The sequence below is a fragment of the Natrix helvetica genome, assembly GCF_964273705.1.
Source record: "Natrix helvetica genome assembly, chromosome: 2".
Lineage (NCBI taxonomy): Eukaryota > Metazoa > Chordata > Lepidosauria > Squamata > Natricidae > Natrix > Natrix helvetica.
Genome location: NC_138552.1, coordinates 240,706,623 through 240,778,711, shown reverse-complemented (window position 1 = coordinate 240,778,711; position 72,089 = coordinate 240,706,623). Strand labels below are relative to the sequence as shown.

The following is a 72,089-nucleotide window of genomic DNA, read 5'->3' as shown; positions in this document are numbered from 1 at the left end:
ATGTTCTCATTTGCAAATAAAAAGGTCAGCATATGCTCAAAACCTTACAAAATGAAAAAGAAATTGCACTGAAGATTGTTCTGCGCACGCACAGAAGCAAAAAGCAAGATACGGCAGCCCCCTAGGAGAACTGGCTCAGGGGTGTGGCAGGCCTGGGTCGCTGCCGGTTCTAGCAACTCAGGCCGCCAAGTTACTACCAGTTTGTCCGAACCAATCTGATCCGGTAGGAATCCACCTCTGGGCAAAACACAATGAAGCAGTTAGCTCAAACTCTGTGTGTGGGTCCAGTTGTTTCCAGCTGGCTTTCATGGCTAAAGTGGGACTAGAACTCATGGGCTTCTGGTTTTGAGCCTGGTTCCTTAACCACTAAACCAAATTGGCTCTACATAAAGGTTTCTGTAAGTATATGTAAAGTTAAGAGTTTCATTTAAGGAGAAAGTTATACTGTAACAATTTAAGAAAGATATATAGACAAAAGTAATATGTACGCAGGCATTTATATCTGGAAGATTATAATTTAAACTCCCCTAAATTATGACACGGTCAGTGCCCATTCCTGAAACCAAAGAAAAGTGATGCTGTATTCCATAGGCAGGAAGAGTCATATTGTATAAAATTCAGATTGTTAGAAATGAGGAACATTGCTTTTGTATGAAATCATGTGAGCTGGAAATTGTTGTCCAGAGCCTGCATGTGGAAGCAATTTTATTTGTTAAAAAAGAAAGGATAAAGATATGCCTCTGGATACACATTTATTTCACACGAGGGGTATAAAGATTTATCATGTGTGACTGGGCAGATGTTTTGCATTTTTAAATTAGAAGTGAATTGCCAGTCTCTCAAACAGAATTTGGCATTCTGTTTCATGTGAATCTACTCCAAGTTCATGCAAGATTTCATGAGAAAATGATATAGTCCTGTGAGACCTGAAGTGAGATATCAGTGCACTTGTGCAAGATCACTGAAATGTCAGTAATTTGGGGGTGTAGTCAGATTTTGGACATTCAGAAGTATTCTAAAACTTAAGAGCTGTGGTGGTGCTGTGGTTAAAATGCAGTACTGCAGGCTAATTCTGCTGACTACCAGCAGTTTGAGTTTCCCTTGCTTAAGGTTGACTCAGCCTTCCATACTTCCAAGGTCGGAAAAATGAGGACACAGATTGTTGGGGGCAATACACTGACTCTTTAAACTGTTTAGAGAGGGCTTTAAAGCACTGTGTAGCATTATATAAGTCTAAGGGCTATTGCTAGTGCTATTAATGTTTTATGTTTGCCAATGGCATTTTTAAAAGTGTCAGACAGCCTAGTGACCAAGGGTTACACATTTATGCCTTCAAATTTATCTCTTCCATCATGTTTCTGGCACAGGTATTTTCTTGGCCTTGCACAGAAGATATAATTGTTCTGGGTCCATGCACCTCTTTGAGATTTAGATGTTTAGACTCCGTGCAATGCTGTGGAGAATTCAGCATAGCCAGGGAACTTTTAAAATGATAGCCATCCTTTTGTTTTTCAGGACCCTGACATAAAGTGGCTAAGGACCCAACATAACCCTGACATAAAGTGGCTAAGGACCAATATAACCCTGATATAAAACAGCTAAGGAGTTGATGAATACAGTACTTCAAGCCTGCCACTGGGTAGTTCAAAGTGTATCCCCCATTAGAAATATGATTCATATTAATTTATCTTTTCCTGATTAACATATTTATGTTTTTCAGAATCTCTTCCAGAAATACTTAAGAATAAAAAGACAATAGATTTTTATGCTGGCTTTTTAAAATTTGGCAGCAGGATTTAACATTAAAGGTTAAATCTCCAGTCCCAATTTGACTGTGTTTTTCTTACCATGCCCATGTAGTCTGTAACAGATAAATAGAAATACACACACACATACACACACTTTTCCAGCTCTATTTTGATCATACAATTTGTTAGTTATTCGTGAGTTTAGAAGATAGATAACTGCTTTGGTCTGGAAGTAAACTTTGCTTCTGACAGATTTGAAGATCTGTGTGATAGGGACCAAGGTTTTAATCAATGAAATGTTTTCAAGCTCCAAATGTTTTGACTCAGAAATGGCCAATATTCTAAATGTGAACCAAAATGTTTCTCTGTTGTGGTTGGAACAAAAACTGACCTCAGAGCCATACTGACTATTCAAACTGACATCATTTTTTTTTCAATTTAGTCCAATCTCTATCATAGATATATTATGAAAAACAAATACTGGGAAAGCATATGCCACTTTGTATAAAAGTCATGATAATCTATAGTGGCCCAAAATCAGAAGTAGACTTCTTTTCAGACTAACAAAGTTTATTAAAAGAAACACGATTTTGTGCACTACAGTCACATGGGCCACCGGAAGCATTACATAACCATTTTTTTCTGTTGGGACTTATTAGGCACAGGTATTATTTAATGGTATTCAAACCTGTTGTGGCCCAGTAGGAGCCGTTGGAGCTGCCACCAGACTCCGACAGCGAAGGTCCCTATGAGTCGGCTCTGGAGGACCCTGAGCAGGATTCTGACTCTGAGCAGGGATCGGAGAGTCTGGTCGGCCACCAGGAGGCGCCTGAGGCATGGAGCAGCGGTGAGAGCCAAAGGAGGGGGGCTCCGGATGCCATGCCTTGGAGCAGTGGGGAGGAGTCACGGGACAGTGACTCAGACTTAAGCAGGGAGTTCTTAGATGCCCGTTATCGCCACGCCCACAGGCGCAAGGAGCAAGGGCGCAGTTACCGGCAGTAATTGCTCTCAGCTGCTGATAAGTAGACTCCCCTTCAGTCTATAAAAGGATTGATTGAGCATACGCCCTTTGCAGAAGTCAACAAAGGAACTATTCGGAAAGTTCTGTCTTGGAAGCTTAGCATGCTGGACAGCTGCTATCGTGTCTCTGTGCCGGAGGGTTCTGAGAGTCTTGTCGTGGTGGATTGCTGCCAAGGATCTGTCTGTCTGTCTGTGCAATAAATCCTGTTGAAGTAGTTTTGTTCCGGAGTGTGTTCTGTGTTGGCGAGGGAAGAAGGGGGGTCAGAACACAAACCCTTCTACTGGAAATCAAATGCATGGAGCTCTGCATTTTAGATGTCTATATACATACCTCCTATTAATTTTAGGAGGTATCCAGGCCCTAGAACTTATTTTCTAGCTAGAACTAACTTTATCAGATACACAGATAATTTAGTGGTGTGGGATTTAAACAGGGATGAGGTAGAGCAAGATGCAGACAACAAAGAGACAAGAGAATAAATATCTGATCAATTATCAATGTGTTTTAAAAAACCTTTGTATGTTGGGATCTTCTGAGATTGTCTGAAATTGTTTGGTATATATGAGTTCATATCTATGTTAAATTTGTGTACATTAATTCTTTTGCACAGTTTGGCCTATTTGTCCCATGTAGAATCCTGAAGGGCATTGCTGGGAGGCTACAGCATACTTGGAACTCTTGAAGGATAAGTAGGAGGTCAGTGCAATAAATACCCAAGATAAGTGAAAGTCCAAATATCTGACTATCTACAGTACACACAGAAAAGGAAGACTGGCTGTAATTTTGCTTACCCTCATCTCTTGTCTGCTTGTTGTGTGTCTAGATATGTGTTTTCCTAGAAGTTGCTTCATTGAGAAGAGAACAGCTGATTGCATGACACCCTGGATAAAAATTCCCCTGAGTTAAAATAAGTTGTTTTGTAGGGTTTTAGAAAACTATGCAGTCTAGTTTAGATATGACAGTTATTTGCTTGAGGATTTATTAAGGCGGTGTTTCTGTGGGCGGGTAGGCAAGGAAAAATAGGGATTAAAATATACTGTTTCCTGTATTTTAGACTTCAACTTAATTTTAGTATATTTATCCCTGTTGGGTAAATATAGCTTGAGCAAAATTCTTTGTGCTTATTATTATCATCAATGGCTATTTAGTTGCAGCTTGATATTAGTTGATTGACTAAGTTTCTCAGTGAAGTCCTTTCAGAAGGTCAGGGAACATTACAGTAATGTTGGAGGGTAGAATCAAAATTCAATTATTCTTTATTTCTTCTGGAAGATATAAATTGATTTGTCAAAATTTACTTCTGTGATATTGCAGTTCTCAAAGCCACGAAAAGCTACTTTGATGTAAAAAAAAATGTAGCTTTTCTGGCACACAGCACTGTACTCAAGCATATGCAAATAAATAAAGATACAATGTATTTATTTTTAAGACTTCTAAGGCAACCACCTCAAATAATGTGACTCTTAGCAATGTACAACATAAAAAAAAAACAATAAAATAAATAAAGAAACCCTCACCATATCAAAATGGTGACCAAGCACTGTACAAATGGACTCTTACTCCATTGGCCCCTTATGCTGGGAGAACAATCAGGTCTTAACAGCTTTTCTAAAGGCGAGCTAAGTTGAAGCCCTTAGATATCTGGGGGAGATCTACTGGAGAGGACTTATGATAGTAACTTAAGTCACATAACATACTGCTCTAAGATGAATTAGTTGATGTAATAAGTAATCAGCATCTTAAGGAACTCAGCCATTGTCTGGGAGGGAGGGAGTGGGAGAGAGAGTATTTTGTCAACATTCAGAGCACTTGAAAAGAAGAAATAAGTATACTTCAAAAGATGAAAGGATCAGTTCCAAAATAACATTTTACATGATAATATTCTTTTTTTAGTCTTAAATCCTAGATATTTTTATTCGTTTTATTCATCATTCGTCAATTTTATTCCCCCCCCCAATGCTAACCATTATCCATTAAGAAGACTAGAAATTATCTCTAAACAGTTTGCTACTATAGCATTTTGTTGGCAAAGGGTAAAGACATACCCCCAAAAAACTATTGGAGGGCCCACACTGCCCAACATCAAGGTAGCATCAGAAGTAGCATCTGCTAAGATAAGTCTCTGTCCCTCTCTGTGTGTCTCTCTGTCTCTCTGTCTCTGTCTCTCTCTGTCTCTCTCTCTCTCACACACATACACACATACACACCACATACAAGATTTTTCAAAGGCTCTCAAAAGCATATTTTTAATATTTGGAAGGTTCTGAAGTGAGGAAATGAGTCATGCACTGTTTCATTTCTTCTTAATAATTTCTGGGACATGAAAATATTCTGTTACCCAAAGCATTCAATGTCTCATTAGCTATTAGTAGTTGAGTTAGAACTGAAACAGCAAAGCAGAATTCCCAAACTCAGTTTACTACTATCATATCAGTACTACAATATAGTTATACATACATATAACATCACTATTCCATGAGCTGCACTAGCTGCCAGAGTAATTCCGGGTACAATTCAGCCTTTAAAGCCCTGCATGACTCAGGATTGGATTACCCGAAAGGCTCTCTTTTTTCAAGAGCTTCTACCTGTCCAATATGATCCAACAGATTGGGCAGGCTGCATATCCCATCAGCCAAAGAGTGGCAACTTGTGAGAACTAGAAGATGGGCTTTTTCTGCTGTAGCCCCTGCCTTATGGAATGTATTCCCCTTGGAGATTAGAATGGTCCCAACCCTGTTGACTTTTCACAAAACGTTTAAAAACCTGGCTATGTATCCAATTTATTTATTTATTTATTTATTTATTTATTTATTTATTTATTTATTTATTTATTTATTTATTTATTTATTTATTTATTTATTTATTTATTTATTTATTTATTTATTTATTTATTTATTTATTTATTTATTTATTTATTTATTTATTTATTTATTTATTATTTTACCGTGCTTCTAGACCGCCCCCTCTCCCGAAAGGGACTAGGGTCGGTGTACAGTCCATATAAAGAATATATCAAAATACAATAAATAGAAGAATTAAATATGTACAGTTAAATATGGAGGAGGTTAAAATAGAATTAAAAAGAACTGTACAGAGCCAGTATATATAAATATAGTTTTAAAACCCCTAGGACACACACAAATTAAATTAAAAACAATACCCCTAAAATAACCAGTTAATAGTACGTTTACCAGGAGGAACAGTTGTAATTAAGCCAGGCCTGCTAGTCGGAACAGGTGAGTCTTCAATTTTTGTCGGAAGGAGCGGAGGTCAGTGGTGGTTCTGATGTCGGGGGGGAGGTCATTCCAGAGGGTTGGGCCCATCACAGAGAAGGCCCTACTCCTTGGTGTCGCCCGTTGGCATTGCCTAGTGGACGGCACCAGGAGAAGCCCCTCCCTGTGTGAGCGAATTGGCCGCAGGGATGTATGTGGGAGGATGCGATCCCACAAGTAACTAGGTCCTGTGCCATGGAGCGCTTTAAAGCTGGTAATCAGGACCTTGAAACGCACCCGAAAAACCACAGGTAGCCAGTGCAGCTCGCGCAGGAGAGGTGTTACGTGGGAGTACCTAGTACTCCCCATCACAGCCCGCGCGGCTGCATTCTGAACTAACTGCAGTTTCTGGGCGCGTCCCAAAGGCATCCCCATGTAGAGAGCGTTGCAGTAGTCCAGGCGGGACGTCACCAGCGCATGAGTGACCGTGCGTAGGGCATCCCGGTCCAGTAGGGGGCGCAATTGGCGCACCAGGCGAACCTGGTGGAACGCCCCCCTTGCCACGGCTGCCACATGGTCATCCATTGACAGCCGGGCATCAAGGAGGACGCCCAAATTGCGCGCCCGTTCCACAGGGGGCAATTGTTCGCCCCCTATGGCCAGCGATGGAATCAGCTGGCTGAACCGAGGTGCCGGTAGCCACAGCCACTCAGTCTTGGAGGGGTTGAGTTTGAGTCTGTTGTCCCCCATCCAGACCCCGACGGCTTCCAAACACCGGGACATCACTTCGACAGCCTCGTTGGGGTGGTTTGGGGTTGAAATGTACAGCTGAGTATCATCAGCGTACAGGTGGTACTCAGCCCCAAAACCACGGATGATCTCACCCAGCGGCTTCACATATGTGTTGAACAGGAGAGGCGAGAGGACCGACCCCTGTGGCACCCCACAAGTGAGTGGCCTCAGGGTCGACCTCTGCCCCCCTGTCAACACACATTGCTTCCGGTCGGAGAGGTAGGAGCCGAACCACCGCAGAACGGTACCTCCGACTCCTATCCCCTCCAACCGGCGCAATAGGATACCATGGTCGATGGTATCAAAAGCCGCCGAGAGGTCTAATAGGACCAGGATAGAGGAACAGCCTCTATCTCTGGCCCTCCAGAGATCATCGACCAACGCGACCAAGGCTGTCTCCGTGCTGTGCCCGGGTCGGAAGCCGAACTGGCGTGAGTCTAGATAATCAGATTCGTCAAGGTGTCGTGGAAACTGCTGCGCCACCACATTCTCGACAACCTTCGCTAGAAAGGGAAGGTTGGAGACTGGACGATAATTAGCTAGCTCCGTTGGGTCGAGTGAAGGCCTCTTAAGTAAGGGCCTCACCACCGCCTCCTTCAAGGCAGTTGGTAAGGATCCCTCACCCAATGAGGCATTCACCAGGCCCAGAAGCCAGCCTCGGGTCACCTCCCAAGATGCCAGTACCAACCAGGAGGGACACGGGTCCATTAAACATGTGGTGGGTCGCAGCCATCCACGCAACCTCTCCAAATCCTCGGGGGCAACAGAATCAAACTCCTCCCAGGATGGTCTCACAAGACTCGCTGTTGGCGGCCCCGTCCGGTCCACTGAAGGGGGCCCATCCGCTCCGGATCTGAGCGACTTTGTCCTGCAGATATTCCCCAAACTCTTCTGCTCTGCCCTGCAAGGGTGCCCCCTGCATCCTCTGTGATAAGAGGGAGGGGGTCACCCTAAACAGGGCGGCAGGGCGGTTATCAGCGGACGCAATAAGAGCGGCACAATATCTACGTTTGGCCGCTCTCAATGCCACAAGGTAGGTCCGTAAATAGGCTCTTACCTGTGTTCGATCAGATTCGGAGCGTGAGGACCTCCACCTGCTCTCTAGACGTCTCCTATGGCGCTTCATCACCCTCAGCTCCTCGGTATACCAAGGAGCTCGGGTGGGTCGCCTGGGACTCGGAATGTGTGAAGAGTCCAGCTACTTGGCTTTACAATTAGTTGATTTATCATCAAGGCTGCTGTTGGTACTTATTTATTTTCTGTATGCTTTTATTGTTTTAATTTTTTTTAATTGTTTAAATTGTTCTATAATTTTAGAATGGTAAGCTGCCCAGAAACATTGGGTTGAATTGGCTGACTGAAATTGAAGAAATAAATATGAACAAAAACTTTTGCAATTTTATACTAGATGTAAATTCAAAGGAGAAGGGGGTGAGTTAAGAACTACCATATCATGTGCTCCATTTAGCTGGTGCAATAACAACTGATTTCATGACAATTGGTCTGTTCCATCATAAGCCGAGTGGTCTTTCCCAGCCTACTACTCTCCAAATGTGTAGGGAGGACTGTTGATCCCAGATGCAGGTGGGAAACCACTTGAAGAAGCTGTACTGGACCAATAGAGTGAACATCTCCTTAGCAAAAGCCACCAAGTTATGGTCAACTAATCACCCTTGTTGATAACTCTATCTTGGTGTTTTATATGCAACCGAATTAAACTTATATGAAAGCCTTGAAGAACTAGATATATAAATGGTTCAGAACATTGAATAGTCTCTTCACTGTTGTAACTTACATTTTACTAGGATTCTAGTAAACCCTTCCATAAGCACTATATAACTTTATATTATACAATACAATAGCAGAGTTGGAAGGGACCTTGGAGATCTTCTAGTTCAACCCCCTGCCTAGGCAGGAAACCCTATACCATTTCAGACAAATGGCTATCCAACATCTTCTTAAAGACTTCCAGTGTTGGGGCATTCACAACTTCTGGAGGCAAGCTGTTCCACTGATTATTTGTTCTAACTGTCAGGAAGTTTCTCCTCAGTTCTAAGTTGCTTCTCTCCTTGATTAGTTTCCACCCATTGCTTCTTGTTCTACCCTCAGGTGCCTTGGAGAATATTATCATATAACATGTCATATAAAATTAGAATGCAGACATATTTTGAAATATGCAACAGAACAATAAAGAGGGCATGTGGAAATGGATGTTAAATATCAGATCTGGAGCAACGAAGTACACATCATTGCTCAAGAAAATATTTTCATTTAATAAAGACTCATCTAGAATGTAAATTATTATTCCTCCCATCCATAAGACACCAACAGTAGTTCATATCAGTGGTGGGCAATCAAATGTGCACAAAAACCAGCTTCTACAAGAGTCTTTGGAACAGAGCCCTTACACAAGCCAGACAGTCTGTACTTCACAATGAAGCTGCCATCAGCATTTAGGTAGCTTGCTCTTTTGAGAAATTGCTCACTGATGCCAACAGCTCCTGACAAGATTCTTTAATTATCAACAATGAAAAGTAATAATCACAACAGCAGTGAAAAAAAAAACATCCCTGCCCCCATGATGGCTACCTTTCCATTAGCAGGCAATTGTTAGCATAAACAAAAGGTGATTGTTGATCATTTGACAAAGCAAATACCAAAGCAAGGTTAGGTAGGTTATGCAATGTATTTCTGAAGATAGCTGTATTTTGTTATCAACTCAGATGGCTGACATCGCACCTGTTGTTTCCAAAAAGCCGTAGAGGAAATCCTATAATATTCTCAGCTATTGTATTACAAACCTTGAGATATGTAAGACCTCCATAAAGCCCCAATGACAGATTGTTGAGTTAAAAATAGACTCAAAACCACATAACCTGGCTAACTTATAAGTTGCAAATGGAAGACATTTATGAAGTGCATGGCAGTGATTGGTGTGACTGATAGTGGATGCCTGGCTGACCTTGCTACGCAGCTGCAGCTTGCTTTCAAGGAGCCAGCGAGAAAAACAAACAAATTAGTAGGGATCTAAAATCAGAAATATTATTTTACTAAGCGTATGTCCTCATGGGTGCTCCTGAACTGATGCTTCAGTATCCAACGAAAGATACTGAGAAGAAACACTAAAGATAAATCTTTGCTTTGTTGACTAGGGATTATTACAGACATTTAGGTCAAATGAAGCCAGATCCCATGATCCCTAAATCTGTTGTGTAAGACAGTAGAAAACCATGACCTTGTGTTTTTGTTTTTGTTTTTGTTTGGAACATCATGCAAAATAAATTAATTCACCTGAAGAGTACATTCTGCCAAAGTTTTCTACGATTGTATAGAAAGTTCTAGCAATGATTAAAAATGGTTCCTAAAACGGCTTCCTCATACAGTATTGGTCACACTTTATATTCCCATGTTCCTTGTGGGACTTCTATAGTTCTTTGCAATTGTACTGAAGTTCTGGATCAACTGTGCTATAGCTAAATGTTGTGAGAACAGTTCTGCTGCATTCATTCCTGAGCGACACAGCACAGTTTCCTACCAAGAAGATTTCTTATCTTGTTCTTCCTTCTAGATCCTCTGCCAATCGCCGTTCTTGCTGAAGACAAAGTGGCATGGTTCATTGGGCTTCCATTAACAGCTGAAGGAACTATGTCATATTGTGAGTGTGGGGTGTAAAAGGGTCCCTATGTATAAGTCCTCTCAGATGCATTTTGTACCACATGGTCCTTTTCAATGAGCCTTTCTAGTAATGGAATGACGGAACATTATATTCTCACTGACTGCAGCAGAGATGTTGAAATAAGCTTAATTCTCACAAAATATTTATTGCTGCTTTTAATTGTCTCCTTGTCTTCCATCTACCCCCCAGCCCAGTGGTGGGTTCCTACCAGTTCAGACCACTTTGGCCAAACTGGTAGTGGTTTGGCGGCCTGAGTCACTGGAACCAGTAGCAACCCAGGCCTGCCACGGTCCTTAACCGGTTCTCCTAGTGGCACCTATGGCTTGTTTTTTGCTTCTATGCATGCACAGAACAATGTTTATTGTACCACGCATGCATGCACATCATGCATCAAGTGCACACGTGTGGTGCACCCACGAGGGAACCAGCAATAGTGATTGCCAGAACCCACCCCTGCCCCAGTCATTTCTTAAATCAACTTTAGAAACCCTAATTCCAAATGCAGTGGGTTGGTAATGGGGCCAGGCCAGGGTGACGCTTAACCTGGACTCAGGCCCCAGAAAACCAGATTAGTTTTTCCTCCGTTTCTTGCCTTTCCCATCCCTACAAAGAAAGAAAGCTATACTGGCTGGTTCCCATGTGGACTGGTCTACAGTGTCTTCCTTTTCTCTTTTAGGTTTATTCCCTCCTCTCTAGACTCTGTGTCTTTCTTTTGCTTTCCTGGATGTTTGCTCAGTGTCTGCTCTGGTAATCGGCCAAGCAGGAAATGCAGACCTTTCTTCACATAGTCACAGCTGGCAGAATACTTTTAAAGTATCCTGTTTTATTTTGCTCTGGATATTACTTTAATGTTATTGTTATCCTGTGCTTTTTTAAAACCAGTGGCTAGTTTTATTTGGTTGTACTACATGCTATTTTTGTCCTTGCTATTACGCCTGTATTTTATGTTTTTAATTCACTTGTACATTGCTGATAGAGCTTCAGTACTCTCAAAATAGAAATAAATGTTTACTTAATTAAAAAAACAAAACAAGCATTGTATGCCTAGGGCAGGCCTTGATCCAGTACTGAAATTAAGCTAAAAATGAAAGCCATCAAGTTTGTATGTATATCACTTCTCCACATTATTACGTACCTACCTTAATGTTCATAATTCTGAATCTTTTTTTGACCTTTACACTGGTTGCTGCCTTAGTTTGCTGCATATAGATACAAGGAGAAAATGAAAATAAATTACTTTATTAGGTTCATGTCTCCTTGGACGGCCTCTGCCCTTAAGCTTTGTAAATGGGGTTATTTTATTTATTTGTTTGTTTGTATCCTGTCTTTATTATTATTACAAATAATTCAAGGCAGCAAACATATCCAATGCATCTTCCTCCTCCTATTTTCCCCCACAACAACCCTGTGAGGTGAGTTGTGCTAAGAAAGAGTGGCTGGCCCATGGTCACCCAGTTGACTTTCACGGCAAAGGCAGGACTAGAACTTATGGTCTCCTGCTTGCTAGCCTAGTGTCTATGCCAGGGGTGTCCAAACTTGGGAACTTTAAGACTTGTGGACTTCAACCATGCTGGCTGGGGAATTCTGGGAGTTGAAGTCCACAAGTCTTAAAGTTCCCAAGTTTGGACACCCCTGGTCTAGGCTGAACCAAACTGATGCTAATAAAGGATAAATATAGGATGATAATTTTGCCAACTATTTTGTATATAATAGAAAAGATGTATTTTCATCCAGTGATATAAAACCCCACACAATTGGATTGTGAGAATTGTTGATACATTCTGGTGAGATGAGAAGTTAAATTGTTTAACTTCTGTTAAACATAATGTTTATGGCAGTGATTAAAAATAGGCTAGGAAAAATAACAGAGCATATGACATCATAATAGGGTTGTCTACTTCAAACAAAGCACAGCCACCACTTTGCTAAAAGTTATGATTTATTAGAGATGTATCCCAGGCTGTTTTAGCTGTACACAAGATTATAGGACTATATGTAAGTTTGTATATACTTTGTTCATAGTAATGAGGCAGAGAAAAAGGCTATTTTGCAGTGAAATGTGCAATAAAAATGAGTTTAAGTTCAAAACCAAAAGTGACTCCTTCATTTATCATCTTATTAATATTCCAGTGTAGATCAAACAAATAGTCATTCTACAGAAACCACCATATATTTGCAATCTATAAGAGCTATAATACCTATCTGAATCCAGGGAATCTTATAATAAGAGCAATCTGATCTTCCAAATCTCCCAGATCCCAACGATCATTCTCGGTCACAAAAACACCTTCTTCTGATTATGAGCCATGACCATACTTTATTATGTCACTTGCACCAGGTGCTATTGTCCAGTCTGCCTGTATAGCAACTGCTTTGTGTAAAATCTGTCTTCAATTTCTTAAAAGTTAATTTCTCAGTATGTAATTTTCAAGGTACTTTTCAATGTCTTTCAATTTCTGAATGTATCGGATTTTTACAAAGCAATATAGGGTGTTATCATTTTCCCTCATTGTATAACTCTCAGTTGTAGAATGAAAAGCATGACATGTATATAAACATCTCAACAACTTCTTCATGAAGAATGCAAGAGGCCACAACTCAGCCATATCATTTACTTTTTCTCCACAGCATACAACTATCCAAAGCTTGGTTTCTTTTCTCTCAAATTGAAGAATTGCAATAAAATGGCAATATTCAGCGTAGCAACTAGGATTCTGGCAGAAGTCTCCTTTTTTTTTACTTCAGCAGGTCAGTGGTGGTGCTGATAGCCTGTAGAAAAGCTTTGCTTGCATAACTGCTTTGTGTTGTGTGGTGTTTTGTGGTATTTCATGGAAAGCAGTTTTAAGTCTTGTGAGGAGGACACATCCCAACTATTTGCTTAAAGTCAGGCAGCCACACTTGATCTCTTTCTGATGAGCTGGGCCTTCTTTGCCTTAATCACAGAATGATGAACACAAGTATTTGGGCAATAATCCACTGCTTGTGGAAAGCTTGTAGCATATCAATGGCCCAATGGTGAGATTCAAATTTTTTTTTTACTACCGGTTGTGTGGGCATGGCTTGCTGGTCTGGCTTGGTGGGCATGGCAGGGGAAGGATACTGTAAAATCTCCATCCCCTCTCTACTCCAGGGGAAGGATACTGCCACATCTCCATTCTCTCCTCACTCCAGGGGAAGGTTACTGCAAAATCCCCATTTCCTCCCAATCACCTGGGACTCAGGAGGCAGAGAATAGATGGGGTGGGGCCAGTCAGAGGTGGTATTTATCGGTTCTCTGAATTACTCAAAATGTCCACTGACCAGTTCTCCAGAACTGGTCAGAACCTGCTGAATACCACCTCTGCTCCAGCCATGTAGCTGTTTAGCTGCCTTGCTTCACTGAGTCGTAAAGCATCCTACTTGATCATAAAGGCTCTTGATTTCAAGATGAAAAGCAGTTATCATATCAAGAACAAAATACAAAACCCTGAGCAGGTCACCTTATGCTAAGCATTATTTTGGCAGTTTCCCCTTCTTTTAGATAATAGGAAATTTGTCCATCCTTTCCACAGAACAATAGCAATAGTGGTTTACAGAGTCAGGATACTGCCACCAATAATCTGGGTCCGCATTTGACCCACCTCAGAAGGATGGAAAGCTGAGTCAACCTTGAGCCTGGTGGAATTTGAACTGCTAAATTGCAGGTAGCCAGCAGTCAGCAGAAGTAGCCTGCAGTACTGCACTCTAACCACTGCACCACCACGGCTCTTAGCCATGAAACTATGAATGATGAAAAAGGAGAGTCTGCTGGAGTTGGCTGACCAATAAATTTAAAATAATAATTAAAATAAATTATACTGCTTGGATCCGCAATATACTATGCCAATACATTATGACATCATAGATTCTTGGGAGGAACTTGATCTGTATGAAAGGGAATATCAGCTAAAGAACTGGCATCTATGACTTCACATTGTTGTGAAGAGAGAACAATAATAATAATACAAATGTTTGAACATTGCAAAATAATTTATCTATACTCAAATATCATTGATTAGCAGATCAAAGGAGATTAATTACCAGAAATAAAATATCCAGGGGTGCAGAACTGGAAGAGATTAGAAAAAGATGTGAAAATGTGAGAACTAAAAACAATAGTAGAATAGTAAAAAAAAAATGTAATAACAACAATTGAAAAAATAAAGAAGCTAATATGAACTATAGAAATGATAGAAGAAGTAATAACAACAACAGAACAAGTAAAGGCCAGCACTGAAACAGCCAATGAACAGATTTCCCCAACACAAAGATTTAAAAGAGAAAATTATGCAGAATTATCAGTAGAAAAACAAAGCATTGAAAGCAGTGCCCAAAAGACCTGGCACTTACTGTATAATGAAAAATGTAAACAGAAGGAGCTTGGGCGCCATTCTATTCTTAGGAGGAAAATGGAAGTGGGGAGAAAATACTGCAGGTGAAATGGTGTTGAAAGGGAGGAAATGCTTTCTGAGGCCATGATTTGAATTATCTGGGTACTGTGTTATTGGTAGGAGATCTCCCCAAGATGGGCAAAATATATATTTACCCAAAGCATGATAATCTTGATCAAGAGGGTTCAATGAATGATGAATGGAGAGGTAAAGATAAAGACCTATGCACTCTGCAAGGAAGAAGAGTGTTATTTTCACGAGGCCTATTAAAACAATTTTTAAAAAATCAAAACATTGTCTCATAGAGTTCATGGCCTTTATTTTTCGTATACTGGTTGCACATTGAAGAAAGGATCCTTACAATAATTTAACAATAGAGCCAATTTATACAAAAAGGTGATGCACGAGGAACTATGAGTTCAAGCTGAAGGCTGAGAGTATTTTGTCGGGATTGATAAACTTCAATGTGCCCAGAAGAAAACAGTCAGGAAGATATTAAAAAAATAGTCTGGTAATTACTTTATGAGGAAGGGATGGGTATGCATTGGTTTGGAGAAAATAAGATGGTAGACAGATATGATCATGGGTGGGTTGCTCCCAGTTCGGCCCGGTTCAGCTGAACCAGTAGTGGAATTCAGGCCTGGGTCGCAGAACCGGCAGTGACCCAGCCCGAACCGGTTCCCTCACCACTGCTGGGCTGCCCTCGTTTTGGTTTTTAGTGACTGCGCATACAGAGTTCACTGTAAATTGTTCTGCACATGCATGAAGATCAATTCACATTGAACAGCGTGCACACACACGTTTGCGCATGGGTTGCAAACCCATAGTAAAACCAGAAGCAACTCACCCCTATGATCATTGTTTTCAAGGCCCATCACGGAACAGACAGGGCAGAATTGTTCAAAGATGTTCTTCAAGACAGGACAAGAAAGAATTTAAATGAAAAGAAAGTAGATTTCAGTTGGAAATCTAATGGTAAAAGCTGTTAAAACAATAGAACAGTCTTAATCTTGTGAGATGGTGAACTCTCCTTAAATATTTCTATCTCCCCCCCACCCCCAAATAAAACAGGAAATATTGGGGGTAGAAAATTTTGCTCTTTCTTAAACTGCTGAAATTTGGGCTGTTAATTCAGTCTTCTATGCCTGATTGCTTTGGACTCTGAGGCTAAATAAACTAATCAACATCTTCCTGGTGTTCCTGGCATTCTGACTCTCTTTAAAAAACAGCAAATTTCAGATTCTATGCCTTATTCTATGTTCCAAACATCAGGTTCTTATTTTTTTATGGCCATCTCCAAATATGTGGAGTGTTAGCAGTAAGTGATTCTTTTCATAATTCAACTGTGCAGTCTATTATTTATTTATTCCCTAAAAAGGAAGGGTTCTTAAATATTTGATGTCGCCAGCTTCAGAATCTCTGCTGTCTCTAATCTGGCTGTCCTTGATTATTGCAAGCTCCATGGTGGGCTGTGAATTACAGTTCTCCCATTCTAACTACAAAATAGTTTATGGATCTATCCTGGCTAGAGTTCTCCATGGGAATCAATGCAATGTTTGAGATTAGTTTTCATTGGGGCCTGATTGTAAGATGAAGTTCTCAGGTTGAAACTTCGACATTCCCATTTTAAAAGCACATGAGAAAAATTGACGCAGACATTATTTGGTTTTTTAAACAAATGACAATATATAAGACAGGCTTCCTTTTTAATTCCAGATCAGGTCAAAAAGAATGTTAATTTCAACTGATTTCTGATTGTCATATGGGATATCCCACAGGACGGATCGCTTCTTTCAAATCTTCCCTTCATCCCCTGAAATTTATGTATTCAAGAATAAACAATATGGTATTTTATCATCCTAGCAGGCAAAAACAGTCTGTACTTTCACTGCTCCATAGGAGGACAGGCTATCCTGCTGAGGAGACAGTTAAAATAAAGGTGCTACCGAAACACTGAATGGACTGGAATGCATTTAGGTTGAGCTGACCTACATCTCAGTTGGAATCAGTAGCTTTTTCTGCTTTGATCACCCTTCTTTTAACTTCAAAGAAAGCAGCAATGTTGTCAAAAAAAACCAGATTAGAGGCAAGATTTTGGATATGATTGTCATAAAATCTTTAGCATATACATTATACATCCAGGGCATTTGGGGGATATATACAGTTAGTGCTTGAAACTGTAGGCCACCCTATGTTTGGTTCCTAACTTTTCCAGTTAGAGCAACTCTCCTAACCTATTCCCCTCCAGGACAGAATTTGAATCATCCCATGTTGACTGGGAATTAGGAGAGTTATAATCAGTGGTGAGTTTCAATTTTTTTTACTACTGGTTCTGTGGGTGTGGCTTGGTGGGTACGGCAGGGAAAGGATACTGCAAAATCTCCATTCCCACCCCACTTTGGGGCCAGCCAGAGGTGGCATTTGCCGGTTCTCCAAACTACTCAAAATTTCCGCTACCGATTCTCCAGACCCTGTCAGAACCTGTGGGATTTCACTCCTGGTTATAATCCATTGTATGTGGATAGCATCAGGTTGGAAGAGGATAGGCAAAGGTTGAGGTAGCTGGAGTGAGCACCAGACTCAGGAAAAGGACAGACTCTTTACTCGGAATTCTTGGAAAGACATCAGTATGTTTTTGTTACCTTCTATGAACTTGATTTGGAAAAAAAAAACACTACAGGGTAAATTAGAGCCAATGGTCTATTTAAAAGCAGAACATTTTTTAAACCAATAAGCATGAAGTTTAAAAAGTGGACTTGCTGAACATGAAATCTGATTATATATTTTAAAATTTGATGTTTCCGTTTATTGGATTACCTCCAGTATTGTCCACAAAACAAGAAAGTTAATAGCCGAAGTTAAAAGAAAAAGGTGGGATGGAATTATTTTCACCCCATTCTGTTCCCTGCTGCAACATTACAGTAGTCTGCAAGACCAGAAGTACTCTTTGATGGAAAGTGATTTTAAGCACGTGGGGAGAAAATCACCTGCCATTCCCTTGTTGTGATAGATAGCATCTAGTAGAGAGACACTCTGACCCTAATAATTAATGAGAACAAGATTTCAAACTAAGAAAATGCTTGCAATTTTAGAAAAGCGAATAAAAGCAGAAGTGAAGTTAGAGTGAAGAGAAAATGAAACAGTAAATAATACATAGCTATAGCCAAACTTTCCTAAGCCATAGCGCAGGTTATTTGGGTATGATTTAGTGTAATATGCAAATCCAATCATCCAAAAGGGAGCAGGAATATCTGTAAGGGATCAAAATAGTCAAGATGGTGGGCCTGGCTGTGCAATGGAAACCTTCCACCCACCCCCCTTTATTTACATGCATCACATATAAATGCATGTTTTAAAAAGGGTCAGGACTTCAGTCTTGCAGAGGTGACTGCTACCTTTTTTCTGCTCCCCTACTCCTGCAGATGCCCCTAGCAGGGAGTCACTCTTAGCCTTGGATGGGTATGTCAGGAGCTACATTCAAAAAACATAATATGAAAATTCTGTATTTTATATTCATGTATTTTATATTTCAAATGCAGAGGTAATAACTCAATATGTTGAATCAGTTTACCTCCCATGTAGGACAACTCACTGCAGCCAACTTACATGGGCAAGTTGCCATGGCCAACTCAACAGGAGACAACTCCCCACAAGACAATTCACTTTAGGACAACTCGCCATGGGACAAGAATTACACTAATATTTTAAAAAAATGCTGGAATAGAAACACTAAAGAAAGGATGCTAAAAGAGGGACAAAATGAAATGTGAATAACAAAAATTAAAATATTTTTTAAAAAATATTTTAAATAATGAAATTGAATTGTTGAATTGTCCCACAGCAAGTTCTCTCACAGTGAGTTGACCATGGCAAATTGGCTGTGGCAATTTGGCTATGGTGAGCCGGCTGTGGCATGTTGGTCATGGGGAGATGTCCCATTCTGCCATGTCTTTAGTATTTTGCTTTTCTAATTGGGTGGTGACTTTTGTGAGAGCCTCACTAGGGATTTAGTGATGTCTTAGGGCATTCCCAGCTGTGTGCCATGAGTGAACACAGCCTCTGATTCTTGTTCTGCATTTCACTTAACCCTGAACTGCATAAAGTGAATAGTTTCCCATTAGGTAACATTATCCTAGTACCTGTAGCAATATAGTTTGGAAAAAATTAACACAAATACAATGCTATTATGTAAAATTGCAGACACTGGAATGGTTATATCCCCATATATTTAAATAGAAACTACTCAGAAACTCTGACTTTTTCTTCCTATTCAGCATATAAATAGCAAGAGATTGTCATAGGTTCAAACAGTATAGTTGCCCAATATGTGTTCCAACAACTTTTTAAATACCTTTAATACCCATAAACTTCAATGCCAAAATGTCAAGAAATCTCAGAAGGGCATATACAGCACAGATTCTCTCATATAAAGCCAGCTCAGGCCCTTTGGGTCTGCAATGGAAACTTACCTTTTCCAAATACGATGAACACATAAGCCCAAGGACCTGAATACAGGATTGCTGAGATCAGGGCTATTCTGGGGTAGACAAGTTATGTCCTGCTGATAGGAAAGGATTAATGAGCTGGTCGGCTCATTCGTTGCAATTAGAAACAACACTCAAACTATTCTGGGGCTATTTTGATGGCAAGAAGCTCAACAACAGCTAATCAGAACCCAGCTACTTGTAAGGCTCCATGTAAAATGAGGGATGATGTAAAAATATAGGATGATAAAGCCAGGGACAAGCACTAAAGTGGTGGATCTTCTTTTGGAAGGCAAATGGGCTATGTATTAACTGGCACACAGGCATTTTCAAAGAGGATAGTTTTAGGGAACAGATCCAGCAGGAATTGGGGCTGGGGGGAGCTTGCATTATTAATCTAAGTTCAGGTTGCAGCTGTTATTTTGACTGCTACGGGGAACAAGAAGATCTAATCTAGGAAGTGCTGCACCAAGAACTTCAAAAAATGGGGGAGGGGGGATGCCAAAGAAAGGGATGTACCGTTTTTTACACGTATTAGCAGAAATTTATGATTGGAGGTGCTTGTACATGCTTGCATTTTTTTTGTCAAGGAAGAGCTTTATCAAAATAACCAATATTGTCCAGTAGCCTTTTTCCAATTCATGGTCTTCAATCGGATGCTTCAAGAAAAGGGCAATCAGGTTAGGGAAGGCTAGATTCTGGATGTAATGGTTTTGCAGAAAACAATGATGCAAGTCCAAGTATTATTGTTTAACTCTTACCAGTGAGGCTTAAGAAGAGTGAATGCAAATATAGCAAAAAAAGGACAATGAAATTGGTGAAAGACTTGGTAAGTAAGTCCTACCAGTAAAGATTGACGAGATCTCCAAATATTCTGAGAGTTGTGTAGTTTTATTTCCTACTTCTAAACCACCCATCTCCTTCATCTTATCACCCCAAATCTCTTGTTGATGATGCCAAACTTACATGAGTTAGAAAAATCTTGTCAGATGATTTCAGCCATTTTAATATATATAAAATGGAAGGCACAGCATCTGAATGAAGGTGCACCAATTACAAATGCTTGGGATGATGCTTTAGAGATATTCTTCTTATGACAATTTTCCAGGTACACCGACTTCCCTACTTTTCTTTAAATTATTCCTATCAATAAATTTCCTGGAATTGACTGTAAGGAGTAATAAAGTTACTTCAAAACTTTGATCTTCCTCAATAGTTTTGGGTAGATGTTGAACAGCATATAGAATAAGAGGAAGCTCCAGAGATGCCATAGGTGGAACAATTGTTCCCTCACACCACCTTCAGAATATGGCCTGACAAGAGGTACTGGAACCATTGTTTCTTCTAGGGTTTTGTTTATCGGGCATCCAGAAGTATATCCTAGTCTGTAGTATCAAAAAGCTATCAAGATATTTAGAAATTGGCTGGTCCATATTCTCACCATCAAATTTCTAGCCTCCCTTCATCACAGGATAGCTGCTAGTGCTATATCTAAAAATCTTATCATGCAAGACAGTGAGCCTGTAATTGCTTCAATTTTCCTCCCGTTTGAGAATATTGGAAATGAGAAACAAACACCTTTCAAGTCACAGCTTTCCTACTTCTGACATTGGGAAAATAAATAAATTTAAAAGTTATATCTTCCAGTATGTATAAGATCATCTTTGGCTAAAATTTGTCCATAAACCAAGTAGAGGGTTAGTCAAGGACACTTCCTATAATTTAAGTAGTATATGCAAATTCACTATATTTTCATAAAGCAACTATTTTCATACAAATCAGGACCTGATCATTCTTGTCTTTTATTATAGAGGACATTCCCCTTTGAAAGGAGGAGGAAATTGGGAAAGAAAAAAACTACCATTGTTCAGAAAAAGGCAAAATATATAATCAATTCTTGTAGAAAAGTATTTTAATAAAATGCATCAAATATTGAGAAAATATATATGTTTAATAACTCTGTTTGCAAAAGTACAGTTATATACATACATATGTCTTCCACCACACCTTATATATATATAGATAGATAGATAAGATAGATAGTTCATATATATATAGTTCATATATATATCAACTATATATATGAACTATATATAGCAACTATGATGCTTCTATGAAACAATTTTACCAACCCTAGACATTTCCTAGTCCTTCCAAATTAATCTTCTCAAAAGGCACAACTTACCATCAAGTTTTCTGTGCACTCAGTTGAAATGAATGAAAGAGGCACAAAAAGACTCATTTGAATGGCACTTGTACTTTATTCAACTTTTATTCTGCCAAAGCTTCCCATCAACCAGTAGCAGGATTATGCTGTAAAATACGAGCCCTTATAAATGACTGTTTAAGAGACACTAGCACTGCTAATAAAGTCAGTGGTCAAACAGAATGTACAATGTCTGATTTCACAACCGACACGACCAAGCAACAAAAAATTAAAAAATAAACATATTATTCCAAAATGAAAGGGACTAGAAGCCAAAAGGATTTCCCCCAAGAAGATTCAAAAAGTTACTATTCTGAATATGGGTATTGAGTTTGTAGATAATAAAATTATAGGAATTATATAAAAGAAAGATTTAAATGATTTTCTGAAAATGAATCATAACTCCATGAAACATAACCTCCAATTTATTTCTGCCTTTACAGTTTCCCATTTAGGAGTCACATAAATACAATTGAATCTTGGCTCTTTTTGATATTTAAATAGATCTTATGATGCAAAATGAAATTAAATTACTTAAGGATATGTCTGCACTACAACTTCATATGCTGCCATTTAACTACTTAACTGGATGGCAAATAAAGAAAAATGACATGAAGTTTCTGCAACTGTCCAGCTTTTTTAATCTGGTTTGTGATTCTCCCCCCTCTTGTGTAGCCCCCAAGGAATCAGTGCACCCATTCTATTAGTGTGAGAGTTATTAACTCATGTGAATTAAAAATTGGCAAGAAAAAGACCCTTAGAAACAAGGGCAACTACACCTATGCATTCTCTGAAATGACAATACTTTTCTCCATGATTACTTTTCTTTTCTCCACTTTGCATTTTCACTTCAGAAAGATAAAGTGAAACTCCCTGAGAAATACTTCAGTTGAAAACTTGCAAAATACCTTTTCAATGGAAAAATGAAGAGAGAAGAAATGAGAGAACAAAGTGCATTTCAGGAGCCTGATCCCATCTTCAGACTGATGAGCGCTCTTGATAAAAAAACCCATCTGAAGGTCCTATAGATGCCATTGTCTTTTGATATTTGTTCTGTATGTACCGGGCCACACATGCATTATTGTGAATCATTGTGTCAATGGCAAGCTGGTCCAACACCGCTTTTGTGTGTTGACGCTGCAGGCACACTGACCAGTTGTCAGATGTCATCTTGATCAAGCCAAGAATGTACAGGTTTTCCCTTTTGGCTTCATTTCTTCTCTTTTGTGAATACATCTGAGGACATCTCAGATGAATCCAGAAATATGGAATTGAGAAAGTGTTGAAAAAAGAAATCAGCACGGAGGCTGCTATTTTAGTTCAATATACCACATTTAAACTAGGACAAGATCGTTGTGTTTGAACAAAGCTGCTATAAGTGAGATAGGAGCCACCTGATACATCATGGATAAGTTATCTGGGCAAAATATATGCAGTCCATTCCAGCTTCCCATGCTCTTCCATACCTGTTACAAGTTGAAAGCTAAACTAGCTAAGTGATTTTATGAAGGAAATAATAAAAAGGACACACACACACTCACAATTCTAAAACACTTCATTTTATAATCAATATTTTTCTTTACATAAACAGAAACACGCCAGTATTTTGTGCGAAAAAATATTTTAAATAAACTTTGTTTATTCTTAATCTTTGTACATTCTGATATACATATGTAACAAGGTTTATGGCACCATTACTAGAACCAGAAAAGGGGGAGGGAGGAATAATTGCTTTTGTTATATTCCTGCTTCTATATCAAGCCAGTAATCTTTGCACTATTTCTTAAAAAAATAGTATTATTACTGGGTAGCCTGCAATAATTGGTTTGAACACTCAAAATAAAAACGCTTTCCATCCCCCAAAACTATTATTGCACAAGAAGCCAATAAAGGCATATGGCATAAAATGGTCAAGTCCCTTGGTGTTTAATGTCCTACCCCTCCTACCCACAACCCAAATAGAAAAATAGTACCAGAAGATGAAACAAAAAAGGAAATAAAAAGGTGTTCTCTAGCCAGAAGGGTGAGATGTGATTTGCAAATAATTTAAGATGCTCTGATCATCTTTGCACCAGCAAGCATTTTCATTAGGTTTTCTTTAATAAAGTCTTTGCAAATTCAAGGCCTGTGGATCTTATCTTTTTGCTATTATTTTGGCTGGTTGTGTCATTATTTTTTTTAAAAAATAATATAGCTGTTCTCAGTCTATGAACCTGCACAGACTACTTAGTCGTGATCACTACAAGTAGCTGAACCACCCACCCCCTCAAAAAACAAAAACTCTAAATAATATCCAGGGAGGTTTTTTTTTCTCCTAAACATCCATTTTTAAAAGCTAGTCTCTTTTTAAGCCTTTCTCCTTCCTCCATTCCTTTGAGAATTGATTTGCAATGGCATTCTGCGCAAAATCTGTGACGACTTTCAAAAAAGAATTTTTTTTTTAAAAAAAAGCTTTTCCTAGTAAAGCTGAAAAGAAAAGAATCCCCCACACTTCCCAGTCTGTGGAAAGTTTAGGGGGGAAAAAAACCTGTCCTGTGTTTCTTTGATGTCACACAACAGTCTCAACCCCAATCAGCTTTGGCGTAAGAATTCGTGGTGTGACTCCATTGTTCAGGTCTTCTTCAAACTCCAATAACTGCCCCATGAAATTAAGATTGGGAGAAATTATTGGTCGCTTGCCTTTGACAAACTTATAGGCATCGGTCATAGTCATCCTTGTGTGCTTCATAAGGTATGCAATGACAATGGTGGCGGAACGAGACACCCCAGCCTGGCAGTGGATAAGAAGGCCCTTCCCGCATTGATGAGCTTCCTCTGAAAATATCAGAAACAAAGGGAGATATTGACTTTAATAGAGAAAAGGTTATTGAAAGAGATCAAGACATAACTTCATAATGCAATTCACAGCTTAACATTTCACTGGCCCAATTTCACCTTGGGAAGGAGGAGGAGAGGGGAGAGGAAGAAGAATTAGGCATTGTTCAGCTTCACTTTGCCCTTCCCATACCTGTTTTGTTTTTGCTAATGTACAAATCAATACAGGGCCAAATGCATTCAAAGGATAGCTAGGAAGAACATTTAATATTTCAGCAACAACTGAGAAGTTAGAGAAGTCCAGAATGAACTTGACAGAACTCTTTTTCTTCATTGTACAGAGAGAAGAACTGGGGAGCAGAAATGGAAGCCCCAAACTCGTGTTCAGGGAGTGTAATCAACACAGAAATTGCATTTATATGAATCAGCACTGCTGCTTATGAAGTATCCAAACAGTCCAAAGTTCATAAACCTTTGAGAAATGTATGCCTCACTTCTCTCTGTTCCCAGTAAGCAATTCTAAAGCTTTGTTGGAAAAATAGCCTAGAAGAATCCATTTGCTTCTCGCTTCTCAGCACTCCTTGTTTCAAAACATTTCTGTCCTTAAAACCTCCCATGAAAATTCATTAGAGTCTTGTTGATAAGTGAATGGCAGGTGGTATTATATATACTGAAAAGCAATGGATTGTTTTGCCTATTTTTCTCAGGGCCCAATAGCTCCATGTATTGTAATTTGACAGAATTCAACCAAGTTTTAAGAAAGGAATTGAGAATATTTTATCACTGGCTGTGTTGCTTCATGATGCCAGAAACACTAGCGCAACAGCATTTGAAAAGTTAAAAGTTCTCCACCTTTCTTTTATTATTTTCACAACCTTTATCTGAATCACATGCATAAAATTACCCTACACACTTGAATATGCACAGGCCAGCAATGCAAAGCATTGGTAAAATGGTCACTGTCTGAAATGCCCAGTCATGTAATTGCCAAACTCATGTCCAATGTAGTAGGGAAAAGTTATTTAAGCATTAAAAGAATAAAGAGGCCAGGGGCAAACTCTGAAACCATGACTTATTTATTTCCAATTTGTCACTGTAATTATTTTCTAATTCTAATGTTGGTGTCAGAAGCAAACTTGAAATCAAAAAGTATTATGTAAAACTTAGATAAGCAGCGAAGGTCACTACCCTCATACAGCATATGTATACTTTGATTACTGAAAGAAGAATCTCTGCTTGCTACTATTTAGTGGTTTCATGTAAGTTAATATAAAGGAAGATATACTGTACACTATTGGGGGGGTGTTTTTGAGATTGAATATATTCTCATATCTTCTCAGGAACTCATCATCTGGAAAAAAATATCTGGACTCTTTTTTGGCAGTGATCAAAGCTTAATTTGAAATGGGAAAAATCCTACAACACTTTTTATTCTATCTCATAGACTGCATTTCTAAGAGAGAAGCAATTTCAATATTTCCAACTGGATCTTTTCTTGGCAAGATTTGGCTCTCCACGTATCTTGTAAAAGACACATACATTCAATATGGCAATTCCTTGCACTATTCAAAACTATCCTAAAGAAATTTACCAACAAAACAAGGGGGGGAAAAACAGACCAGGATTGTCTCCAGCTTTGGCTAATTCAAAAAATAGCACTGATAGGCTTTAGGAAATGTCACTGTTCTGCAAGTAGTAATTAATGTGATTAATAAATTACATTTGTCCATATTATCAGATCTGGTAGAAGAGGAATGCTGAAAGTCCTGTTTCAGGGAACTACACTTGGTCCCAGGAGGCCAACTTTCTCTGCCTTATGGAACAATTCCCATTCCCCACCATCACAAAGTGATATCATCTCCATCTTTAATACCTATGGAGATTCTCAGCCATCCAGGTCATGGCTTTCCCAAAGGTTCTTTTTCAAGAGGCAACTGGACTTTCTGATTTTTCTTTGAAGATGTTTTGCTTCTCATCCAAGAAGCTTCTTCAGCTGAAAAAAGTTCTTGAATGAGAAGCTAAATGTGTTCGAAGGAAAACCAGAAAGTCCAGTTGCCTCTTGAAAAAAAAAAACCTTTGGCACATCGCCATCCTTACTTATTTTCTGGAAATCCCTCAATACTTGGTTATGCCATCAGGTTTGGTAGTCCCAGGAGATTGTTAGGATCTGGAGGTTAGCTCCATTATGGCAGTTAATCTCTATTCTATTGTGGGCTTTATGATTTTTAAAACTTTTTTTAAACAATGTCTGTTTTTTATTCACTGATTTATCATTAAATTTGTTTGCTGTCCATCTCACCTTGAGGTGACTCCTTTTACAATGTTATATACAAAAACATGTATTTAGTAAAAATAAAACATTATAAAAACACAAATTATCAACTAGGCAGGGAGGATGAACAGGGGGATCTGCTATTTCTCAACAATGTGTTATGTTTATTCTTTAATATCCTTATTGTATGTCACCCAGAGTTATTTTGTTTTGTGAGATGGGTGGCCACGCACACACATGCTAGCCAACTTTTGTGGTCACAAAGCTTAATCCTGGTATGCCCTTGCAAGTTGAACAGTGCAATAAACAATACAAAGTTTGCTAGAGAAAAAAAAGAGGGGCAATCAATTTTATGGCTCTCAAAGTCTTTATCTGCCAGTTAAAGAATAAATAATCTGTTGGCATGTTTAGTTTTCTAAAGCTAGAAATTTGCTGCTCGTTTTCTTTTCCACTGCAACAAACAGTTATAGTACATTTAAGTTGCTATGTCGTAATAGTCCAGTGCAAATAGGGCAAGGTTAGATAAAGCCAAAGTTCTTATTTTGCTATATGGGCTCTGGAAAAATGGATTTGGCCTTGAAGCACAACAAATCTTCAGCTGATGCAAGTCTCATCCTGTTGCCAGCACAAAGGGAATAGACTAGTTTTATTTAGCAATAGGACTATTAAGCTGTTAAACAAGAACTGTGCAACCTAGACCCACAAAGAGTCTTCTGAGAGAAAACTACCAAAAAGGCATATTTACAGAAAGATCAAATCTATGCTTATTTAGTATTCCCATTAATTCCATCTTTATGCCCCAAATTAAACTTCACAAGGAAGCAGTGAAGCAAGCTGAAGGATTTAATCATTTTTCCCAATCTTGTGCCTGTGGCTGTCCGAGTGTATAGTGCTTCAACTGACATAATCTTCAGCTAGCATGGCCAATGCTAGCTGAAGGATGAGGAAGTTCATGACTAACACATCTGGGAAACACTGTCTCAACTTACCTAGGAAAAAAATGTATGTTTCTATTGCCACAGATAAAATAGCTCCAAGTATTTTAGCTCAATATTATTTGAAATTCTGAAAGCAGATCATTTTACCTTTTAACATTCTGTCCAAACCCAAAAGCCAAAATGCATCATGCCGGATACAATAAAAAGAAAAGTATTACTTTGAACAACATACATACGTACGTACGTACATACATACATACATACATAATCCTTGGAATGTTAGGAAGCTTTGCTGGAACTCTCCCTTCATAATCGTTCCTAGTCATATTTAACTCTGTCCTATTTTTTCGCTAGCCTCTTCTCGCAAGCCTACTATGCAAAATCATATATTTTGAAAGATGTGTGCAGATCAAATAGCATAAAGCTTTGCGTTCTGCAAAATTATCCTTCTTTCTTGAGCTGTATTCTGGGGAATGTCATCAGAAGACATCCGTAATAAAGGACAAGCTGTTCTCATAGCATTGTTGGGTAAACTGGCTAACCTCAAAAAGCAGCCCTGTGTGATCAAAGGAAGACCAAAGAAACACCCATCCAGCCCAGCATCTAAATTCCCATAATCCTGAAGTGTTTGTTCACAATTGCTTTTTAGCAGCTGGTATTCTTGTGACATGCTGCTTTTCATCTTGGAAGTAATAAAACCCTATTGCATTTAGCCACTGAGACCTCTATTCTCCATGAACATGTATCAACCCCGCTGGGAGTCTGTGGCCATAATCAGTGAACCAGATTCAACAGTTTAACCAAGCACTACTCTTTTAATATTGTGACTACAATTTCCCAGGCAAAGGCAAAGTTCACCTGAGGTGTTCTTTTCCCAGATCTCTAATCACCTGAACTGGATTGCTGTTTCTGAGATAACCTGTCAATATCCCCATGAGTCTCTCATAAACAGATGTGTTATTCCTTTGTGAGTGTGACAATAAAGAGAGAGGGATATTAGCAAACATGTGCAGCATGGTGTTAATATGGCATTAATAAAGATAGGTCACAATTCCCTATCAAGCCTATGTTTCATCCCAAAAAATGTATTTCTATCCTAATAATAGAAACCTACAGGAAAAAGGGTGAATACTACAACAGGTGATCAATTATTTTACAAATGGACCCAGGGATAAATAAAGAGCTTCCGCTGTTAAAATGCCCAACCAAAGTAACTTCAATCATCCAACCAACCCTCTGGACCAAAGTAAATCTGCTTTATATTTTCCAACCCAGAGCTAAAGTCACAAGAGCAGCATTTATTTAGAGCAATCTAGTCAAACTGGAAACAAGAATAGTTACCAATGAATTCAAAAGCCTCTTCGAAATACTGTCTGAGGTTCTGCTTGTTGCTATCCGTGGCAGGGAGACGTTTGTAGCTGAACAAACCTTTCTCATAATGGTAGAGAGGGAGGTGAGTGGTGACGTTGATTACGTAGCCGATGTTCAACCTCTGGATCTTCTCCAAGTCCTGAGCATCATGTTCATTGCCGAGGAAGAGGAAGGGCAAGATAGGGGTGAGCTCGGCATTCTCAATGTCTGGAGTGGTAGCAATGGACTGAGGTAGTGTACAGGTTACTGCGGCACCTCCACCTCCGCTTTCAGGGCACTCCTGAAGTTGGAGGGAATTATCACAGAGGTTTTCGTGGTTCTGCTTAAAACTGCTGAGTCCACCTGCAAGAGAGAAGAGTTGGGTTTTTAACGAGACAAAATGGAAGGAGAGGTGAGAGCTCAGTGCTGACATTCTTAATCTACCAAGCAAAGACAGAGCTCCATCCTGTTTCTGAAGCTATAATTTTCATTTTCTGCCATGTGATGGAAACTCAAGTCAAAGCTGCTTGACAAAGCAAATTATCATGGATCACAAAATCCAGGAATGTATTTGCTTACTACTTCTTTCACTGGTTTGTTAGTGGTCTCAAAAAACAGACAAGATGCCTCTAGGTTGCAGTAGATACTTGTACTCACTTTACATATTTTACGTTACCCCTGGGCAGGGACGTGTGGTCAGGGGAGGCAGGGGAGGCAGAGCTTCACCGCGCTCATCATGAAAAGAAAAAAAAGGGAAAAGGCACACGTGCTCCGATTCCCTGCCTTCCTGAGTCAACATGAAGGGGACCGCGGTGCGCGCTCTGCCGGCTCGCGCTCCGCAGTCCCCTTCATGTTGACTCAGGAAGGCGGGGGATGGGACCACGTGTGCAGGAGACTGAGACTGCCTCAGCCTCCTGCACACGTGGTCCCATTCCCCACCTTCCTGATGACGTCACCAGCCTCACCAGCCATAAACTTCACAGCATGTCACTGCCCCTGGGTTTATATGTACCTTTCTGCAGCTTAATCACTTTTCCCAGTGTCTCAGTCCACAGGAGTTGAATCCAGTACCAAAGTTGAAATCAAAATCGAAAGGATGAGTAACTCTGGTTTGTGTGTCGCAAGAAATTGAAACAATTATACATTTGATACCTTTTGCTTTCTTTTTCATTCAAAAGAATAGTGTTTGTAGCTTTCAGTTTTACGGTGTTTATTATGGTGTTTGTTTTTTACATTTTATATCTGCGGCTTTTCTTACAGTGTTGTTTTATTTCATTATTGCATGCTGCCCAAAGTCACCTTTGATGAGATGGGTGGCTATATAAATTTGATAAATAAACTTCTGAATCAAACCATTTGGATTTCAAAATCCAATTTTCCTCCTAATAAAATTCTGCTTCACAAGAATTACTCTTCAGAACAGATTACTCAAAAAGTGAATTGTTAAAAGACAGGGCACACACAAGACTTAACTCCCCCCTCCCCCCTTCCCCCAATGCCTGAGCAGGCATTCAGGATTGCCTTCTGTTCTCTCTCAGTTGGGACACCAATTCAGGAAAGTAAAAATGTGAAAATTTTCCTTCCTCCAATCCAAATGACTTTAGTGGAGACTCCCCACCTGCCTGGTTGTCATGGCATTGACACAAAGACATAGAATGACATCAGCTTGGCATGACATCAGCTCTTTGAGTGCAAACAATGTAAGAAGCACCACTTTGTTTAAGGGCTTTTGGTACAACTGGGTGTTTCAGAGCCCATGATGTAATGCTAACAGGTGGTTGGACAAGCTTTTGCTTCATGAGGAGGAGGAGAAAAATATAGTTATAGCCCTTCTGAATGTGTAGGAGATTATAGGTGAGGCAGCTACTAACAACAAAGGAACTTTGTCTTTAATTAAAGAGAAATGCTGCCTTTGGCAAACTGGACAAGCGGACTTTGGGAAATTGCAGTATATTTTGCACAAAGCAAAGTCAGCTTAACAGAAAATCTCATTCTTTATATGCATATTGAGAATCAAGACGTTGTAACTTCAAGGCAATTGTGCTCCCAAACCACTCAGGATAGTCCCATTATTTCTTCTATTGTTGCTCTTCTGTGCCAAAATAACTTTTAAAAGTTTAGACATTCCTAAACTAAGTTCTCAAAGAAAAATACTAAATATGCTAGTCATTACAAAAAAAAGTAGCTTGTATTTAAAAGATGAACATTAAGTACTAGGATGTAGGTGGGGATGTAGTGAGAAGTCAAGAGTTTGATTTTCCTAACAAGTTAGTAGTTTGCTCAATTCACGTGAAGACCTCCACCCTGCACCCCCTGTGAGGTTTGCTATTTTGTTAGCCAACAGAGAGACATTATGATCAAAATCTACAGTAAATCGACAAAGACATCTCAGAAAGATCAGATTCTTTTCCTCTGAATTCTGTTTAAGCCCTTAAAGGCTTCTTCCTTTCAGCCTGGAGAGAACAATGGAAGAAATCTTAAAACATTTCAAAAGAGAGATCAGCAGCACCAAATGTAGCTTTGGTTTAGCCAAAGGAAATGTTTTTTCTTCTCCATATCATGAATATCCTTCTTTTTTAAAAAAAAGAAAACTATGTGCTCTAGTTCTTAGGTAGCAGTAGGAGTTTTTCCACCAAAAAGCTGTGTTCCTGATAGCGGCTTTGTGAGAAAATGCAACCAGAGTACACTTTTTCTACTTGCATAATCAAATGGAAAGCTATACCTGCTTCCTAGTCCACTGAGGTGGTTTTTGTTTTTGTTGTTGTTGTTGGGCCTGGAGTAAAAGGCAGGGTTTCCTCTCCAAAATGAGGAGCATGCCAACTTAAGAAAATCTTCCATGCTACTTAAGAAAACATGGCTGGAAAATCTGTGGCTTTTTCTAGATACTATCTAGAAAAACAATCTATCTTCATCATTGGCCAAGTTTTTTGGAGATGCTATATGTTGTAGTTCAACGACATATGAGAGTCCGCAGATTCTCCCTATAAAAGATTTCAGATATAACTAATGTAAATGCAAAGCTCTGGTGAGTCTTGTATCTACTGGTATCCACAAGATTTTAGTAGTCTCATCTCAAGCCACATTTTAGACATGGTTAAAGTAAACTCTTAGTATAACTGATCTCTGATACAATAACCTGAGAGGTGGATGATAGATTATAAGTGCTAGGAAGACCAGGTATCCATATTTCATATTTGAATTTCTGACAAGAGGAGGGGGGAGGAAGGGAAGGCATTAGGAAGATGGTCAGAGAAATGGACAGCACTCTGAGGCAGTAATGGAGTTACAAGAATACGGCTGGAAAGGAAGAACAGGTGAGTGATGTGCAGTAGCTAAGGGGAGAGGAAAATGTTGGGAAGATTGATAGATCAGGCAGGCAGGTGGATATAAGTTGACAACAACTATATTTCTTTTCTCTCACCCTGGCTCTGCCCCAATCCATACTTCCTGACTGACAAAATACTAGAAGGAAAAGGGGTCCTTCAATAATCCCTATGGCTGGTGCTAAGAATGATGGCCCTATCATTGAAGGGCTGGTAGTCTGTTTCAGAATTAACATGCTCTCCTTGCTTTAAAATACTTAGAAATGAGATTTTTAATTCCCAGTTTGATCTCCAGGATCCGGGTTATTTTGTGCTTTTCTACTTGATCACAACCTTTTTTTTTTCTTAAGGGAATGAAAATCCTTAATAGTATTTAATTTTCACACCCATCACACCTGTACTTCTAATGGTGGTGGAGCACAGGAGATGAATAGAAGGAGAACATAATGAAACACAGTGTGTTTTAGTTTTAAAAGTAGGTAAATAAGCATATTTCCATACCACATTATATATGCAGGAGTTGGGTTGAGAATGGAAGTATCACTGTTTGCAGACACACATCAATATCCATTGCATCATGCAGATGCCCAGAAAAAGGCTGGGGCTTTGGGAGCAGACTCCAGCCCCAGCTTTTCATAGTATCAGAAGATTTGCAAAGTATCTTTGTGGTCTAATACAACCCTCCTGTTCACCGCAGTATCTACTAAAGCATCTCTGATACCTTTTGCGTCTCCCTACTTACAAGCATTTCCTTTTCTCTCACCCTGGCTCTGCCCCAATCCATACTTCCTGACTGACAAAATACTAGAAGGAAAAGGGGTCCTTCAATAATCCCTATGGCTGGTGCTAAGAATGATGGCCCTATCATTGAAGGGCTGGTAGTCTGTTTCAGAATTAACATGCTCTCCTTGCTTTAAAATACTTAGAAATGAGATTTTTAATTCCCAGTTTGATCTCCAGGATCCGGGTTATTTTGTGCTTTTCTACTTGATCACAACCTTTTTGGTTTAAAAAATATCCCTACACATCTAGAATTGAAGCATTCCTTACTCAATATATAAAATAGGACTGGGTTAAAAAATAACTATCATAAAAATTATCAATAATGCTATGCATATATGTGTACATATGTGTTATTTGGACAGCAGAATAAGCATAGCAGGCAATAACTTTAGAAAAGTGTTATGCAAGAAAACCTTATCTGGTGATGAGTTCATGAGAACTATAAAACACACGTTCTTTTGTATAATTATGGAGATTAGGCTTTTGTCAGGGATCAGCATATCTATTCATTACTGATTTTATTTATACAATAACTGCTGATAAGAAAAATATGGCATCCAATATTGGGGGAAAAGATCGTATCCAAGAGATTCATTTCAGGATACATCAAAAACACAGCACAGTACTTGGTTCTCTGGCTGTTTTAAATAAAAAGGTCATTTCAGACATCAAATATATAGTCAAAACTTATCTGGCAAATTGCAATCGCTGTGCTGTTCTCAGGCTTATTTCTGCTTTGCCCTGTTTAGTATTGCTATCTAATACCTATACTCGGTAGTGGAATCCTGTTACTTCTCTCTCAAAGAGCATATGTTACTTGGGCCTATATATATTCCCATTTACAAAAGGCTAAAAATGTGAAGAAAAGGCACTCTATACCTAACTGGCAAGATCACTTTGAGCCATGCTCCTTCTGGGAAGGAAGGAGGATTCAATGTCCAAGCACTACGGGAAGCAAGGTGGTATTTGCAGCCAGCCAGCAGTTAGTAAGTGAGGTGGAATTTCAAAGTGAAATTCAAGATGCTGGTTGTCACCTGTAATGCCCTACCTGGACTTCCTCTTGATTGGAGAAAGGCAGCTCACAAATAACCATGGGACCATCTTTCTCCAATTATCTCTACTCCTCCCATAAGATGAAACATCTTATCTTGAAAGATCCTGGAGCCACCCTTTCTCTACCACCAATCCCATTCTCTAGAATATTATTGCCTGGAGATTGCCTGTCCACGACCTTAATGCCAGTGGAAAACGCTATGAAAACTTGCCTTTTGAGACTTGATGCTGGTGTGATTTGTGATGCTGATAGCAGAATATAGTTGATAGGGGTGTTTTTCTCCCCATTGTGTTCTATTTGTTTATGTGCTTTTATATTGTATTTTTACATTCTTTTAAACAATGCATACTGTCTCCAGTTTTCAGATTTGATGGCTTATAAATCAAACAAAATAAATCTCAGAGGAACAGAGAAAGATGGAAAGAGGTGATAGCTTTCTGCTGTTCCTCAATTATTTTTCACAAGAAATACTCATATTTAATCAGCAATAAATAACATTACTCTCCTGAAGTGATTATAGAAATTGCTGCCAGTACAGGAAACATTAAAATGCAAACTACCTACTTGCGCACATGTAAGTGCACTGCTGTAAATACTCCTAATTCTAAAGGAAGAAAGTGATAAAAGCAGGAAAATCTCAGTCCATTATTCTGTGGGTGAACAGATGGCTATAATCCCCAGAACAAAATCTCAGAAATTCCGGAAGTGCAACACAGAGGGAAATCTCTAGTTAAAGACCATATGCAATTTTTTTTGGCTGATGTTTAGATAGGTTTTCATTTTTTTTTAAAGCATGGAGAGTCCTATAATTCAGTTATGTAAATGTATATATTATACACATGTCACATAATCTGATGGAGGGGGCGGGATGAAATTAATTTCACTTTATTTGACCAATCAGTGTCAAGCAACTTGTCAGTAAGAAGTTCGTGTGAAAAAGGTGTGCAAAACAATAGTGTATTTCATGATTTCCTGGTGTGGTACTCTTCAAATGCATTGAATCATGTGCTATCAAGATCATTGACATGGCCACTAACCAGGGACAACACTTATTACAATCTAAATCATTCGAACAATAGTATGTGGATAAGACTGGTCTAGAAAATGTTTGAACTTCTAGTTCAAGGGATCCCAATCCCCACTCCATGGATTGGCACCTGTCCATGGCATGCCAGAAACCAGACCATGCAAACAAGAAAAACCCTATCTACGGAATGCAGGCAGCACACGAAACCACACCCTCTCCGGTCCACCGAAAAACCTCTATCCATGGAGGAGGTACCTAGCTCCCAAAAGGTTGGGGGCCACTGATCTAATCATACATAAATACACACAAGGTCAAACAATAGAGCCATTTGGGCTGGGGTAAAACAATCAGATTAGCAATATTCAGATTCTAAAATTATTGTTTTTATTTTAATCGAAAGACAAGAGTGGGAGAACTGTAGAGATTTCAGTGTCTGCTCCTTATTATAAAACTTTCAGAAATATACCCATTTCAAACATTTACTCAAAGAGGCCAGCAACAGTCATGAAGTCCTATAACAGTGATGGAGAACCTGTGGCACGCGGAGCCATTTGTTAGGGCACGTGAGGTGCTGCCCTGTCAGCTAGCCAGTGCGCATGCGCGCGCTGGCCAGCTGAGTTCACCCTTTTTTAAAGCCATTTTTCGCCCTCTCCAGGCTCCAGAAGCTTTATAAGAGCCTGGGGACAGCAAAAAGAGCCTCCCCCGCCCCCCCGCCCCCTGAGGCCCTCTGGAGGCTTCATGAGCTTTCCTGAAGCCTCTGGAGCACAAAAAACCGACCCTACGGGCAAACCGGAAGTTCAAGAACGGACTTCCGGTTTGCTCGGAGGGTCGTTTTGAGCGCTCCGAACGCTTCAGGGAAGCCTCTTGAAGGTCCCTGAAGCCTTTGGAGCACTTAAAACGACCCTCTGAGCAAACCGGAAGTTTGCTCGGAGGGTCGTTTTGACTGCTTCGGAGGTTTCAGGGAAGCCTCCTGAAGGTCCCTGAGGCCTCCGGAGGCTTCCGGGGGGGCGGGAGAGGCTGTTTTCGTTCTCCCCATGCTCCTATAAAGCCTCTGGAGCCTGGGGAAAGCAAAAAAAGAATGCAAAAATGGGGGGGGTCCCACCTGTAGTATGCCCCTGCGCACTGGGGGGGGGTCGTGCATTGCATTATGGGTGCAGCACGCCTGCACACGACCCCCCTGTGCTCTCCCCACTTATGGCACGCGAGCCAAAAAAGGTTCGCCATCGCTGTTCTATAAGCTGGCCAATGTTTTATAAATCATCTTGCAAAAGCAGATAGACCCCACCCAGGAAGGAAAGCCTTTTAAATAATGAAATCTAATTAATTTAGAAGATATGGGCTTGAAGTTGACAGCCACATTGACAGAAGAAAATTGGAAGGTACAATTGATATAATGAAAACATGATTTTCATACAATCTTTGGCAATGTGTTATTAGCCAGACAATGAATGAGAATTATTTCAGTATCAGTTTCCTGTATTTTATAACAAGCAAGTCAGTTCACAGGCACAGATGCTTGAATATAGCAATGTAAGAAATCAACACAAATCCCCATTTTCTTTCCAGTTATCAGTGATGTTCCATAACAAAATAGTACCCACCAGTGGAGGGTTGCTCTTACTGTCACTACTGGTACACTGATCACGTGCTTGTGCATTCTGTTCGTGCACACACCTGACTTGTGCTGTACGCATGTGTGCAATCCACCGCCCCTGCAACAACCAGCTGATTGTTGGGGCTCGCACAGGTACCTCATGCTGTGTGCACATGCACACTTTGCCGTTCCCATAAAAACAGGTATAGAGAGCGGGCGAGTGGGCCAAAAGAGCTACCGTACCGGTATGCTCTCAGCTGCTCCGGGCCACTACCGCTACACCCGTACCGGACCGTATCTGCAACAACCCACCTCTGTTACCCACTGTATAAACAATTAAATTTCTGGCACTTGTCATTGGCTTCCAGCTTAAAAAACAAGCACTGGTCTATCTGGATATTCCAGAATGCTCCTATAGATGAACTTTGTCTTTTTAGGCCAGACCATTGCTAAAAATCATGGGATCTGCCCTATATGACATTTTACAGTTGCACCAATTCATTTAACTCAAAGGATTTAATGAACCACTCAGGAATGCATTTGGGCTTTCTACCACTTCAGCTAAACAGTCTCAGAATATAAGCAAAGAGATGGCCCACTTTAGTAAACAATATCAGGATTTGGATAAGGTATCATCAGCTTGGTGTATATTAAGCATTCTCCAATATCACCTCTGGTATCTTTAGGTCATTTTTGGGACCCCATACATTCTTGACATCATCCTCTGAAGCTAATGTGGAAGATAACAAAAAGCTATTTTTAAAAGATAATGGAGATTTAAAATTCTGATGTGTTGGAAATGCCTGAAGGAGGACTTTTAGACTGAAGAGTTCTCAACTACCTTCCTGCAATTGAAATAGACAAAAAGCTTACATAATTGGTGTTGGTAGCCTTATAAAGCCAGATTTCCTCCAGCAATTGCTATTGAACATGATAGTTTATTCACAAAAGCTTTCACTTAGATTATCTTCAGAAGCAGCTCCCAGTCAGTGCAGCATAGAAGACAGTATTCTGAGACAGGAGACTGGTCAGAATTGGGTTTAACTGCCCAGTTACTAAAATACTAATTTCAAAGTTACAATTCTTAGAGAATTTATATTAGATATTCTTCCATGGAGGAAGACAATTTTGGAGAACTCTTGTTTCAATTAAATCTCATCAGGAATTTAATTGAGTCATCTTTTAATTTAATTAAGTCATCAGGGAGAAAACTCTTCCCCTCTGTGCTTACTTTGTAGCAATGCTCTTGCCACAACTAAGACGAAGACTCATCCCAGAGATTGTTAGGAAATTTCTCCTTTCCTTATTAGAAGAATGCATAGCCATTGACCACTCACATTTCTTAACCACAATGTGCTAAAGAATGCCTGCCTGGCCGGCCGGCCGGCCGGCCACCCACCCATCCATCCATCCATCCATCCATCTATCCATCCATCCATCTTATAGAGCTGCCCATCTCATAAGCAAGTGACTCTGGGTGATGTACAATAAGTGGCATACAACAAAGCTAAAACAATAAGTATCTAAAATCATTATCATTAACAAATATTAAAAACATTTTGAAACTATGAAAATAATTAAACAAGAATAATAGATCAGATGATGTTAATAGTAATGGAGCCACCTCACTTGTTCAACCATCCTCTGCAGTCCCCAGGCTTGCTGGCATAACCATATCTTGAGGAAACTTCATAAATTTAGAAGTGATGGGGCCATCTTTAACTTGTGGGAAGGGAAAGAAGAGATTCCACAGTGAGGGGGGCACAGCAGATTCAGCAGTCTTTAAAGGATGTTTATGCCTAAACTAGTCTATACTCTCTTAACTTAAATCTGTTAGGATCCACATTCCAGAAGCAATGGGAATGCATACATGTTCTCTCTGGGAAAAATAGGAGCTTGTGTTATTGGTCTCTGTCTTTATTTCTCTACTGTTGCAGTTGTATAACTGCATAATAAAATGGCACAAGGTGACAGATCTTATTTAAAGCTCTCAGCTGTGGATATGAAGCAGTGGTGGGATTCAGCCAATTCGTACCTATTTGGGGGAACCGGTTGTTAATTTTCTAAGCAGTTTGGAGAACGAGTTGTTGGAAGAAATCTCATTTTGTTTTTTTTCCACTTTACAGGGCTAATCCTGTAAGGAAGGCCAGAAGGAAACATTATGGTGTTGTTTCTAGACGAATCTTTATTGACCTGCTGACAGAAACTACCTCTCGGGTTAACCTTTATTACATTGTAACAGCTCGCAAAGCGCCCATCAATTCTTAGTGATGTTGAGTTGGCCACACCCACCCAGTCACATGATCACCAAGCCACGCCTACTCAGCTGGTCATTAGGGCAGAGAACTGATTGTTGAATTATTTGAATCCCACCACTGATATGAAGCCAACCCATCCCAAAACTATGGGGATATGTAAAGAAATCCAACATGGTTGTAGTGTATTTTGGTGATAAAAATTGTGAGTTGAAGATGGCTCTATGTCCAGAAACCAATCCTCAGGTATAGAAATCAGCAATCAGTAATTTCCACTCTGGTGTCTGACTGACTAGACAAGACATATCTGCATGCAATAGAAGAACCTATGAAATTGGTTTTGGCTCCTGAATCAATCAGGGCTTCAGATTTATTATATAAATAATTGAGAATGAACAGCAATAGGCAATATAAAACACTGTATGTCTGAGGTCCCTTAAATTGCTGGATGACCCCTGCTCCTGACACTCCACAAAGAACTGTGTCATTTTCTAGCAAAGTAGGCTTCATGTGAATAGAATATTTCGTTGGAAAATAATCCTTGAAGCCACAGCTATGATACTTTACAGTCAATTCAAGATAGGAATTTTTATTCTAGAAAGCTAGTACAAATACTCCCAAACTCCATAATATAAGCAAAGCCCTTACATATATTTGCATTGCTTTTCTACAGTCCTCAGTGAGGTCCATTGGCTTCAAATTGCATTTGAAAAATCTGATCAGAAGAGGGAAGGGGAGTACACAGAAAGAGAGATAATAGTGATAATTTTGCCTTTTTTCCATGCATAGTATGCCATTGTCCTTCAGTTCTTCCAACTATAGTTATACACTGAAATAATCCTCCTTAAGAATTTGAGCAACCTATGAAACAGTTTCTCCCACAGATCACCAGATAGGACTTCCTTTAATTAATCAGCCTAAGCCATTTCATTCCAGTCCATATCTCAAATCAACAATATTTATTTATTAATCAAGCAATTATATAGCAGACCATGATTATATGCCTATACTCGTCAATTACCTTGTGGTAAACTGTTCATTTCATGGCTAGCTATCACTCTCCCAGCAATGTTTTTCCAAGGCAGCTTACAGTATGATCATAAAATTAGGATACTCTCCTGGACAGGATTGTTATTTTCCAGAAGTAAAACTGCTCATATACCTGCTCCTCTCATTTATGATCCAAGTACAAATTCTTTGTTAGAATACTTAAGAGAGGAATTCTACCTGTCTTAAGCAAATGTATAATTTATAGCTAAGTGATGAACGTCTTAAATCTCTCTGGTATTCGATGCAGAGCAAGATAACAAGGTACCACAAAGCTGTGTAGCAACTGGTAGTTCCTGGACTTTTCCCCATCTGCCGTGTGATGTAATTGTTTGGATCGATTGGTTAATCTACAAATCTACATGAATCACTTTAGCAGATCCATTTGGTCCTTATACAAAAGAAAGCATTAACAATGGCATGGCAAGAGAACTGGTCACCATGGTCCAGCTCTAGGAACTTGAAGCAAGCACCTCTACGGTAGAAGTAAATAGTTGCTGAAATTGTGGGTCAGGTTTTAACCCACAGGCAGGACTGAATCAAGAATTACAGCATGGAGAAAATAGGAAGCCAGAACCAAAAAAAAGAGTTACTTCTGTGATTCAAGATCAAGCCCTATATATAGAAACAATAATCATGCCCTCTTGTTTTTTGTTTTTCTTCCTGCTCCATCTCATGCACTATCTAGCCCTTCTCTTTTGAGTGTCTGACTTGTTTCCATCTGTCCTTTGTTTTTGTAATTATCAGATTTGTAATCAAATCGTTTTCACTAACTGTATAGGAACTTTCACAAACCAACTCCTCCCATTTACCTACTCCCAAAAGAATCATCCGGGATGACTCATTTGTAAAAAGGCAAAGGTTCCCCTTGTACATATGTGCTAGTCATTCCCGACCCTACGGGGCGGTGCTCGTCTCCGTTTCAATGCCAAAGAGCCAGCACTGTCCGAAGACGTCTCTGTGGTCATGTGGCCGGCATGACTAAACATCAAAGGGGCACGGAACACTGTTACCTTGGGAGTGATCCCTATTTTTCTATTTGCATTTTTACGTGTTTTCGAACTGCTAGGTTGGCAGAAGCTGGGACAAGTAACGGGAACTCACTCATTACGCGGCACTAGGGATTCGAACCGCCGAACTGCCAACCTTTCTGATAAACAAGCTCAGCGTGTTAGCCACTGAACCACCACATCCCTGAATTCATTTGTACTACTTTACAATAACTAAATCCTGAGCATTATATAAATATGCAAGATCATTCTCCTGTCACCACCCTTTCATCCTGCATATACGTATTACCTGTAGAAGCCAATTCATAAACAAGCTACATCCTAAATTAGTTCATGAGCAATCTAAATTGAATTGCAACCCTTTCTGATTCTTGAAGTCGCTAATGCCTGACCCATGAGCAACAGGCAGCTGTTAAAAATTGGAAATAAAATAGAAGTAAAATCAGGACAAGAAAATGATCCAAACTACTGTACTCACAGGCCTCTTAAAATTGAGCTGGAGTGAGCAGTATTTGTGTACTGTGCAGAAACAGAACAAATTTAAAGCTGAGGAACTGAGAAAATGGACAAAAGCAAAATTAATAAATTCCTAATAATCAGGGAATGTTCTACAAGCAGCCCTTTAGTGACTGCCTTGTTTAGCAACTGCTTGCAATTTACAATGGTGTGGAAAGAGTAACACTGTGACCAGTCCTCACATTTATTATCTTTGCAGTTCTGTAAGGCAAGAGAAAGCTGAAGTAAGATAATAAAATCAGGATATTTCACTTGGCAACTTCTTTCTTTAATTGCTGGTTCTAATTGTGGTCACTAAATGACCACAATTAGAACCAGCAATTAAAGAAAGAAGTACCTGTATATTATCTATCCATATATATGTGCAAATGTAAGAAAGATATATACACGCATATACATACATACAGGAATGTATTACCACATAGTAATACTAAGTTGTATATATAAATAGTCCTCAACTTAATACAATACAATACAATAGCAGAGATGGAAGGGACCTTGGAGGTCTTCTAGTCCAACCCCCTGCCTAGGCAGGAAACTCTATACCGTTTCAGACAGATGGCTATCCAACATCTTCTTAAAGACTTCCAGTGTTGGAGCATTCACAACTTCTGGAGGCAAGCTGTTCCACTGACTTACAACTGTTCTTTCAGCAACCATTTGAAATTATGATGGTGTTGAACGAAGGATCTTTTCTTTAAATCCACCTCATAATGCATTTCCTTTTATTTTTTACTAACTGGTAAAAATTGCAGAATGATAGGAGGGTGGAGCCAGATCTTAACTTAGAGGTATGAATCACATTACTTATGAATAAAAGTGGAGATGCTGAATATATTTAGCGTACTAGATCTGGTGGCTAATGTGCCTGAAGAACTATGGACGGACGTTTGTAACATTGTATAAGAAACAGCAATTAAAACCATCTCTTTTTAAATATCATTAAGCAAATGCATCATTCTAGGTGATGGGGAAAAATAAGTAGAAATACTCAATTGTAATGAAGACAGTCATCTGTATTAGCTAAAAATTCTAGCACCAAATTAAACAAAATATTATTAGAATGAAGAAAGTTCTGAGCTATTAATCTTTATGACACTGCAAAGTAATTTTATGATTGCAATCTTGATATTACTCAGAATTTGAAATGTGACCTTGAAGGCAGCACCATGTAATCATAGACCTTAAATCAGAATTTTCTTAGACTGTTTGATAATCCAGCCTTGCTAAACATGACCAAGCACCTAATGTAATTTGAGAAACTTTTATCTGAAGTAATGTTTTTCAAACTATTTGAAGAAAATGCAAAATCCCTTCATAGAATTAATTCAGAGGAAGTATTTTGCAGAGAAAGCTTCCAATCTTCTTGTATAAAAGATTTTACAGATCTCCATACCAGACATTATTCACCTGCTTTCTGTTTTCAACTTTTTTTTATATATCAGTTGGCTATATATGACCTGGCAGTTATATTGGATGGTTCACATTAGCCACAACAATTTTAGGATTGGATTACCTCCTGACCACATACAAAGGACAATGTATTTGAAGTCAGCACTTGCAAATTTTATGCTCATACTTAAGCAATTAATCTGTAACAGGGCATGCCCTTGAGTTTTCAAAGTATTAGCAGTGGGAATATGGAGAGAGTGAGAGAGTAGCTGTTCAGGAGGGAAAAAAACCAAAATATTTGGATAGATCACACCTGTGCAAATACTGCAAACAGAAATAATATGAAATTGTAAAGCTAGAGGCATCTCTTGTGCTATTTATTTTTTGAAAGAAAAAAATATTCTAATTCAAACAGTTGCCTCAATCCATTCAATCACTCAGGACCAAAATCCAGCCAAATGGAATTTAATTATGATTAGGTGGAAAAAATATATGCAATTTTTTAAAATGTGACTCCCCCCCCCCCAAGAGCAGCTTGGGACTTCCTCCCATTTTTTCAAGTTATGTAATATTAAATTGAACTTTGCTTAACTCTTTAAACTATCTTTACCCTTACCCAATTTGACAGCCTCCAGGAATTCACTATCCACACAATCAACAGTTAATAACCTGTCAATGCCTCCAGGTTCCTTTACATACTGAAACTCCTTACAGGAAGGCCTGCAACCTTTTGGGCCCCAGGGACCAATTCCACGGAGAAAGGTTTTTCTGCAGACTGGAAGTAGTGTGGTTTCACGTACTGCCTGCATCCTTTGGATGGGGCTTCAGATGGCCCGGATTCTGGCATGCGGCCCAGTGCCGGTCCACAGACCGGGGGTTGGAGATCCCTGACTTAAAGACTTCAAAGTTCTTCTCAAACCTATTTTTCCCTGGGAAGCTTTGCATAGCATAGATCAGGGGTGGGTTCCTGCCAGTTCTAACCTCTTCTATAGAAGAGGTTCCACAAATCTACCGTGCCATTTAGAACTGGTTCCAGCTCCCTCCCCCCGCCCGTCCGCACCATGCTTGCCCCACCCGCCGCTCACTGATTGGCTGGCTCACCAATCGCCCCGCCCACCTCTAAGAGTCCTATCTAAACCTTAAAGTTTTTAAGCTGTCAAGTTTGAACATCCCTGAGGTTTTTTTCTAAAGGGCTAGGGGTGCAAGGGTCTTGTAACTTGACAGCTTTAAGACTTCTGTGCTTCAAATGCCAGAGTTTCTGAGCCAACATTTTGGTTGCTAAGCGAGAGCGCTGTTAAGTGAGTTTCACCACATTTTACAGTTGGCCATGCCCACCCAGTCACATGACTGCCAAGCCACTCCCACCTGGTCACGTGGACAGCAAGCCACTCCCACAAAGCAGGCCACACCTACAGAAGAGGTTCTAAAAAAAATTGAAACCCACCACTGGCATAGTGTACTTGAACCAATAATAACAAAAATACCCTAAAACATATTTACATCTAAAGGGACTTGAGAACCAAAACATTGACAAATCCAAGATTGATTCTCCAATCTATATAGTCTGGAATCTTATTTCTTCAGTGACCAACAATTTAGTAGCCAGCAAGGTATGAAAGCAATACTCCAGCAGTCCTAGGTTCTTTCCTGTTTTAACTTCAGCTGGATCTCAGCCTATTATTCTTTCCAATCTGCTTAGATCTTATTCTTACAAATCAACTCTCCTTTGACTCAAGCTCAGTTCCTGGTTTTTTTTGGCAACCACACAGACATTATTTGCCAATACCATTTTCTGTTTCTTTTTCCCCCCAACTGCTCTGCATCAGGCGCATGCTATAGTGGTCTCCCATTGATGTTACCTTGCTTAGCTTTTGGAGATCAGCCAAAGCCAGCTAGAGCATTCAGAGAATTGGTAAAATTGGGGGTTGGACTAGAAGACCTCCAAGGTCCCTTCCAACTCTACTATTGTATTGTATTGTATTGTATTGTAATCAAGGAGAGAAGCAACTTAGAACTGAGGAGAAACTTCCTGACAGTTAGAACAATTAATCAGCGGAACAGCTTGCCTCCAGAAGTTGTGGATGCCCCAACACTGGAAGTCTTTAAGAAGATGTTGGATAGCCATTTGTCTGAAACAGTATAGGGTTTCCTGCCTAGGCAGGGGGTTGGACTAGAAGACCTCCAAGGTCCCTTCCAACTCTACTATTGTATTGTATTGTATTGTATTGTATTGTATTGTATTGTATTGTATTGTATTATTGTATTGTATTATTGTAAAATCAAATATATGAGTATCAAACTATATATGTAAGCTCATTTTGTGAGCTACTGTGATGAGGAAAGTAAATTCTACCTAGAATCAGCAGCCCTCTGCCTTTACTCTTCCCCACTAGAGGTAGTATTCAGCAGGTTCTGACCAATTCTGAAGAACCGGTAGCAGAAATTTTGAATGGTTTGGAGAACCAGTAAATACCACCTCTGACTGGCCCTGCCTCCATCTGTTCTCTGCCTCCCAAGTCCCAGCTGATTGGGAGGAAATGGGGATTTTGCAATAACCTTCCCCTGAAGTGGGGAGGGAATGGAGACTTTACTGTATCCTTCCCCTGCCACGCCCACCAAGCCATGCCCACAGAACCAGTAGTAAAAAAATTGAATCCCACCACTGTTCCCCACCCACTAATTTCTGAAGGCCCCCTCCCCACCTAATTTCCCAAAATGGTGCTCCTCCATTTGGGCTAGGAAAGACATAGCAGAAAGCATTGGAATATTTGCATCATTTGAATCCTTCTTTCAGAGACTTTCGACACCATGGATGAGTTTCTTTCTATAACTGGAGCATCCAAGAGTTTAACTGATGCAAATTTCATACTGTTTTCCTTCCCAGTTTTTAACATTCGATAAGACTGTTCTTTTCTAATGCTTGGAGAAAGGGAGAAAATGATTGCAATCCAATAAATATCACATGGTTTTATAATACAGAAAAGTTTCAACTACTTTTATAAAGAGTGAAGGAGAATTCACTCACAAGGCAATTTATTAATTTATGCACACATTTCATTTTAGCTCCAGCTAAAAGCACTCTATCATTTTGCCCAGATTTAGTCAGCAGGAACATACATAGAAAGTGACTTGTGTGAAATATTAATACAGCCATTTGGAGCTTTTACCGCTGATTCGTTTCTTCTTCCAGCCAGGACTGTATTGGTATCTAATTCAACACTGTTTGTCCTTCATTGCAGCCTTGGTTCAGGAAAAAAATCAGCAGCTGGCGCTTGTCATGTGGGGGATTATGCAAGCATTAAGACAACACAAAGGGTAAATTCAGAAATTTGGAAAAGGGGCAGAACAAGAATCCCCTTGGATGAATTTAGCAATCTGGAACTTCTAACACACTGAACTTTTAATGAAATGTAAATATGGCTCCTTTGCTAAAGTTGACAACTTCATTCCCTTTGGGCTTTTTAGCAATGTTTATGCCTGTTCAAAAAATTACAATGTACAGTGATGTTAGAACCGAGATGCAATTTCTCAAATTAATTTTCCATGATGGGTGGATAATGCCCGGACCCCCAATGCAATGGAAAATGTACAAGTAGAAATACCTGAACAAAGCTACAGCTGTTCTGAAATCAAATGGAGTCAATTCAAGGAACACAATGATATAATTTAAGAATCAATACATTATCTTTTAATTCCATCCAACAGTCAGCTGTGCAAACATATTCAATTTCTGTTTGGATAGATAAAAAAACAAGAACTTTCAAATCAGCATTCTTAAGACGAAAATATATCACCTACCACAACAGGAGCACCAAGCTAGCTGATCAAACCTGTCCTAAATCCTCTATTTTCCCATAATAAGCACAAAATAAAAGCAAGAATTCTGTTTAGATAGTGAACCAATGAGGCACATGATAATGCTAAATAATAACTCTGCCACTTCAGACAAAACAAATTATGTTTACCCAAGAAAGAAAAACCCACAGTATTTCCCTCTCAACAAGCTACTGCCCTTTGTATCACTAATCAGAATACATGCCAAGCTATCAAGTTACAGTAAGCGCTTAGAAAGAAAATAGCATGAATGCATGTTTTAATAACACTTTCTAAACTGCAGCCCATATAAAATGAAAAAATAATTAAATATTAATTGCAATAAGATGAATGCAGGATAGAAAATCCTGGTAGGGTATGTCACCAGCATACAATAAATTGCCATCTAAGTTCTGGCAATAAACATTCCTTAAATGCTTGCATGAAAATAAAGGTACCCTGATCCCTTAAGTAAAAAGCAACTACCAACAGATAACTGATAACACTTCATATGAGGGTAAATGTTCAACCTGTATTATCCTATTCAAAAAGGGGTAGGGTATGTCTCACATTAGATGATCTTTCCTGAGGGTTACAATACAATTCAGAGCATGCTTTTACCAAAACAGTATATCTTTCAGAAGTGCTGGGAGTGTAATGTTTTTTAAAAATCCTTGTGATTAGTTAAGAATTGTGGTCATTCCAGTCCCATAAGACCATAAGATAAGAGAACATTTACCTGAGATATGTTTTAAGATTCAGTTACCAACAAGGTTTTCCAATTAGTTGGTTATACTGTATAGGAAACAGAAGTGAGCTGTTCCTGTATTCACTCTGGCTTTCCAGTCATTCTCATTGTAGTTAATTCCTTTGCCTTAAATCAACACTTCATCTAATTACTCACCAACTTTCTCGCTGAAACCCTTGTGTTTTTCAGCATTGGGCTAAAAAACCTTGTGCTTTTTAAAAATGTTACTGTCCCTTGCCATACCAAAAGTATTGATTCAGGCTGCCTAATTCTCCTGCTAGAATCATTTGTCTCTTGTGGGGTTCACCACATAATTGCTTTTAATTTTATACTTCCCTCTTCCTGTGCTCTCCCATTCAAATACTCCCATATTGTTTCAGCACATTTTAGCATTACATTGGCAAGATTACAAACTCTTAACAATACTGATCAAACTCTCTCAAATTCCAATTACTAGTGGAGGCCCAGTTAGCATCACCCATGATAAAGATCTAGCATTTAATCATCACTAACAAAAATTTTGGCAAGACTTTCACTGGCAAGAGATGGAAGTACACAGCACATTCCAATCACTTGCCATACTTAAAAAACTAGCAAATATGTTCATGTGTCATGCAGAAACATGATTCCATAGTCTTTTCCTACCAGTACTCATTCAATAGGATGAAAGAGAATTCATTCTGGAATGTTTCTTTCCAAGAAGATAAATTCTTAGTGGTAGAGTACAGTATTCTTCTTGCACATTCTTAATTACATGGTAGCTGCTGCTTTCAATTGTTAATCAATGATCTATTAATCTACAGGTGCCTGACTCACCACATTACAACAAAATCAAAGGGAAAATTTTCAAGGGGTTTCTTCAAGTTGGAATGACTGGGAAGCCAGGAAGATTGTGGGGTGATGGGAACACCAACATTCAACTCAGAAGTACCAACCAGAGAAAACAGAAAGAAAATCTTAAACAGTCTAGATTAGTAGAAAAACAAACCCATCTGTTACAAAGCAAGAAAATTGTGAAGAAATTGCAAAAGAGGTTTCAACACAGCATTATTCTGTTATGACTGAGTTCCAGTGAAATAGCACTTGGTTTTTAAACTAGTATGATCTTGAAAGCTTGTGTGTTCTTCATCTCAGTCAACTGCCTGATGTTTGGTAAGATCAGAAATAGTCACTTCAGAGTTGACAAAACTCAGAAAATTGTTGAGAAAGCAAGTTCTGCTAGAATAAATATGCTGTCATATTACAAATAGCACACATAAGCAGTTCTCTATACAGAACTGTAGGAAAAACATGATATTCTAACTAAGAAAACCACTAAACAATTTTTTCTCTGGTTTGAAAAAGTCTCGTGATGTACCATTGGTTCCTAAAAATGAAAGAGGAGGAGCTCTAAAACTATACCACACTACCAAACAAAATAACAACTACATGAAATCAAACTAAAATTACAGCTAGTTAGTTGGGATAGTGTTATCATATTTTTCTGTGGCTATGTAGGCTTGTGTTACTTACTAGTCAGTCAAATCTCAAATAGAGAGATATGTACTGAAGTTAAACATTTCTTTATTAACTGTTAATGGGTGTGATGTAGTATGTAGATAACACATTGGAATTATCAGTAGCAATGATTGGAACCACTATTATATTTATTCACTGAGTTTGGATTACATCTGCCCCCTAGGGCCAAACCCTTAAGTATTATTTTCTCTAAATTTATTAGAATAACATTCCATAAAATAGACTAGACTAAACTAATAGTGGCAAAATACTATCCAATCCATCTGTCCACTAATAAGGACATATCCATTGTCAGTGGCACACTTAGAACTTCCTATAAAAGATAAAGTACCATCTGGGGAAGAAACAATCTGTTATTTTATAGGAAGTCCTAAGCGTCACGTCCCATACAAAGGCTTCAACACTGAGTCCTTGGCTTGTGTATTGAAGCCTTTGTTTTGGGACATGCATTCTTCTTTGCCAGGGCTTGAAACCAATTCTGCTGCAAATCAACTAGAGCACAAAACGGCTTACATAGCTTGATGTGTAGGTATTCTTCAATATAACATTGAATTGAGTTAATTTAAGCGTCCATGACTAAGTTTTTAAAGGGTTAAATTTAGGTGTGGATTAATTCTTCCCTTTTTATATTCCCAGAACACACTGTCCCTCGCTGATCCAAACAAACACAGGGAAACAGAGCCAGTAACTAACCCATTGAGCTTTCATGGCTGGATCTGGAAATTAAGTTCCTAGTCAAAGGTTCCAACTACTACATCATACCATTGGTTCATTTGCACATACCAACTTAAATAGATCAATTTAGTACAATATAAGAACATCTGTAATTATTAGTTAGCCCCTATCAATCCAATGTGTTGAATCCCCAATCCATAATCCATAGCCAACATAGCATATGGAAAACATTAGTCTGTATTCCAATCATCTGTCTAGGTCATTTGTCAATGCTACAGTAAGTTAATAATTAAGACAGATTACTTCTGCTTTATGAAAGGACTAGGAGTTATTCAGCAGAGTTGCATAATAATAGAACAATACTACAATTACCAAGCTGCAAATGGTGAAAAAAATGGTCACAAAACCCACAATTTTGGAAGATCCAACACATCTGGAGATCCTCAGGTTGGGGACAGTCACATTTATGTCACCCAGCATTCTGCCTATATAGTAGCACAGGTTTATATACTACAGAAACACTGTGCTCAGAGAAATAGGAGAGACAGAATATAAACATCTAAAATTCATATAGTAAAGATAAAATAGGACTGCTGCTCATATAATTAAGTAAGAGTTTTTATCTGTACATTCCAGTAGGTAAATTTTTAATATTATTAGTAACATTCTGGTCTTCTATATGGCTCCAGCATTTCTTTATACTTAAACACAGACACACACAAATCCACAAAATGCACCAGACGTCTAGAAGAGTGAAAATATACTTGATCGAGGTCACCAGGCAGAGCTGTAAATTAAGCCTGTAACTTAATCAGGAGAGGTTGGGGGAGGCAGGGGGGAGGCCAGTAGAGTCTCTCTGATCAGTTTCTCCTCTGTGTGACACTGAACCACTGAAATGGCAACAGCGCAGTCTGCATGACAGGCAGCACCAAACATGGAGAACATGGTCCTAAGCAAGGAGGGAGGGAGTGGAGACAAACTTGGACAGGGCAGTTAGCAACCAATGTTTACAAACATAAACCAGGAAGATCAGATGGGCCAGCCATAAATTATGACTGGATTGCAGTCAAGAACGAGTCTCACTCAACATAAAAAGCAGAGCAGCTCCCTAGCCCAACTTCAGCTTTAGTTCAATATCTAAAAACAAAAATGGCATCACATGCAGGGCATTAAGAGCTACTGAAGCATGATGGAAAAAATTCCATCTGACAAGTGAAATTAAATAACAAACACCTCTCCAACCACACTGCAAGCACAGAGGCCGAAGCAGAGCCTTGTGATAATATGCATCCGTGGTCCAAATCCTACTTCCAAACAAGGCCTTCTCTTGATATTTTTTCAAATTGAGATTTTTTTTTAAAAGGACATCATCATACAGAGAAATTAAGAACATTCTTTTTCCTGCTTGTATTTTTTCCTGTCATCATTAAATTTCAAAAAGGATTCAAACAGCAATTGGAAAAGGAGTGTGTGTGTGTGTGTGGGGGATAATCTCTCTTTTCTAAAGCATCTTTAGATTTATGTTTTTGCTAATTTTAGATTCCCAGCTTCAGAATACAAACGTAGCACTGTTTTACTAGGATATGATGTGACAAGGCTTTTTACCTCAAATCAGGGGTTGGGAAGCTTCAGTGTTTTAGCTTTTCAATGGGCCTTACTTCTAAAGATTTGGACTCCTGGTTCTCTGTCAGACTTCATACAAAAAACATACACTCACCAAGAAATCACAGTAAACTCAACTTCAGTCTTCTAAAACTCAGGACTGAATATAGGGAACATTGTCTGTTTAAAGTATTATAATCTCCTTTTACTATTCATGGATTTCAAAATTATTCAAGAATAAGAAACCATGCCCTGAAATGGAATAACCAGAAGCTAAGAAAGATTGGGATTGTAACCTGGATAGGATACCACCTGGGAATAGCAGAACTGTGGGATCGACTGAAAAGTTGAATAACTTCGCAGAAGGCAACAATAAATCACTTGTTTACCATTGCCAATAAAATTGCAAATATAGACCCATGAAAGCACCAAGAGCGGAGTTTGAATCATTACCAAAATGTCATAATTATTTGTCAATTAAAAGAGCAGATCAGCAGTAAGGTTTTTATGTTCCATATAAAAATAATTTAAAGTTTACTATATTTAATGAGGTTTAATAATTATGACTAACACAATTATGAACCCATAAGATCCATTTGCTGATTAGGGAGCAATCACTGTTTTCATGTTCCTTTTTTTCTATATTCCTTTTTTTTCAAAGTGGAAATGGTTTTAAAAGTATGTAAATGCAAGAACCAATGTTAACATTCCTTAATCTTTGGTCCTTTACGCAGATCCCCCAAATTAATTATTGAATAAGACCAAGTGCCTTTTTCTTGATTACAATCTATATCTACAGATCAGGCTTCCCCCACCTAATGTTTTCTGACTGCTTTTGACTCCAGTCTCCAAAAGTATGTCTGGAAGGCACCAGGTTGAGGGGGAAGTGACTTTGGACATGCTGTCCTCAGATACACAGCAGCAAAGTGTTAGTCTTTTTCCTTTCTCACCATTCCAGGAGCATCTAGAGGTAGTAGAAGGGCTTTGAAGTCCGGAGCTCATACAGAAATGGCTACTATCTAGGGATTGTGGCCATCTTGACTATTCTGCAACACCACATAACCTTTTCCCAATCAATTCTCTTAAAGCTTGTATAACAAGATACCAATTTAAGGGAATATAAAATCCTTGCCGTAGCCATTTTAAGATGAATTAATGTTTGAAGATGTGTCAAAGACTAGCTACCTTCCTTCCAATGGAGACAAGGGAGTCCATCCCAGTTTGAATCTATGAATCACAGTAAAAGCCATTTTTAAACTGCATTTTCCATAAAGCCTTTTATAATTAGTGAATACCTCCCACTTCAGAAGTCAGGCTAGCAAATAATTTCTGTACACAAGGAAATACAGTGAGATCTGCTTGTAAATCTCTGCAGGTTTATAACAGAAAATTGAATTTGATGTTTGCTAACATCAAATTCAATTTTCTTCATTAAAAATTAGCAGGAATGATGGGGGGGGGGGGTGTTGTTTAATTTTTTGCCTAAAAATAATTTGAGCTCACTTCCTAAATTGAAAAAAAATCCTAGCCACAAATATTATTTTAAAGGTCCTAAGCACACTTAGAAATAGAGTAATATTTGGCATCAAAACACAGTACTACATAGTATATTTAGGTGTTTTCTTTCCATTTCATCTACAAAGTGATGTTCATTGACACCAGTGGAAATCTTAGAATATAATTGTTTGTAAAATCACAGCCATGGTTCCCAAAGATACCACAATTGTATGCATGTTTACAAAGGGATGCTCTATTTACAAAGCCACAAGCATAATCTCCCACTAGCCAAGATGCACAGGGCTTTCCTAAAGGCCTCCTCGTGGAACCAGTTCTGTAGGGGCAAAAAATAAAAGGAAAACCATTCATTTCCTTAGTAATAAGAGAATGAAATGCATGTGACCAATATGCTGCCTTTATTGGTAGAGTCACACAATTAAAAATGGTCAAAGAATCATATTCTTGCATGAATTATGCTGCTGTGTAGTTTTCCATATACCGGTAGTGAAATCATGAGAAATCCGCAAGATCTATTAGCAGGATTGGATTTTACTTGTGGTAATTAAAAGAGTTGCCTCCCATTGGAATACAACTGTTTTGCTAGATAAGATCCCCAAAACAATATTTGTTAGAAGATGTCGGCCTTATCAGAACCCTGGCAGACAGCATTGAAAATCTTGAGGTCAGAGGCAGAGAAACTGAACCTAGTTATGGTAGGTTCAGTTCAGAGGTAGTATTCAGCAGGTTCTGACCAGTTCGGGAGAACCGGTAGTGGAAATTTTGAGTAGTTCGGAGAACCGGTAAATACCACCTCTGACTGGCCCCGCCCCCATCTATTGTCTGCCTCCCGAGTCCCAGCTGATTGGGAGGGAATGGGGATTTTGCAGTAATCTTCCCCTGGAGTGGGGTGGGAATGGAGATTTTACAGTATCCTTCCCCTGCCACGCCCACCAAGCCACACCCACCAAGTCATGCCATGCCCATCAGGCCACGCCCACAGAACCAATAGTAAAAAAAAATTGAATCCCATCACTGGCAGACAGCATTGAAAATCTTGAGGTCAGAGGCTGAGAAACTGAAACTAGTTATGGTAGGTTCAGTTGCTATCATTAGAAAACAAAGTAGCAGTATAACCCAAAATATCTATTTACAAATAATTTTCCATCCATTCAGTGGGAGGTATGAGTAGATGAGATATGCAACTGCAACTGAAGAAGTCTGGTTTACTCAAATTCTGAGAAAGATAGTTCATTGCCATCAAACCTTTCTCTAAACTTCCAGGAGGATAATTCAAATTACCCTCTATCAATACAGATTCTCAAGGAAAGCAAATTCCCGTAGAATTTGCAATCTCAATTCCCCAGTGTTATACAACATATTAAAAACATACTTTCTGATTTTTAAAAAATCTTGTCTTTCAGTCAAAAAGACAATTTACTATGAAGTTTAATTAGAAACCTTGCATACTTAGAGCATGCCATTCCTCATTAGCGAATTAGGAAACTTCAGCTAACAATTACTTCTCTTTTTTATATTAACAAACAACATAGTTTGTTCTCTTTCTTTCTTTTGGCCTTTGGAAGATGCATCATAATGCAAAAGGCAACTTCTACTGTAATCTCCTGCTTCAAAGTTGCTTAAGTTATTTGAAAGTTTACTGCTATTCTTTTCATTAAAAATGCTGAATTTCACAATTCTGTCATTTGTTTGGGGATTGTACATCCAATTAATTTTAGAGTGACTTCACTATAACTGATGTAGTCTGAAGGAAACCTGTCAAAGAACTTGCCTCATTAAAAGTAGTATTTTTTCAAGTGAATACATTTACAATAAACCATGACAATATTCTAATAAACTGCAGTTTGAGTTCAAAGTTACGCAGCTGCCTTAGACCTAGCTAGTCCAAATCAGCCTATAAGAGGTAATTCACAATTTCCTACCATTGCTTTCTATGTGTTTTGAAGATTCTATGTGCACCCCTGCCTATGTAATCACTTAGAATGGAAGCCCGAGAGACAGACTTTTGAAATCCTTATTACTCCTAAGTCAAGCTTCTTCAAATCAGATTTCAAAATATGAATGATGTGTAAATTTTGCAAAGACTTTCTTAAGAACACTTCTCATTTATCATGTTGCAAGTTATAAATATTGTGAATAAATTATTGAAGCAATCAGATACAATATCACACAATTTTAATAATATTGTTTGGGATGGATTTATATTTTGTAGTTTTATTTTTGTGTAGAAACTACTCTGATTGCTTATGACAAAAAGGACATAATGATGATAAAGTACAATTCTCCAATGTTTTATATTGGAGGTCTTAGCATTTTTATTATGCTACTGTAAGATATGTTATGTAAACAAGCAATAGAACTTTTTTTTAAAAAAAATATGCTTTTAGTTAATAAGTATGGAAGTAACTAATCAGCAGATATTTTCTATTACACAACTGAGTCAATAACCAACAAGCCTGAATATGTGTGTATCTATATGTGTACAAAAACACATATAGTGCAGTGCATACAGACCTCAAATAAATGCAACATCTCTCTGCTATTTATTAAAATAGCTCTTTTTTCAGATTTTCTGCCTAAATCTGAGAAAAAAGAGCCAGTATTTTTAAAAAACCAACTAATTAATGCAACTCTTAAAATAGCAGTATTTTTGTTATTGTTCAGGGTCTGAAAAAAGTTGGGCTACTTTAATAAATAGAAGATATGAACTGCAGTTATTTCCAGTCTGAAGTATTTATTTCAAATCATTTTGAGGCATGCATATGCATCACTAAACTGTAAGGGATTTATATGTATTTTGAATGCCAGACCATTAAATCCCTGGTTTAATAAAGTACATTAGAGTGTTAAAAAATAAACTCTTTTAGACCAGTAACCATGCTATGAGTCCTTCAGAAGCCAGGAGGAAAAATTGCCCCAAAAGGAAGTATGAGTGGCCTGAACTTCCTCCTTTGTTCCTGCCATGTGCAAAAGTTCCTCTTCCCAGCAACAGGGAGCTCCAGAAATGACAGATGTACTTTGAGATCTTTAGATGGAATCCTGCTCAGGGTCCTTTCTATTAACACTACCACAGAAAACTACTATTAAATAATAGTTTTATGTGGTTTGTATTTTTCCTTCCCATGAAACACAGAAACTCTAGAAGATTTCTGGATTAGTATGATCTTTTAAAACATCATTTAAAAGAAAGTAAGGAACAGTACGCGTGTGTAGGAATGGCTAACACAGTCATATTTAACGTGGCTCAGATCTTGAATTCAATCCAGAGGAGAGAAAAGCAGATGAGCAGCTATACATACCTTTGAGAACCAGTGGTTCCTTGCCTTCCCTCTTGAGAGACTCCAGCACTATGTGCAATGGATGTGAAGGCATTACTCTGCTTGGTTCATTAGTATTTTCATCATAAACAACTATTTCTTTGGAAAAGATTCTTTTAAAGGAGTCCTTGCCTTCTCTGCAAGAGATCAAGTCCAAGACAGTGATCTTGCCCTGCTGAAGCCTTCTCCTACTAATCTTATCGGAGCAATTGATATGAACAGCCCCTTGGATGTGGCTTTTGTTATACTCCATGAAAGGCCGGCAATCAATGATGACTGGGCCTTGGTGGCTTTTGTTGCATTTGGTCATCTTTTTTGCCAGGTCATTGGGATGGATGATTTTGATGCTTGCCAGTTGCTTTGTTGGACCTGAGATGGGACTCCCCACACCACTGGATGGACTCAAAGAGCTAGAGTTCTCATTGTTGTTGACCATTTGGTTTGCTGAGCAAGTGGTCAAGGTTCCTATGCTGGCAGAGACGCTGCTGGCTTGGGTTTGGGCCTGATTGTCCTTGTCGTATGTTGCCACAGTGCAGCAACTGGCACTGCTGCATCCACAACTCAAGGAGCGGGCAGAGCCGTTGGATGAGGGCATATACGTCAGATTAGCAGCCTTGATGGATACAACAGCCGTGCTGAGGAGACTCACAGGGTTTTCACTGGCAGAGGAAGCAGATTCAAGGTAGCTAGAATCTAAGCAAAGATTGAGATCCTGAGGTCTTACAGGCCTGGAGAGTGCCACTACAACCCTGTCGTCTAGTGGAGAAGGAGGCATGAGGAGGCTGAGAATGGGAAGTCAAAGGAACTCAAGCTCTCTCTGTTAAAAACAAAAGAAAAGGAGAAAAGGTAAGTTATCTGTTGATGGACAAGCTTTCATTCTAAGACTTGTGTGGGAGTCTCCCTTAACAATGATCATTCCAAAACCTGTTTGGAATTGGTAAAAGCACAAAAAAACACCCAACCCATTAGCAGTAGTAATCAATTAGCAAAGAAAAATTAGAAAACTGAAGATGTGTTACTGTTTAGCTAATTTAGAAGCAAGAGTGTAAATGAATCAGAAAATCCTTCAGCCCAACCTCTATGGAACTGCGGAAGTGACAGAATGCAATTCCTTGCAAATTAGGACTTGATACCACGTTCATTTAGGCACAAGGGTGGCATTTGCTACAGAATATCCCCTTTATCTCACAGTTAAACATTGAGGGTAATATGAATGCATTTGTCTGAGAGTAAATAGTAAGTACCAGACACCAAATGGAGTTAACTGAATACATTTTTTTCTTGAAACTAACCCAGCCAGGATAGCTTCTTGCTCTCTCTCATTCATTAGGGGGAAAAAAATGAAAAATCAAAGTTTTTAGGTTTATCATGTTACTTTAATTGGATAATCTATACAACCATGTTAAAGAGCAAAAAAATAGAGGTTTGGCAAATAAATTAACCAAACACGTCTTACTTTAGTAGACAATCTACCTGAGTATCTGTGGTGCATGAAGCAAACAATTCCTACAAGAAAACATTGCTATCCCTGCTCTAAAAGGAAAGAAAGGTTACACAAAGGCTTTCTTCTACATAATTTATTAATGAAAGAGTCAAAAGCTATCAATATGAAGATCACATCTCAAGAAAGCAGGAAAAATAAATTTGTTGCAACTTTTATTTAAGGAGACATTTTCAAAATTGCCAAGGAAGAACATCAATACCTTGTCTAGCAATGAAAACAATCATTGAAATGAAAGAGGATTTTAAAAATAAAATAAAATGGGAAGGTGTCCTGTATCTCTTATGAGTGGAACTGCTATTTTGGAACCGTTCTTTAGTCAGATGCTAATGCAATCATTTAATGACAGCTCTGGAACATCCAAGCCTCAAGGTACCTGAACTCTTCTGATTACTGCTGAACACATGAATATATTTCTCTTCAGAGGAAAAAAAAACCTAAACCTTCCTATTACTTTGAAAGTTCATATCTTATATTAGCTTTAGAGTGCTGAGTGACCAATTACATTGGCACCTGGCTCAGTCTAATTGAAAGGGGTCAAAAATGTCACCGATTTTTTTTTAAAGATTACTGCAGTCTCTGGAACTTGAAAACCTAATCATACTTATGGGTAACCAATTTCCATTTAAGTCAAAAGAACTAAAGTGCAGAGTAAGCTTGCCGAGGATCAAACAAAAACTAAGGGCAATTGTCCTCATCTCCTCCAAAGGACTGTACTTAAAAAATGATTTTAAAACCCTATTTAAGAAGGTTTTTTTTAAGGGGTGGGGGGAAATAATTCTTCCGTATTCGTCTTCTAAAATCATAGCATCCTCTCCACCAGCAGCACGACTGTCCTTCCGTTAGCACGGCCCTCATCCTAAAACAGCAGTCAGGATAAGTAATGTTATTCTCTCTACAGAGGAGAGGAAATATTTGCAGGATGAATTTAAATCGCTGCCGCAAAAAAGGACAACATAATCTGTCATCTGGGCGGAAAGAAGCAGCCCAAGAACGCTACGCAGAGGCAAGAAATCTGAAATATACAGAAACAGCTTTTTAACCCCTCTTTTTCTCTCCCTCCTCCTTTATTGAAGCTCAAATCTCTTTGACTTTGTAAAATAAAATGTAGAAACCCAGGAGCATGCTGTGACTTTTATAACCGAGTCAGGTGTGGAATGTGAGAGGGGTTTTTAAAAACATCTGAAAAGAACATCTCTTTGGGAGGCCAAAGATAATTCTTTCTCCCGATGCAAAGCTATTCGGGAAGATCTGCGTCTCTGCAGCAGAGGCAGTTTGTAGTTCCAGCCAAACCGCGAAGTCAGGGTTGCGATTGAAGAAAATCGCAGCCAACAACAATAACAACAACAACTACTACTACTACTACTACTACTCGGGCTCATCTATAGTTCCACAGGTCCCAGGAAAGAGAAGACGTCCCCTCCGGGGATATATGCTAGAGATGCTGTGAAGCTGGATGCCTCCTATGCATCCCGATCTCTCCCCCCTCCCCACGATACTGCAGCAATCCCAAACGAGAACAGCTCGCTTTCATCCGACTCATTCGGTGGACATCCGCTAGAGAGAGAAACGCACAAACGACGACAGGAGATAGGCGGGGGTTAGGAAGAGAGGCAGCGCTCTCACTTTTATCGACCCAAACTCTCTCTCTCTTTCTCTCTCTCTCCCTCTCTCCCTCTCTTTAAAGGGGAGGAAAAAACTCTTTTCGAAGCTTCTCAGTTATCTACATAAAGACGCAGGCACGGCTCCTCTCCCCTAAGGAAAGAAAGTCATCTACTTACTTCATAAATGAATGGCTATTCTCCAGCACCTGGCACGCGGCTGTGGCGATCGATTTATATGCATCAAGCCCCCATTCACTTAGCTTCATTGATCTCCAGCTGCAACATACTTACTTTCTCTTTTGCTACCCAGTTAATGTAAGGTTCGAAAAGGGGCCGAGGCGGTAGAAGAGATTGACGGGACCTTCACCCAATAGGCGTTCTCTCCCGGAGGCTTGTTTTCCGCCTCTCGCGGAGATGCCAATGATTGGGAGCGAATGAGTAAGTGGGCGGAGCCAGTAACTGCCCTCTCATCTCTTAAGGGGTGGTTTGGTCGCAGTCGCTTCGGGCTTTCTGTGTTATAACCTGCGTAGCGAGTGATGTCATTGAAGGCCAATCAAAAGCTCCAGTGGGCCAGCCTCAGCCGGAGAGGAGCAGTAGCAGCTGCTCCCTATTTACATGTAAACTTTACCAGGAGGATGTGGTTAACCCTTTCCTGCACAGAATTGTCAATCGCGCCCTTTAAACTACTTTTCCTCCAAGTGGCTTGGCTGGCTGATTCTCCCCTCTCCTCTTTTCCTTTACGGTTCTTTTACGCTTACAGGAAGTTCACCACTACTTTCTCGTGTCCACTACTCTCCCTTTAAGATCTACCTCTCTCCCACTCTTTCAATGAATGAATGAATCGGTGAATGAATCTCTCAACCACTCAATTCTTCTTATCCAACGCGGGCATAACCGCACCGGTGCCCCTCGCTAAATGACTATTTCATTTGGAACAGCCCTGCAGAAACAACAATCATTTTGTCAAGCTCTTATCTTTATTCACCATTGCTTGAAGGACAAGAAGCAAGAGGAAGACCAGGGTCCCCTCTGAGTCTTTTAATTATGCTTAGTGATTGCCACAGAGGAGGATGCAGTGAGGTTTTAAGGCAGTGCAACAGAAGAAAAGGAGCCAATCAAAGGCAAATAAATAGACGGTACTTAATAAGATCTAAATAAAGAACCCAAAATAACAATGCCTTACAGTTTTGAGAAATGGGCAATCTCAGATTTCACCAAGCCTATGCTGACAACTAGAATTAAACTAGTCCTCTTAGCTTTTCTGTGATGGCTATAATTTGGTAGATTTCAATACTCCCATCATATTTGAGTTCTATTAACCAGCCCTGAACTGAGGAACCATTCAAAGCTAGCCCCCTGTAGATGACCACTGTTGTGGTTCAAGACTACTTTCCCATCATTATTTCTATTCTGACCACATATGTGTTTGTGAAAAGTTCAAAAGTAGATCTTGATGCAATACTCTTGCCTACTGCTTCTTCCTAGCAATTTTTAATCATTTACCCAAAGTGTCTAACCTGATATTTGCACATAGGTCAGGGATGAATAACTTTTTTAGGCTGAGGACTACAGATGAAAATACACAGGAACTATATTTCAAATAATACAATTGAGAAAGAGCAAGAAGTAGGTGGAGCCCAATAGGCAAAAACTAACTTTGACGTCATTAAATTTACATTTAATACAGATTACTTTATAATAAATAGTTAATATCCTCATGTTCTACTTCAATAATATTTTTCTCTCCATATTCATTATATTACATTCAATCTTAGAAGTTAGTGGTCAGTTTTATAAGTCTCTGTACTCTGTAGCAAAGACTTTTAGGAGTTAAAGTGAGGTTGATGCTTATGACACTGACCTTGGAGAAAATCACTGACAATTTTATTCTACTTATTTCCCTAATTTCCCTTTTAAATGTAGTCTTTAAGCTATGACCATAATTGATGTCTGCCAACCATGAATTAATTCTGTGCAGTTCAGAGGAATGTTTTCTTTAGTTGATCTTTAATCTTCTCCCAATTTAATTGGATGACCCTGAACTCAAGTACAATGAAAGAAGATATTTTCATCACCAGTCTATTTTCTCTACAGCAGGAATCCTTTTATAAATCTCTTTGCTTTCTGTTTTTAACTGTCTTTATATTTTTTTCCTAATCAAAACTTCCTCGGCACATTAGCCTTTCTTTGCAGCAAATATGCTTTGATGAGTCTCTGAGCATTTGATTGCAATAATTCAGGACGTGAAATGATGACCTGCAAAGTGCAACATAAAGAGAAAAAAGAAAAGACAGAGATGTACCTTACAGAGGGTTCTTCACCTGCATTCATTTAACAATTATGTCAGACTGCTTTTATCCTGCTTTTTATTTATTTATAAATTACTCAAGATGGTGAACATGCCCAATATTCCTTCCTCTTCTCATTTTCCCCACAACAACCCTGTGAGGTGAGTACAGCTGAAAGAGAGAGAGAGACTTGCCCATGGTCATCCAGCTAGCTTTCTGTGTAAGGCAAGACTAAAACTCATACTCTTCAGGATTTTTGTTCTTGTTAGTTACAAAGTCGTGTCTGACCCATCATTGAACATTGACCCTACGGACAATGTTTCTTCAGGCATTCCTGTCCTCTACCATCCTCTGGAGTCCATTTAAGCTCACGCCTACTGCTTCGGTGACTCCATCCAGCCACCTCATTCTCTCTCATCCCCTTCTTCTTTTGCCCCAGCATTAGGCTCTTCTCCAGTGAGTCCTTCCTTCTCATTAGGTGGCAAAAGTATTTAGCCTAGTGATTTAATCACCAGAACAAACTGACTCTGTTTTCCTCATTTGATTATAAAAATGATGCCTATTTGTAACAGTAACAATTCCTTGGCAGGTTTTACGGTTTTCTATTGCCTCCAGATGAACCTGGTGCCTCTCATTGAAGACATTGTAAGAGGACAGCCATGTTAATCTATGGTAGCTATGGATTTACTTCAGCCAATTATAGGAAGGGACAAGACCCACGAGTCCCTGCTAGAGGCAGAAGAACATCCTAATATGTCCTGACAGTCTAATTCATGCAATACATTCCCGATGCCATGCACCAATCTGTCATTTTTCTTGATGATGCTGGGGAGCACTCAATAACAATCCTGCCTTAGCACTTTTAATGAATAGTTCCAGCAAAATGATGAACACATAGATTTTACAAATAAATAAATACTTGGAAAGATGATATTTGATACAGGAAGGAAGGAATGCTTACAACAGGTAGAGCTTGATAGGATAAATAGTTCATTCTTTCTATAGCAGTCTTATATTCCGACTGACATCTCTCTCGTTGCTCCTCAAGCTCAAAGGCAGCTTCCCTAATCATGCTAGGACAAAAAACATGGGATTGGGAACACAGCATCTGTTTGACTCACTAAAACAATCTCATCATTTTCTAAAACTGTGTGGCTGCTGCAGAGAGGCTTATGTCGAATCCATCGGACTTTGGAAACACAGGAGGCTGCTTTAATGAGTCACACACAAGATGATGCACTTAAGATCCCAAGCCTTTCAAAACATCTCTTCCAGAATTAATCTGAAGTTCAGTCTTAAATCCATATTTTCCACGAGCGATGCTCAACATGAGTCATGCAACAGATTCTTATTGGACATTCTGAGTCTGACAACAAAAAGATAATGAAAAAAAGTAGAGAACTTCATGCTAGAGTGAGTCACACAAGCATCCATGATTGGTTGCTGCCAGGAAAGGGAGGTTGAACAAATAGTTGTCTGAGCACAAGAGAAACCATCAGCTCACAGATGCCCAGGCACGTAGGTTTCTCAAACAGTAGCTGGGCACTCATATTAGTAGAATAGAGCCTACATTTTGCCTTAAGATAATCCAATATCAATCTCTTAGACTGGATCCTACAATGTTGAAATAAAACATGCCACTAATAACGGAATAGAAGGAGGAGCCCATGTTTTATATGTGCAAGGAAAAAAAACCAGAAGAAAACAGGTGTAAAACTTTGCAAGTGTTGAGGATTCCCTTAGAGAAAGAATATAAATAGATTACATGCTTAGTCGTTTTAAATAAACAAATGTTTATTTTCAAGTCAGTTTATAAAGCAACATTTTCAAGTCAGTTTATAAAGAACAAATATAACACAAAACTTACCAAAAAAAAAAAAAAAGAAACCCTTCTGAGAAAGCTAGATTTGGAGAGCAATTCAAAATTGGCACCCAAAACCAGGAGAAAAGAAGATGTTTGTGTATGTTCATGATATTTTGGACTTGCGTGAATTTTAGGAAACCATGACTGAATGAAAAGAAAGGATGGAACAATCAAATATTGCTTTGATGCTTTTTTTTAAAAAAAAAAAGTATGCTGCAAGTAAGTGATAATGACTACATCTCATTGAACCAACTAGCATTTTGTGGATCTGGAATTTGAATCTAAAATTAAGTATATATTAGATTGTTTCTAAATCCATTGGAGACTTCTTTAGGGACTGCAATATATGTAGAAGGCTGATAAAAGCAGCCGATCATTGCAGTCCAGGATGAGTTTTATTGTTTTTACTACTGTGTGATCACTGCACTCTAAAGAAGTCTGTATAGGATTTCCTAGACAGACACAGTCACACGGACAGACAGACAGACGCTACATCTAAACGTGGCAACTTGGTGTCCTTTGACATCCTACCTGGAGCATGTGGGAATTATAATCCAAATATATGAAGGGCACCAGAATGTCTACGTCCACTTCATTTTCACCCTAAGTTTTCACCCTAAATAATGGGAAGCCCAATAGCATCTGGAAGAGTCAGTTTTAGGAAAAGAGGGTCAAGTGGCATATTGTATTTTTCTCTCCAGTGGTTGCAAGTTAAACATCCAGAACCCAAGAGTTGTGATTGTACCACACCCTGAACTAGCTAAGCCCATTTTATTCTACTGTGCTGTGCTTACTTACCCTTTAACTTCAGTGTGTTGTTCAAAATCAGTTTAGTTAACTTATATCAACTATAAGGAAGTCGATGTGAAACAACCACAGTGTTTTATATGAAGATTACCATGTTGCACTACTGGCAAACTAAGGGATAAATATTTCCAGTATAAAGTAGCCTTGTTTGCACATTGGCCTGGCTCAATCACAATACCAAATTCTGATTTTGCATTATAAGTGTAAGGCTTTGACTTGGATGTGCCCCTTCTCTTCTTTAATGTGGCCAGAAGGAGATTTAAAAATTGTTTCTATTTCCAGGTGACTAGTCTGTTTCCCCAAATGCTTACAATCTTACACAGCTTCACAAAGTGCAAGCATGTTTTGCTGCTTATCTTTCCTTAGCCAGAGGTGGGTTTCTGCCTGTTCACCCCGGATCAGACAAAGCGATAGTGGAGGCAGCGGAAGGCTCCGCCCACCCGCCCCCACGTTCTGTGCATGCGTAGAAGTGTCCCGTGAGTGCGTGATTGAGCATGTGCGCACAAGTGAACCAGTAGTAAAATAAATTGAAACCCACCACTGCCCTTGGCATATACCTTCTGATACTAATCACAATAGTGGTATGAACCACTCTGACTGGCCATTAATAATGTTTTTCACCAAAACCTTGGCCTTAAAATACTGCCGCAGACTTAAATATATGTTAAGATTGTTCTCACAGGGAAGTTAGGCAAAGCCATCTGCTATGAATTGTATAAACCATAAAGATTGCACAAATCATCTGGAAGTTCACTGCATCAGTCATTCATGTCACATAAAGCAACAAAGTCTTAACAAGATTTTTTCCCATCCTCACTCTCGCTCCCCCCCACCACCTCCAAATCAGGTTGCATCCGTTTGCTGCTATTAACAGCCGTTCCATTTTAAGATACTCTATTTTACGTAGAAAAATTCTGTGTATTCAGTATCAGTATTCCTAAAATGACTTCCTCTTTGGCCATCTCCCTTCTTAAAACTGAATATGCACAATACTGTGATTCATACATGCAAAAAGAAGAAAGTAATAGAAGGTGAAATTAAATGGAAACTGTTTATGAGACTCATCAGAAAGGTTTATTCTAAGACTGTTGTTTGGATTTCTTTCCTGACATGACAAAATTTGTTCTTTTATTTCTTCTTTAAATTATTTTTGAAGTTTTTGATCTACCGAGGATTAAATTTGCACGTGATTTTGCTTGCCGAAGCTCATGTTTTTAATCCACAGTAATTATCTAATCCTTGCAGCCTTAGCAAGGAATTCCTTTAGTAAACATATAGGAGGCAATGGGGAAATGGAAGCAAAGGGAAATACGTGAGAAGGGTTAGAAATTCAGTCAGAAAATAGATTAGGAGAGTACTTAAGCTTTAGCCCAAAGATTACTTTACTAAGCAAAGCTGCCAGATGCTTAAATAGTTAATTTAAGCGACCTTTGGTTAGCACAATCAGTTCACTTACCTAAAAGGGTAAATATTCTTTTGTACAAGCAATGCCAAAAAACAGTTCCTAGAAATGGATCCACTGGAAAAGTTAGTTTTTTAAAAAAATATGGATTTGCTTCTATGAGGCTCATACATAGGGAAGGTTAGATTGTTCAAATGAGATGGCATCTTTACAATTCTTTCCACTGGGAATCAAAAACAAAATCAAGATGGTAGCCATTTTCATGTGACCAAAGCCTCCTCTTTTTTTCACATGCATGCCATGTACAGTGCAATAAAAGGGAACATGAGTTTGATTGTGGACGTGCAAATTCCATGTTGACTTTTTGATTCTCTGCACAATCCTCTATACTTCCAAGGCTCTGCCGTGCTTCAGAGCAGCTAGGATGGCATCTGGCTGTGATTACTCCAACCAAACCATTCTTTTTCTAACATCAGACAGGTGCACAGTTGTGGGAAGAGTGGTGGTTGCTGTAAGGTGTTGCAGACAGATGCTCCATTGGCAGGAGGAACTTTTTGCTTTAAAGATGAGGTGCTACGCAGTCATCCTCTTTACATTGTGGGCTTAGTATAAGTATCTTGTTTGCAAAATCAGAGACCTGGAAGTGTTCCTTATAATATGTTCTATGTAGGGGGAAAAAAACATAATCCACATGCTACTAATGTGAGAATGCTGGGGGAGGAGAGGGGGGGGACAGCATTGATTCAATGTCCTTGCCCAAACTGTCAGAAACTCTCTCAGTCCAACTCCAAATGTAATAAATTGCTTGCAGCTACTCTGTTTCTATATTCAATTTCTTACTTTGGATTCTATGCATTTGTCTGATTAAATGCATTAAAGAATAAAGTGTATGCTGTAGCTATAACTGAGAGCTATAAACCAGTTAAGCCACCTCTTTCTTTGAAAGATCTGCTAAGATCACAGAAGCCTAGATTAAAATATAGGAGCCAACACATAGAGAGAAACAGCAGTTTTCCAAATGAAGAATCAGAGCACCCTCTAAACTCTATAAAGTCACAGGATTTCAAACAAACAAAAATAGCACTCCCAAAAGATCAGTGATGTTTTCAATGTACTGTAGCTGAGTTAAAATCAAGTCAGCTCAACAACCATAGGCAGTCTGAGATCACACAAGTGTAACTGATACTTGAGTGAAGTGAGGACCCCATGTGGCAGTACCCTGATCTGATGACTTCCTGCTAGACACTTAGTTATACAGTACATAAACTTTAAGATGGATCTCTCCTCTCTCAGACATAATTACATGACTGTGCAATCTGACCTTACCTGCTATTTATTTGCAGTTATATCCTATTTGTGCTTATTCTAAAATGAGACAATCTTCTATGAATCATAGCACTTGGAACATTATTGATTTTTAAAAAGAAATTTCGTGTTTTATTATATGAAAATAGTATTACCTTTAGAGAAAGGCTAGACAATATAGCAAAAACATTATCTCCTGACAAATAGGGGAATAAGATTTTTGCAGTTTCCTTTTGTTCCATATTTATAGGGAAAACTACTACTTGAGAAGAGAGTGTAACCTACTCTCTGGGGTAGATTGGAAAGGGATCTCTGGTGATAGTAACACTTATTATTATTATTTTGAATTTTTTATTGTTTTAATTAAACAAAAACACAAAAAAAGAATCATCCTTCATTACATCTTGCAGAAAACGTGTCGATTGGTTACAAATGGATTTCGTGCGTTTCTACCATAATCATTACTTATACTTCATTCATATTGAATTATACATTTTAAATCAAAAATCTTTATGTATTTTACTATCAAGGTACCACCACTCTCATTTAACTAAAATTATTTAAACGTGCTTTTATCTGAAATCATTTGTATTTAAAAACACAACCACCTACTGGCATTCATTAGCAATTTCAATAAACGTCCAATAACATTACACCTTTATAACATATTCTAAAAAAGAAATCAATTAATAAAATATCTAAGCATTTCCCCCCCTTCCCCCCAACTCACTATTTAGAGCTTGTATCTAATTGCTTTTACCAATAACAACACATGTAGATATCATTGAACATTATCCATTAACATTTCCTTGTTATTATTGTGGTTAGGCAAAAATTATTTACTATTTATATCACACCTCCTCTCATCAGGCCCAAAAAAGATTACATCTTTATAACAAAATCTAAAGAAAAATTTGTTAATAAAATTTATAAGTCTTTTTCCCAGATCCCAATTTGCAATTTATATCCAAGTTGCTGTTACTAGTTAAAATTACTATTTCATTATTATTATCGTAATGAATTACTTGTTAGCGAATAAACATTTAAGAACAATCTAAAAGAATCTACAAAGTACTAAAGTTCCTACTTGTTAATCACCAAAAATTAACTAAATTTTTTATCATCAACATTCATTATCAACCTGTATCTTTCCAGTAACAAAACAGTCTTATCTCTTTTGCCGGCTGTTGTGTCCCTTCTCTTATTAACTCCTTTATAAGGTTTTTATAAACTTCTCTCTGCACTTTATTGCTTAAAGGATCTCTCAGGTAATCTCATTGCCCTTGAACTATTATTAAGATTAGCTTGTCTTTGGTTATCAGACATATTTCTGAAACAGTTTCTCTTCTTATCTCCATCATTATCAGCCTTTTTTCTCTCCTATATCTTGAAAAGAGGGATAGAGCTCCAGATTGTCAAATTCGCTTTTCCATATTCCCTTCTTTCCACTTTCATCTATGTTTGCTCCATTAGTAAGTTCATCTGTTATCTTATCTTTATCTTCTATATCTTCATTCTCTTCTTTAATTTTTGGGGCTCCAACCCCATCATCTTTTGTTGTGGGAAACAATAGTCTATCCAACTTCCTCTCAAATCTCCCAAATCCTTCCAATATATTTTGAATTCCAGCCAAAATATCTTGAAAACTTAAGGTTTCCTCATCTACATATTGATACATGTTTCCAAGAAAAAAAGAGAAAAAAGAAAAAAAGAGTCTAATATCCACTGCAACTCTAGCCTTCAAAGTCTCTTTTTTGTATATAAATGTATTTATTTTAAGTTGACTTAAGCACAAGTTCTTTTATACTCTTCAAAAAGGAAGGTATCTGTCTTTTTCTTTTCTTTTCCTTCCCTTGACAAGATATTTCACAAAGGCACCTGTGAAAACAATCTGTGCCCTTGGCTCTTTATCAGTTCCTATAAACAAGTTGCAAACCTTCAGTTACAAAGTCAGTGATATCCAAGAAGAGAGAACAAAGTATACATTGTTTCAAAAAAGAAAAACAAATTCTGACTTCTGAGTGGCAGATTCAACTTTCTCCTATTTCTCTCAAACTTATGGAAAACAAAGGTCTTTAAATGTCTAATGGAATTTAATAAGAAATAGTAGGAAGAATTGTTAAAATAAAAAAAAGGTTTTAGTTCAAGCCAAAAAATAAGGTAGCAAAGAATAGGAGAAAAAAAATCAATTCATTCACTTAAGAGGAGAAACAGGAAATGTTACAATCACTTCAATCCACAAAACATCATTACAAAGAAAAGGGGGGGGGAAGCTTTCTAAGGCAGTCCAATAAAGATAAATTTTGCCGCTTTATTCTTTTACTTAAGGGACTAATTTATCTTTTAAAAAAAGTTTCTTTGGGGAGTCATTCTCAAAGAAAAAACCTCACCAGATGGACTCACTTTCACTTCCTTCTTTCCGGAGCCATCTCCGACTTCGTCAGCCTGGAGCTGTCTGTTTACTGCCGGCTTGGAGAGCTTCCCTTGGGTCAGTCAGGGACTTTGCGATGTCCCTGAGACCAGCAAGGATTTGTCTCCCTGTTCACCATCTCTATGGGACGGTTTAGGTCCATATGGACAGCATAGCGGTAAAAGTATCAACGGCGGTCTTGGACAGTCAAGACCGCCCATTGTCTCGTCGCGACGTTGGCTCCTCTTTTTTCAGTAACACTTATTTTTTAAAGAGGAGCTTCCAATTCTGGGATCTCTAGATCAAAGTCATAAAATTTAATGGGATATTAACCATTCAATAATGTTAGAATAAAACCTTTGGCTGCTTATTTTACTCCCTCCAATTTTCTGTTTAAATATGTGGGCTGATAGAATCCTTGAAATTATTTACTGCTGTATTAAGCTGAATTGCTTGTACTGCTTGAAAATATTGCAATACATTCAGCATTATATTTTGTTAAACAGAGAACTTCACATTATGGCCTTAACATAAAATCCTTGTCTGATATAAACCTAGGAGTATCATACCTAAGGTGATTTTTGCAGATAAGTTCTGGCAGACCTAATAAACCTGATATTAATCTTACCTATAGTAACTGCCTGCCACCTACTGAACAGTTAAGAAGAAATTAGAGCACACTGCTTCTCATGCCATTCTCAGTCGCAAGATAATCCAGAATGAGCCATATTGAGTTACAAAAGGGAGATACATATATCTTCTATTGTATATTAATTCACACTGTTTATATTTTGATTATTGCCTTGCTGCCTATAAAATAATTTGTGCGCATGGGATAGTTCACTAGTAATCCTCATTTGAAATTTCTTATCTATGTTGTTTTGTAATCTCGTCAATACATTTATAGATAGAATAATGCTTTCATATTTTTATCACTAGTGGTAAATTGATATTGATCAGATTTTACAGATTTCAACTTCCTTAGAATACGCACTTCCTTGGGACTGAGTCAGATTGAACTCAGGGGTGCCTCAGTTTTGAACAAATATATCCAGACACCTTTCCAGTTGAATCCTGTTCATCAGCAATTCCCACTAAGATCAAGGGTTTCATTCTTAGATCATCATACACAGATGGCTTCTCCAACCTGGTTCCTTTCAGATGTGTAAGGTTTACAATGCTCAAACATCCAGCTTAACTAGTAGCAGAAGATACACATCATCCTAACTAAGCAATCATTAAGCATGCCATGTCCATATTTCTGGATAGTGCCCTAATTGGGTGAAATTCATATATATAGTCCCTCCCACCCTCTCCTATAAAGAAAACTGGAGCATTCTGGGAATTGATGTCCACATGTCTTAAAGTTGCTAAAGCTGAGAAACAGTACTCTAAAATATGGAAATCTAGAAGATAGCATTTTGTCACAATTCACCCAGTGCCTTTTTCAGACAACATGACTAAGGAAGCAACTCCCCAAGGCAAATAAGTCATCCCCATCCTTCTGTGCACCCTAAATAATGACTCATTCAAATGTAGAGCAGTCATGTTTGACATTCTCCCAGCTGCCACTTTAACATCCTGGCTTCTATTGGTTTGCTGCTACTCTTTCTTTCATAAAAGAAAACAGAAAACCCTGGTAGCCCATTTGAGGTTGACCTCACTTCAGATGGAGCCAGAGGACAAACCTGAGGACATAACTCTCTTTGTGAAAAATAGGACAAGAGAGATGTGGAATGCCTAGAGCAACCCAATTGTCACTAGGCTTCTCTAGCAATTCATTTCTGTTTAAAAAGGAAGGATAGAAGGATAACACTCAGTTAATCTTTTCCATCTTTTTGGCCTGAAACACTGATCAGGGCAGTTAAGTCTCTGCATGGCCATTAGGAAGTTTCAGACTAAAACTAAACTCTTCCATTGCAATGCTGACAGAACACTGTAACATATATATTCTTGCCCCAATTAACAGTGGTGTATGAATTGATTTTAGAGCATTGAGATACAGAGAATCCAAGGCTTTTCCACCTACTCTTTATGTTCACATTTCAGAGGTTTCCTCCAACACTGGAGTGCAGAAGAAGTGAGAAAATTTCTAAATTCTGAAAGCTTCCAACTTGAAGACAACCATGTGCATGAGTAACAGAACAGAAACTTGAGAAGGAGCAGGCCTTGGGATGGAAGGCTAATGTGGGCCTTGTGATCATGTTTTATTAATGTAGGCGCACCTGGTTTTGCCTGTTTGTGCCTAGATGGATCCGACTCACACCCATCAATATTGCCTTCTCCATCAGAGCAAAACGGTAAGCAATACTCAATAAAGGTGCTGATGTAGCATTTTTATCATTGTGCTGAGGTAAAACAATCCTTTGCTTGTAATAGGAGACCTTTACAGACCCAACTCAGGCATAATGTTAGTAAGTAGATGCCATTGTCTCTCATGCACCCTTCAGTATGTTTCCTCATTTCGCTGGTAATAAAAGACTTCAATCTCATCTTTTTTTTACTTCTCCCCATGGAGTCACCAGTCTAGAAATCAGTTCAGATGACCATGCTTTTCTCATACTCCATTATTTGTAGGACAGTTGGGTATCATATTCATAAGTGTTTTTGCCATAACTAGTCTCTGTCACTTGATTTCACAAAAATAATTGAAAAGATAAATTGTACTTTTTCAAATGTTGCTGTTCCATTGCTGTCTGCTACTGTCAAATCAAAAGCACCAACTGTCAGATTGTTGAAATGTTTCATGGTGGAGTTACAACCTGTGGAAATTAGAGAAACCCTCAATATCTTGAGA

At 38.8% G+C, this 72,089-nt stretch overlaps 1 protein-coding gene across 1 annotated transcript; it reads right to left on the bottom strand.

Moving 5' to 3' along the window:
• Positions 1 to 21,396: 21,396 nt before the first annotated feature.
• On the bottom strand, positions 21,397 to 59,689 carry DUSP10 (dual specificity phosphatase 10). The gene is made up of 4 exons (XM_081944225.1): positions 59,394 to 59,689; positions 56,094 to 56,928; positions 28,914 to 29,285; positions 21,397 to 24,362 (listed from the first exon to the last, which is right to left on the bottom strand). The coding sequence occupies exons 2-4, from the start codon at positions 56,884 to 56,886 to the stop codon at positions 24,097 to 24,099; spliced, it is 1,431 nt and encodes a 476-aa protein (XP_081800351.1). The 5' UTR covers positions 56,887 to 56,928; positions 59,394 to 59,689; the 3' UTR covers positions 21,397 to 24,096.
• Positions 59,690 to 72,089: the final 12,400 nt, after the last annotated feature.

Bases quoted from the DNA above. Each gene is read 5' to 3' on its own strand.
- DUSP10 (XM_081944225.1), bottom strand. From the start codon at position 56,886: ATGCCTCCTTCTCCACTAGACGACAGGGTTGTAGTGGCACTCTCCAGG. The intron at 29,286-56,093 runs GTATGTATAGCT...TCTCTCTTGCAG, and splicing joins GGAACCACTGGTTCTCAAAG to GTGGACTCAGCAGTTTTAAG. The intron at 24,363-28,913 runs GTAACTATTCTT...TGATATTTTCAG, and splicing joins AGAGGCTTTTGAATTCATTG to AGGAAGCTCATCAATGCGGG.